A 72089-nucleotide genomic window follows, 5' to 3' on the forward strand; every position below is an offset into this window, starting at 1 on the left:
TCTCTCAAGAATCAAGAAGTTAAGTTCCAAATTCAAAGTTCTCTCCAACGATTCGTCCAATCAAGGTATATGGGGTTTATGAACAAGGATACCCTTTCATCCTTCTGGCCAAAACTTGTTTTAAAGTTAAAGTTATATGATTTGCAAATTAGGGTTCATACCCAAACTATCTTGTCTTGAGTTTATGAGATTATCATTTGATTGGAGAATTAAAGTACAAACATATTCTTATCAATGTATGTTTTGACTTGAAGATTCTCTATTATGATTTGTATATCATGAGTTTGATTTGAATATTGATTAAAGATTTTCAATTGAGTTTTAAGCATGATATTGTATTACAAGTTATATGAAAGAAAGTATAAGATTCAAGGCTTGAGTTTGAGCACTAAGTTCACAAGAAAAGTTTGAATCTTTTGATTCCAAGATAAGGCTTGAAATCCACAAGCATTTATTATCCTCATGGTTTAAAGCAAAAGATAGATTTTTTTTTATCTTAAAATAAGATATGGAATCCACATTTGTTCATCCTGATTATGATTTAAAGAAAGAGAAGCATAACTGGTTTTCATTCTACAAACCCTTATGCTATTTTAAGGTGGGTTTCCTAAAGTATGAGCATATAAGTAATATGGGAGTAGTATTTAGCACCGAGTTGGGTATGATTCTGAGGTCACATGCCCCAAAAAAATGTGCCACCATAGGTTCAAGTCCCAATATGGGTTAAGTGTAGTGATCACTTAAGTTAAGTAACTATTCGGATGGCAAGGGTAGAACAACTCTCCTCAACGTGGTAAGACGTTGGACTCCATGATGGCTCACATGGTTTATGGCGGTTATACGAATCTCCCAAAAGAAAGAATAAAAAGCAAAGCTTTTAGAAACTAAGTGTTATGGCTCACAAAGTTATCATTATGCTTCATTACTTATGTTTATGATTTTGCAGTCTTTGTTTCATTCAAGCTCAAGGTGAGTCATTTACGCTTAGCATGCTTCATTTGAAAGTTCATATGAATATTCAGTTATTGTTTTGATTATATATTCACACCCCCATACTCAGTACATTGATTCACATATATGTCTATGTGCTACATTGTCTCCTAATGTAGGTACCAATTGTAGCACATCATAATCAAATAATTCACAGCTTTCAGTTTGCTGGTGAAGATTTCTTTTGATTCGAGGGCTCAAGTCAACTATAGTTTTAGTATCATTCTTTTATTCAGTCATATTGATTAAGGATAACTGGGGGTCATGTCTCGGCTACCCATAATCAGTATTAGTAGAGGCCTCATAGACAATCAGTAAAGTTGATGTATATGATTTTAGTTTTATTTTATATAACCAGAGTTGTAATTATTTTAAACAGTTTAGTATTGAGCATATTTAGCAAAGACATCTCTTCCGCTTATTTTGTTTAGATTTATGTAATGTATTCAGTTGCTCACAAGTTATATAAGTATCAAGGATTAGCTTAGGATCCGTTGTTGTTCTAAACACCGTGTAACGTCCAAGGGGTAGTCTTGGAGCGTTACAAACTTGGTATCAGAGCATAGATTTCAAGTGTCCGGAGGTGTTGACACCTAATTTTTGCCCTCCACGACTAAATTTAAACCTGAATTTCTTTGATTTTTAATAAAATTAAAATATTTATTTCATCCGAATAAAATTTTATTAAATATATTTGTACGTAATTTTGTCATTTTATGTAGTGATTATAATTTATCGTATTCAATTATACGAAATTTTATACTTTTGTTACTTAAATATTTATTTTTTAAAATATCGGATTTTAATCAAGGCTTATAGATTCAAATGATCAAAGTTTTGATTTAATATAATTTACTCTCAAAAGATAATTTATTCGGATAAATATGTGTTTGATTTTATAAAATCAAGAAGCCCGGGATTAAAGGAAGTATTAATTCGCATCGAATTTCAATTTAATTTAGCCAATCTATTAGATTTGGCCATAATTGAAATCAAATTGGCCATAATTGTAATGCAATCCGTCAATTGATTTGTAATTTGGTCAAAATTAAATAAATATGGCTAAATTTTAAATCTCAATTGGGGTTATATTTTAAATGACCCCAAAATTCCCAAAAACTCTCATAACTTCTACCTAATTCCACAAAAGAAAAAATTTCAAATTGTACTACATTGTACTATTTCCCCCAACTTTGTCTTTTCCCAATTTTGAAATTCAAAAGTTGTACTACATTGTATAATTTCCCCCCACATTATCTTCTACCTCACCTTATCTTCAATTTTAAATTTCAAAAACACCCTTATTTGTTTTTTCTCCCACATTGGTGGAGGACAAGAAATAAATCCTCATCCTTTCCTATAAATACTTTTCTCCCACATTGGTGGAAGAGAAAAAAAATCTCATTCTCTCCTACAAATACTACCACTACTTTGGTAAAAAAGGAAGAAAAAAAAGGCTAGAAAGGTGAAAAAATCCTTTTTGAGCAAAATAGATATTTTTATTTAGTAAAAAATTTTGTTTCATAGAGTTGTTCGGCTAATAAAAAATTTTAAGTTGTTGGCGACGTTTTTTGGTAGTGGTTGATTCCGACAAAGCTCGTAGTCTCATTTTGCTGCCCCCAAAAAGGTAAACACATCTTTTTTAAAAAAAAAAATTATTATCGTTTTCTTCTTCATCATTTTTCTTTTGCATAGTTCGTAGATATAATTTTGTTTGCTGGGATTGTATGTTGTAGATGGCCTTAAAGGCCCTAGGACGTTGTGGTATCGATATTCTAATTATTTTCATGTTCATTATATAAAAATGAGCTAACAATAATTGTATGTGTCTTATTTTTTTTACTTTATTCTTTGATTATTTTGGATAAAGTTTCAATCTTTGCTTAAAATATGTATTTATGCTTTATTTAAACTCATTGTTGTTGGATATATTTGTTTTTAGCATGTAAAGTTATTTTCTTTATGTTGAAAAGAATAGTTAATGTTGAATGTTTTGCCTTTTCACCTTATTCTTTGATTATTTTGGATAAAGTTTAGATCTTTGCTTGAAAAACATAATCATGTCTTGTTTAAACTCATTATTGTTGAATATATTTATTTTTAGCATATAAAGTTATTTTCTTTATGTTGAAAAGAATAGTTAATATTGATTGTTTTGCCTTTTGACCTTATTCTTTGATTATTTTGGATAAAGTTTAGATCTTTACTTGAAAAGTCATACCCATGTCTTGTTTAAACTCATTGATGGTAGATATGTTTGTTTTTAGCATATAAAGTTATTTTCTTTATGTTGAAAAGAATGGTTAATATTGATTGTTTTGCCTTTTGACTTTATTCTTTGATTGTCATGTATAAAGTTTTGATCTTTGCTCAAAAGACAAACTCGTGTCTTGTTTAAATTTATTGTTGGCGGATATGTTTGTTTTAGCTGTAAAGTTGTTTCTTTTATTTTGAAAAAATAGTTACTATTGTTTGTTTCGCCTTAATAAAAATAGTAATTGATTAAATCAAGAATTTTTCATTTACTTTTTAATTATTTTAAGGGATCTCCAAAATCTTATATAAGAGATGAAGTGCTAGCTTTATTTTTCATCCACGATATTTATTCCCCTTTTTCACATGTTTTCAAATTTGTCAAAATGATGAGAAAGTTCGAATTTTTGTGGCTAAATAGAGTTATTTAGATATTTTTGAGTCATGCATAGTAGATTGTGAAACAATATTTCACTTTTAGAAATGCTAAACTTTATTCTAATTTTCTTGCGCCCTTTGGATTGTAATATGTGCTCTTTGTGAGTGTAAAGACTTGATTCGTGTCTCTCATTGATTCATAATATCAAAGGAGAATCAACGATGTCTTAGAAATATAAACCATAGGTCATTACACATTTTTTCACAAAATTTTGGTTGTAATTTAGATGTATGAATTTTTGTTAATGTCGCCTTAATTGAAATTTAAAGATTCTCTTGCTTGAAAAGTTAACCTTTATTTTCTTTGGTTATATGGATTAGTATCTATGTTTGTTCAATTTTAGAAGTCATGTGTATTTTCCTTGTTGCCTCTTCCCTTTACTTTCGCAAGCCTACATTGTTTGTTTCTTGCATTAATTCAATGAATATGGCCTTCTTCCTTTTACCTTTATTCATTCTTGTATGAACATAAATCATGAGGCATGTAAGTGGGTGTCTTTGCTTTGCATTTTATTTGTTGACTCTCATTATTGTGCAAGTGTGCTTATCATTGTCATTCAAAATTTGTTCTTGATATTTTCTTTTGCTTTGAAATATGTCACTTTTATGCCTTGAACGTATATTAATTTCTTTATCTTTTCTTTGCATGCAAAAAAAATATCTCGAGTCCAAATAGATTTCGCTCCTCTTACATTTCGTAATGGGCCAATGAGGTCTACCCCTTCGAGTTAAGTTCGAAGTTTAAACCTGACGTCTACTACATGGCGTGCGGGTGCTAGAAGATAGACGAAAAAGGAAAATAGGTCAAAACCCATTGATGAGGTCATTAAGAGACTTGAAAAGTCTCAATTTTTATTATTGTCTTCTTTTTATTTATTCATTTAGTCATTTATTTATTCATTCATTTCGGCCTCGAAGCCAAAGTTGTATTTAATATAGGTGGAGCAAGACTCGAACCAAAGGCTCGAAAAATAGTTTAGGACAGGTGAAATGGGTTGGAATCCTAACTAGACTAGGACAGGTCTTGTTGATTTGGGCTCAATGGCCTAAATCCTTTACTTTCTCCTCCCTTCCCCTTTTATGTGTTTATTTGTTTATTAATTTTGTTTAGACTTAGTTAAAATACCTATTAAGTAGCCTAAATCTATTTTACACAAGTTTTTTGTTTTAAATCAAATCACTATTTCAACAAATTAATCTTTTCAAAAGTTAATCAAAAGATGTTTTCAAACAGTCCGGTAACCGCAAGTTAGCGGACGTTTTAGGTGCCTAACACCTTCCTAAACGTTAATAGGAACCGTTTATCTAGAATCTCTAACTTAAAATAATTTTTCTGTTTTGAATCATTTGAAATAACTCTCTAAAGGTTTCTTAACTCCTTTTCAAAATTAATTGGCGACTCTTCTCAAAAAGTCAAAATTTCTCCGCAAAATAGGGGGTGTCTATGAAACCGTGTCTAGTAGAGTCTTGCGGAATGGTACGGAGACGTATGTACTTTTCTTTGAGAGGCTACAGGGCATTTAAGAAATATTTCCCTTTTTTCATGTCTTAGATCGTGCAGTAAAAATGTTCTCTAAGGCAGATTCTTACGTTAATCCGTTCGTGCCAACTCTGCCTTATCCTTAAGGCAATAGAAATAGCCAAGCTTAAATCCTTACAGATAGAGTTTTCTCAAACAGTCCTCGCAGACAACTATGGGATTGCATATTGGCTCACAAAGTATCCCACCAGTGATTTTAAGTTTCAAAGTTTGAAAGATTTTATTCATGTTCATGAAAATCGTGTTTTGAGTCAAAGTTATATGTGCCCTCAGATCCCTTCTTAGAATCCTATGATAACATATGATCTAGAGTTAAAAGCATAAACCCAGAAGTTTAGCAGTAGTAAAGTGGGGATAGTGTTTATCTGGATTTAGTAGATTATGTATCCATAGGGATAGTTGTATGAAAGGTGAATTAGTATTTTTGAAACTATGTATGCAAGAATTTAAGTTTGTTGATTTGAAATTAAGTATAATGGTGAGGTTATGATCTAGAGTTGTACCCAAGGTGATATGGGATTTAATTATTGCTAAGTTTTTAAAGTGTGTGTGCTTAAATAGTACCCCTTAGTTGATAAGTGTGAATGAGGCTAGTAATGTAGTGTATAATTTTGCTACCAGCTAAGTTATGAGTTATAGTTTGATGATATTGGGTATGTTAGTGTAATAGTAATTCTCATGATTTAGGAAAACTATTAAGCTTAGAGATGTGATATTAGTAGGCTATAAAGGAAAAGAGGCAGATTATGTGTTTAGCAAGGCAAGTATATTGTCAAGAACGATGTAAGTATGTGATGATTGCTGAAGTTATGGAAAGTTAAGAATAGTATATATTAATAGAATGTTCAAGAATGAAATTATTATAGTTCATTACAAGTTTGGGAATATCCATGTTACGTGTTAGAATCTAAGTTTAAATCTTGGATAATTGAGCTAATAGAAAGAAGAGTTGAAGTTCTAGATGGTGTGAACTTACGGTATGGTGATACTCATGAAGATTCTAAGTTAGTCAGTGCTTAAGTTATTATATGATGAAGATGACTATTGGGGCTATGGAAAGTTAATAGTTCTATCTCAGAAGGAAGTATGTGGGTGAGTTTATTGTGTATGTGTATTGTTATATATCTTACTCTAGAGTACAGTGCTTGTATTTCAGTTTAGAGTTTATTAAAAAGGTCCACAGACTTAAAATGATGGCTTAAAACTGAGGGGTAGATGATAGAACAAGGAACCAAGTCAGACTCTTAGATTCTAGTAGTGATGCCAATGTATTGTAGAACATTAGTAGGGGAGGAAGATACCCACCCCATTCTTACCTCAGCACAAAGTTTTATACTTCAGTCATCACGGCATATACGCAAGCCTTACATGTCAACTTCATGATCATAGCTCATATTCATGCAAATGCCATAAAATCATGTACGCTCTCGGTCCTTAGTATAAAGAGTTCCCATTTGCTCAGTAGTACGAATCATGTTCCATGAAATCATGAACTCTAAACTCAGATCATGCAGCTCATGACTCATGACTCATGTACTCATGTTTTACAGTATGTCCAGTTCCAGGTCCTGATGTTCTAACCTTTCAGTGACCTCTCCTTATGTTAAGGTAGTGGCGATGAAAAATTGATGATCAGTGGTTTAGATAGGAGAGAGTAACTGATTTTTGTTGAAGAAAGATTGTGGTATGCTTGTTTAGTCCAAGGCTATAAGTGTGAAGGAAGATTGAGGCAAAGTTTTTGGTATGTGCCATGGTTAGTTGAATTTCGTGTGTGTTTTCTTGGGGATAGTGCATGGAGGTTGTTGTTGAAAGAGGCACTACAAAAAAGGGTTCAAATTATGGGGGTTAATTTTAAGGTTTGCGAAGGTTTTAAATCCCCGCAAAATGTAATTCCGGCGGTTCCCAAAACCCCCACAATACGAGCCATCACAAACAATTTGCGGCAGCTTTTTTCAACCGCCATAATTAATTTGCAGTGGTTATTTTTCGACGGTCGACCCCCGTTATTTTAAATTTAATTTTTTTATAATAATTTTTTATTTTTATTTTTTAAAATTTAGTGGGACCCATCAATTTTAAATAGCTAATTATAGATTCTAATTTTACCTCAAATTTAATTATTCCTTTAGGCATAACCTACAATCCAATATTTATTCAATTCATATATCATTAAAACATGACTAATTAAACATTGTAACTGACAAGCATATAAAAAATACATTGGACATTAAACTTCAAAATTAAATTTTCAACATCAACATCTCCAAATTTTCAATATTAACTAGTATCTTCAAACTCCAAAATCAAATTTAAACACGAAACCTTCAATATTCTAAGATTCACTCCAACCACACAATTATATCATCATAATGGAATATCCAAGACAAATGCAATGAAATCAAAGAATGTCATTAGGATCATTATCATCACGTGATCTCCTTGCATCCATGGGCGAAATGGATCCACTAGCCGCATCACTTGACTACATAAAAGTGCAAAGTATAAAAATCAATCAATAAACTTCCAGTACTTATTATAAACAAGTTATAGTGAACATCAAGATTGTAAACAAAAGGAAAATGCCACAATTGCTTGCATTATATTGGAAATTAATATCCATACATAAGATAAAATACAACCAAAGCATATGAATATTGTTGCCGAATAATTTTTTGTTTTTCTTCCTCTAATCCACCCTTATTAACTAAAGAATTGTTGCTTACCTATCATGGTACTTATCAGCTACAATTTATTTTCTTATTAATTACTCTTTTTTTCCTCATGTTTAGCTTCAGTGGAGAAAATATGGTGGTTGTTCAATTTGTTTACTGTCTATTGTCTACTACGTACTCTTTGATATATATTAAAGCATATGACCACCTTATCTAAAAACTTAAACTCGTAAAAATTGACACTTATATTCACTAACTTTATATTCTAAACAATAAACATATAGCAACAAAGAAACTTAAACCATCAACTTAACAAGTGGTTGTAACAGTAATATATACCCAGCTTTACTGTCAACATACTTCTTCTAGATCCCATAATTAGATTTGTTTATAGGCTAATAGTCTTTCAACTGTTTCTATGTCACATTAGATAAATAGAGATAGTCAAGACAAATTAAGCTTAGACTAATGCATTAATAGGTTGGCCTTTCAACTCTCCCAACCATTTATACCAAGATACATTTACAAGACCTTATAGATAAAAGAAAAGCATTAATTGAGCTAGCAACAGGCACCCCCTACAAGGCTAAAATTAAAACTATCATGAAACACACCAGAATAAAAAGGGCAGCAGCGACTACAATTTGACATAAAACAGAGAAGGTCTAGGTACAGGGCTTCAATGGGCTCGCGACATAATTATGCTACGGCTATGTCTATATGAACTGAAGTAAATAAGCCATGTTGTGCTCCACATGCAATATGCAAATGTCAAGTACACAAGTAAAAGAAGCAAAGTATTTGAGATATTATTGGCATTCACCTTTTGCCATCTTGGGGCAAGAAATTCATTCACAGCAAGACCTATCTCGCCATATGTCAACGGAGAAATCCAAAATCCCCATTTTAGCCAAATTGGCATTGAGGCTGTAGTAAAATACCAATAGTTTAGCTCTGATATTCACCCTCGCATGAGCATCATATCAAAATAAAGAACAACAAAGTAAGAATGCTTACATCTTGGTATTATGAATCCGCTAAACAAAAGGACGAATAGGATTGATAAACCACTAGCAACTATAGAAGCATCCATAGTCCGGAAGACAGAAGCCAAGAAGCGAACCACCAGCTCTCTTGTATCGCATAAATAGTTGGTTATTTTATACTTGTCGTACAAATGATATCAAGTACATCAGCAGATTTATTGGAGAACATATACAGCTAACACCTTTGTTACAAAGCAGATCATGGTATAAATTTACTTGTTGTCAGTCTTTTCTTTTGACCACCTGATATACCTCTTCTCATGGCATCACCAACCAATGTGTCAGCACAAATATCTAGTCCAAGAATCTAAACACATACAAGAATGTGACAGTCATCAACTTCTATTCTGATCTCTAAAAAATCATTGTCAAGGAGGGTACTTCAATAAAGTTACCTTCAGAATATAATCCGTCTGAATGTTAGTCTTTTGTCCTTCAACAAAAATCGCCTATATGATTAAATTTAATTTAGAAGGTTAAAATCCATAACAACATTGAATGTAGAGGAATGCAACATATTTTTTCAGGCATGCTACTTGAATAGAGAAGCAAAATGCACATAGATAAGAAACTTATAGTTCAACAAAGATGAAGCAAAAACAACTTGATGTTAAAACTACCCTCATGCAAGTATCTATATCTTGATAAGGAATGATTCCTACTTCTTTCTCCCTTCTTCTTAAGTCACTCATAACATCTTCAAAAGTAGAGGCATTTCTTTAGAAACTAATGTTGGAATGTATTCTTCACTATATTTTATCTTTTACCTGAAAGACATACCTGCTCTACTTTCGACTCTTGAAAACAAGATGAATAATCTAGTGTTTCTCTAACAGTCATTTCAGGGAAATATAAGTTGTTTTGGCTTATATATACAGAAGTTTTTTGTGGTACAAACTCTGGCAATTTATAAACATTGTAAGAAATCTCCCTAGAAACCTGTTAGACATGGACAGAAGAAGATACAGTCAAATTGACATCAACTCCATATGTTATGAACTCTATCCATACCATGAATTTTACATCGTTCTTATTCAAGATAAGGTGCAAAAAATAGTGCAACTGTTTACTAGTTTCTTCTTGGAAGGGGAGTTAATGAAGTCAATAAACCTATTGCACTCTTGGTTAAATATGAGAAAGTAAGTGTTCCATAGCCGAGATCTTAAATATGTAATAAACTTAAAGGATTAACAAGAGAGGGAGAAATTACTAGTAAAACAAATCAAATGCTTCATGAAAATAGACATCAGGAAAACCTATGACTCAGTTGGGCGGGGGTTCTTACAGATGATAATTGTGGAGTATGGCTTTCCTGCAAAAATGATTGCCTGGATAATGACATGTGTTACTACTGTTAGTTATTCTATATTTGTGAATGGGAGCTTAACTGAGAAATTCGCTACAAGAAATGGCTCAGACAGGGGACCCTATGTCCCCATATCTTTTTGTGCTGGTGATGGAGTACCTAAACAGATCCTTGAAATAGTTGATGCATAACCCAAACTTCAATTACCATCCAAGGTGTGCCAAACTACAACTGACTCACATCTGTTTTGTGGATGATTTATTGCTATGTTTCAGAGCAGACCAAATGTCCATCCAGTTAATCTTATAGGCTTTTAATTATTTCTCTTCTGTCTCTGGGCTGAAAGCTAACTTAGAGAAAAGCTCATTTTATATTGCAGGGGTATCTAATGAATTTAAGCAGCAGATTTTGAAGGAAATGCAATTTACACTGGGGGAAATGCCCTTTAAGTATTTAGGAGTTCCACTCTCCTCCAGGAAACTAACTATTCACCAATGCATGCCCCTTGTAGAGAAGATGGTGACAAGAGTCAAATGCTGGACTGCAAAGCTATTATCTTATAGTGGCAGGCTGCAGCTGATTAAAAGCGTCCTTTTTGAAATGAAAACATATTGGGCACAAGTATTCCTACTGCCAAAAAAAGTCATTTCCATGGTTACAAAGATTTGCCGGGTGTTCCTCCGGCCAGGAGCAGTGAACTATTCAAAGAAATCTTTAGTTGCATGGGAAACAATGTGTTTACCAAAAGCTGTTGGAGGGTCGAACATCATTGAATTTGAAAGGTAGAATAAGGCTGCTATCTGTAAACTCTTATGGGCATTAGCAAATAAGGACACCTTATGGGTCCAATAGATTCACAGTTTCTACATCAAAGGTAGGGAATTGGATTTAGCGCAAACACCTAAACAAGCATGCTGGCTTGTTAGGAAAATATTTGATGTTAGAGAAGGGATCCCAACTAGCACTCCACTACAACATCTAGCACAATTCACTACGGGCCCAAAGTTCAGTATTAAGAAGTTATATGTCTCCATGCTACCTCAACAGGCTAAGGTAGAGTGGAGAAACTTGGTACAATCACCAGGCACCATTCCAAGACACCAATTCATTACATGGTTGGCTCTCCATGGGAGATTAGCAATAGTGGAAAGACTTGAGAAATGGGGCATCAATGTAGCCACTTGCTGTGTCTTATGTGGCTCAAGAACTAAAGAAACATTCCAACATCTGTTCTTTGAGTGCATTTATTCTAAAACCATCTGGAACACGTTACTGAAATAGATAAACATTCACAGACAAGCTCAAGCTGGGGAAGATGAAATCAAATGGTTGACTACTGGTTTTCACACGTCCAAAGCAAGTTCACAGGTACTAATTTGTTTGTTTACCTCTACAGTCTACCACATTTGGTATGAAAGGAATGCGTGCAGATTTAAGGCATAGGGAAAGAATACCATACAGCTGCTCAAAGATATCTGCCTTCAAGTGCATATGAAGGGCCAGTAGCAGCGCAAATGGCAGGACTTATTAGGAAAATTGAATTATTTTCCAGTTTAATGCAATGTAATTGAAATATGTAATAGTTCGGCAAGGTAGGAAACAATGTATTCAAATATTTTGGTGGAATAAAAATATTTTCTTTCGACTAAAAAAAAACAAATCAAATCTAACAAATAAAGGCCTGTAAAGTTCATTTTATTAAAATAGAGAAATATTAATTCACATTCCGGTGTGTTGCATATCAAAGTATTTGCTTATATCAGCCGAAGGATTTTGTTCAAGTGTTCCTATATTTTCTCTTATTGACATTAAAAGAGAAATAACTTGAAGAAACCTTTAGAGACTTTTCCAGGCTTCCTGAAAGTGCTTTCAGTAGTGTTGTTTTTCCATATCCAAGAGGTCCAAGCAATAGAGTCATTCTATAAGAATAGCAATGAACATGAGTAAATATGAAACGACAGGTTTAATTTTACTACGCCTATGTCTATATGAACTGAAGTAAATAGAACAAAAGAACACACACACACACAGGAGAAAAGCAGAATGTGTAATTAGTAAACAATATTGATGAAATAACAAATGAAAAATAAAAAACGCTAATTAGTGAAGTTGTTTTAGATACCTAATTGAGGGAAGATAAAATTAAAAATGATAAAATGTAACCAACTCACCTATAGAAAAGAACAAACAAATCATTACAAACTATATTAATATGGTATCCTGTAAGCTCTCAGTTCATAGGTAGACTCTTGTGTGCGAGAGACTAAAATTCCCGTCCTTCCTTTGCGTGGCTAATCATTCTATATGTATAGATATACATATGATAAATATCAACCACTCATGGACGACAAATCAATACCTTATGGAGCAAGCCCTAGCCAAAAGAATGGATATACCTCCTAAAAGCCACGCCAACTAGACTGATGAACCCATTTAAACACAAACTAATGCAGATGAACGACCAGTGTCAAACTACCAATTACTTGTCCACTATAAAGTTGTAGATTTTGGTTCTATTTTCTAACCAAATTCAACTAATGAACAGAAAGGGCAGCTACACAACATTTAAGATATACTTGAATCAATATTTGATTACTTTTTACCATATCTTAGAGAGCAAACATTTTACATGTATAATTGAGAATCCATATTTTATTCATGGATCATAATAACGTATTTCTATTTGGGTAAGGTAACATTGAACCATAATACCTCAAAAAATCTCAAGCAATAATTTATTTGTGGCTTCCATTCGCTATGTAAATTTCAACAGTATTCCATATCCAGCCATTTCATTCTGCAGTTTAAGGTTAAGCAACTTTTCCAGAAGAAGTCGGCAAAAGGAGTACCTTGACTGTGATATCTTTATACATTGAGAGAACTGCTTCCACATTTTGATGGTGAGTTTACAAACACAATTTTACCTAAAAAGTTAATTATAAGAATGATTAGAGAAAACCCATGCTTATTATAATATACACATTTGATTTTAAAGAAACATAAACTTAAATTAGAATACGAAGAGAACATAACAAAATGGTTTAGTTAAAAAAATACAGAAATAGCAACAACATTTTCAGGTCCAAATAGTCCTTTTAGGTCAAACACAGTTAGAGAGGAGAGGGAGTTTCAGGGTGGGAGCAGGGTTGTGACAAAGAGAGACGGAGCTGAGAAGAGAGATAACTTTATTTAAAAGGTAAACTAATATGTTAAAAAGGGAGGCAACTGTCAATTCTTAATCTTCTTACATGTCAAGGAAAAGATCAACAAAGGAGATGTGCTCCTGTTTCATTGTTTCATTGCAACATCTGTGAAGATAATTCTATCTGGTTCCAGGCCTTATGTAGAAGCATCTGTATAAGCGAGTTGAATTAGCAAGAATTCATATAAACCAACAAGCCACTGAATGGAAGAAAACACTTACATATGTGGAGCCTCATCTCTGCTGCAACTAAAAATCTGAGAAGCCAAAGAGCACTATTTGGTACACGCTTAAGGATATTACACCTGCAACATACCAATTCAATAAGTTCTATAGCAAGTGTTTGTGCAGTTGACCAATTTAAATCAGTCCTAGTAACTACCATGTCATAAAAATCTCAGGATCCATCTTGGCAAGCTGATCAAAACATGCAAATAAGAATTTATCCTCAGGCAGTCCATAATCAAAATATTTCGACTGACAGTATGTATATAGCACAACATAGTTTTTCTACAAATAACAACAAGAGACTCATCAGCAATGAACAATATCTAGAATACTTAATTTACTCTTTCAATAGTCCGGGAAAAGAAACCATTAGATTATTATGTGGATACTTGAGCCTAAATCCAAATTCAAAAGTCGAAGATCTATAAATATTATTATACAAATACGGTATGCTGCGATGACCCTAAAAAGTGTATGGCGTTAGGTTCATATATACTAACAGGTGAAACTCAAAGGTTGTTTTCAACTATGTTGCTCGGACTCTAAAAAATGTCACTACACCTGTATCGGTTTCTCAAAAATCATTAATCTTTTGACGATTTCGACACACACCCAACAACAAGTTTGAGAATCCGAACAGCAAAAGCTTCTGGGCACAAAAATCACCGTGATTGAATCACAAAGTTAATAACAATGTCGAATAAGGCAGTACAAGTAGATGCCAACAATCTTTTCTATGGATAGCACTCCAAATTAATTTCTTGAAGCCATTCCTTAGCTACCAAAGGTTTATTGCAGGCAAATCTAATCATTTGTTCAGCAACAAGATACCAAGAGGGTTGTGTTTATGAGAACTTACCCCTCAATAAGCAACCAAGAGGGTAGTGTGTACGAGACCTTCCCAGCATGAATGAAAGAAGAGTTGTCAAATTTTTCATACTGGTCTTGAGGTACTACACCAGTAAAGTTGTTGAATGAGATATTCAAGAAATCAAGACTAGAAAGAGGAGGAAAATCATTCAAAAATTTACCATTCATATAGTTGACAGAAACATCTAAATGCTTAAGTGACTTGATGTGTCAAATTGGTTCTGGATTACCATAAATGTTACAACTAGAAATGCTCAAATTTTCAAACTTAGTTAGGTTGGTAAACCAAAAAGGCAAAATCTTGAGATTATTATGTGAAAGGTCAAAAGAAGGAAGATTAGGAAAACCATACAAAAATAAAACCTAAGTTGGTAAAGCTATTGAGGAAATGAAACTTCTTCTCACTTATGAGATACAAGTCATTTCTTTTAACTACTACTTCAACTCTTACTCCATATCGCTTGCCCCAACCAGTGCTTAGATTATATTATCAACTCTTAATACTCAATAACATCATAAAAATAATCTAATTTGCTAAGGCTATTATCAATCTTTAGTTAATACCAAACACACCTAATCGGAGAAGTACCTTTAGTCCTTTTACAACAATCTTTGTTCCATTCAACATATCTTGCCCCTATTAATACACATTACTTTAACTCATTTATTTTTAATATTATGACTAACACCATTGACACTCCACCATAGTCTCAATTCACAAACTTTACATCGAAATGTATTCTGCAAATAAGGCCCTAAGAAAGCAATTTGTGAGAAAGGACCAGAAAGGATAAGTTTTTAAACCACAAAAAAAGAGAAACCAGAGGGTAGTAGTGCGACTTAGCTGGCCGACCAAAATAGCAATGATCGACTGGAGTAATAATGGCCGACCAGAGTAGCAATGGCCGATCGGAGTATCAATCGCTTATATTGTTAGTGTATACAAGTTGAATCTAAAATAACAGGTCATGAACACGCTAAAAATCAAAACAAAATAGAGTTTAACTTACCAACATGTACTTGAGATCGTCCAGCAAATGCACTCCTACTGGAATGAACAAGATTTTTAGTAAACGTTGTTAATCGAGTTGGGGGTTTTGGGAAAAATAAGAGAGAAAATATTTTGGGGAGAAATTATTGGCCAATTAAAAAAAAGGGCAATTTTTTTATGGCATTACTTATAGCTATTTGTTTTATAGACAGCCGGGGTTAAACCCCACCCCCCACAAATTTATAAATTTTAGCAACAAATTTTTAACTCCCGCATTTTATATAATTTTATGGAGGTTAAAATAACCCCGCAAATAAACCCGCGCAATTAGACCTGTTTTTTGTAGTGAGGTATTATAGAATATATGAAATATGCTTTGGTGGGTGGTTTGCCTAGAAGTTTATGTGTGGTTATAATGAAAGGCTTGAATGTTATGTTGCTATGTAAGTGGATGGGTGAATTGTACGCTGGTGAATTCCTAGTAAGAGGTTGAATTTAGTTGTTGAAGTAGCAAGAAGAATTATTCTTGAGATTAGAAGTTGTGAAAATGAATGGGGTATTCAATTAATGGTTCAGACTAACATTATGGTTTTGTGTGTTGTACCTTGTGATTTTGAGTTAGGCTTGAACATGGTGAGGGTATGTAGTTCAACTCATACTTTAGTTAGAGTAGTCATATGAACCTATGTAAGAATCATAAGTTGTATAAAATGAGCATGGTATTTAAAGGGAAAAGTATAGTTAGTGGAGTAGTTGATAAGTGTGACGAAACTTGAAAGTTAGTAGCAGGTGCATTGTCTTAAGGCATAGTAATTCTATCCTAGTTTATGTATCCTAGTACTATGCTTCATGTTACAGAAGTTGTAGCCATATTGAGATTCCTTATTCAGGTATCTCAATCAGATCATTCCCAAGAATTCTTTGCTCCCTAATATTATTAGAACTTCTTAGAAAGAGTGTTGAAGAAATACTCCAGTTGAGTATGAGTTGTCAGTATATTTTAGGTCGTATAGGCAGCAATTCAGTTTAGTAGTCAGGCAGACAAGTTCCTATGGTTTTTGTTTTTTCTATCTAGTCTTACTATCTGAAGTTTCATGAGTATAGCTATTCCATGAGGTAATTCATTCACCTCTATGCAAATTGTGAATTTAGTTCAGTCCATCTATCATGTCTACGATTCAGATATTTAGTCATGATTCAGTTCATAAGTGTTCAGTGAATGATCTTAATTTTCCAAGTATCCTAGCTCAAGCAAAGTAATACCCTTTGTACGACCTTAGTCTCGTTGTCTCAAGATTCGTTCTTACATAATGTACTTGGTGATGCCATGACGCCCTTTTCATTTGATTTCTATATGTGTTGTTGTGAGACAATCCCTAATGAGAAGTTACATACCTTATTCCATCCTTAGTAACCCTTGGAATTCTATTGCATTAGTTATCACTTTGTAGTTCTATACATAAGATCATATCATGAATATTTAAAGTGAGTTCTAAACGCTCAGCATGAATCGGCTCCTTATAATTAATAAAGTTAAGTCATCTCAGAAATCAGTTTCATGATAGAAGTTTTAATGTTTTAGCTCATCTGCATCCTTCATTAGCAGACATGTCATATGTATCCTATTCCATACTTCTAAAGTTTCAATAAGTTCCTACCCATCATTCAAGGATGAATGATTCCAGGGGGAGACAATGTAACACCCCGTATTTTTTAGCTAGAAATCGAACCCTCATTCTTACGGGTATAAGCTCTAATCCAAATGATTTTTCATGTGAATATAAGTGTCATGATCATTATCCTAGTGTTAATAGAGCTTATGAGGTGAAAAATATTCATAGGAATCACTTAGAACAAAGTTGAGGTAAGAGCCTTTGATTCGGCCAAATCTTAATATTCGATTCTACAAGGGTCAACTTTTAACGTGTATAACTTTTTACATATGTAGAATTTTTTATCTCAAGACCCACCAAGTTGTAGATAATTGAATTAACTTTCCAACTATATCAATTTTTCCTTAACCCGATACCCGAACAAAAAGTTATGGCCATGCAAAGGTCGAACGTCGCATGACAATCACAAAAGGCCACTGGAAAGGGTGTGTGATGGCCATGATTCGCCCACTCGGGGCTATGCAATGGACACGTGTCTCCCACCTTGTCTTGGGAGATTGATGTGCGTCGCATAGTGATTGCATATCGGCGTAAATACTTCGTTTTGATTAAAATCAAGGGCGTTGAAGTCTTTTCACACTCCTAAATCGTCCCCTATTAATCCAAAATGAATTAAGGGGTTTTTAAACACGTTAACTCCACTTTATTAACCCTAAACAATCAGTATATGACTTAAAAACTTTTTTCTCTTCCCAAGAACAAAATTTAAGTGTCATCTCTCAAGAATTAAGAAGTTAAGTTCCAAATTCAAAGTTCTCTCAATGGATTCGTCCAATGAAGGTATGTAGGGTTTATGAACAAGGATACTCTTTCATCCTTGTGCCCTACACTTGTTTAAAAAGTTAATCTTATATGATTTGCAAATTAGGGTTCATACCCAAACTATCTTGTCTTGAGTTTATGACATTATCATGTGATTGAAGAATTAAAGTGCATACATGTTCTTATCTATGTACGTTTTGACTTGAAGATTCTCTATTATGATTTGTATATCATGAGTTTGATTTGAACATTGATTAAAGATTTTCAATTGAGTTTTAAGCATGATATTGTATTACAAGTTATATGAAAGAAAGTATAAGATTCAAGGCTTGAGTTTGAGCACTATGTTCACAAAAAAAGTTTGAATCTTTTGATTCCAAGATAAGGCTTGAAATCCACAAGCATGTATTATCCTCATGGTTTAAAGCAAAAGATAGATTTTTTTTATCTTAAAATAAGATATGGAATCCACATTTGTTCATCCTGATTATGATTTAAAGAAAGAGAAACATAACTGGTTTTCATTCTACAAACCCTTATACTATTTTAAGGTGGGTTTCCTAAAGTATGAGCATATAAGTAATATGGGAGTAGTATTTAGCACCGAGTTGGGTATGATTCTGAGGTCACATGCCCCAGAACTACGTGTCATCATAGGTTCAAGTCCCAGTATAGGTTAAGTATAGTGATCACTTAAGTTAAGGTTCTATTCTGGTGGAAAGGGTAGAACAACTCTACTCAACGTGGGTAAGACGTTGGACTCCATGATAGCTCACATGGTTTATGTCGGTTAGACTAACCTCCCAAAAGAAAGAATAAAAAAGTAAAGCTTTTAGAAACTAAGTGTTATGGCTCACAAAGTTATTATTATGCATCATTACTCATGTTTATAATTTTGTAGTCTTTGTTTTATTCAAGCTCAAGGTGAGTTATTTACACTTAAACATGCATCATTTGAAAGTTCATACGAATATTTAGTTATTGTTTTACTTATGCATTCACCCCCACATACCCAGTATATTCAAGAAGTACTGACCCACATATACGTCTATTTGCTATATTATCTCCTAGCGTAGGTACCCGTTGTAGTACATCATAATCAGACAATTCACAGTTTCCGGTTAGCAGGTGAAGAGTTCTTTTGATTTGAGGGTTCGAGTCACTATAGTTTTAGTATCATGCTTTTATTTAGTCGTATTGATTAGGGATAATTGTGGGTCATGTCCCAGCTACCCATAATCAATATTAATAAAGGCTTCATAAACAGTCATTAGAATTAATGTATTTGATTTCAGTTTTGTTTTATATAATCAGAGTTGTAATCATTTTAAACGGTTTTGAATTGAGCATATTTTGCAAAGACATCTCTTTCGCTTATTTCGTTTAGATTTATGTAACGTATTCAGTTGCTCACAAGTTATACAAGTATCAATGGTTAGCTTAGGATTATTTGTGGTTCTAAGTACCATGTGACGTCCAGGGGGTAGTCTCGGGGTGTTACACAAAAGAAGAAGACATTGATAGATGATAGATTGGAATTGTAGAATATTCCATGTTCTTTTGTGTTTATAGAATGAGCAAGAAGGGTTTAGGAATTTGTTTGGAAGGAAGAAGAGCAGAGGAGAAGGACACTGGAGCAGCAAAATTTTGACACGTAATAAAAAGTAAAAATACAGCAATACCCTTAGAGCATGAAACAGACATGTTGAAAAAAAAGTAAAAAGGTAGAATATCCCATGTTCTTTTGTGTTTATAGAATGAGAAAGAAAGGTTTAGGAATTTGTTTGGAAGGAAGGAGAACAAAGGAGAAGGACGTTGGAGTAGCAAAATTTTGACACAAAATAAAAAGTGAAAAGACAGCAATACCCTTAGAGCATGAAACAGATATGTTGAAATGTAGGACTCTTCTATAGTAGTAATATCTGAAACAAGAAAAGAAGAACATTTCAAATCAGATGGTAAATTAATTTTTTTTTTCTTAAAAAAAGCAAAAAATCACAAAAGTGAAGAAATTCGAAGCCAACTGCCTTTGAATTTTTGATTTTACGTTTTTCTTTTTTGGTGTAAAATTTCTAGAAAAGATCAAAGTGTTGGAATGAAATAACCAAATCAAAATTAAAGTTGCAGAGATTCAGACTCGCAAAAAATATGCAAATCAAAATCAAAATTAAACACAAATGTAAGATAAAAAAATACCTATAACTGACGGATCAATTGGCAGAAGAAAAAGACATTGATAGATGATAGATGATAGATTGGAATTTTTAATATATGTTTTTCAAAAAAAAAAAAATAGAAAAGTAAAAAAGGTAGAATATTCTATGTTCTTTTGTGAATAGAATGAGCAAAAAGGTTTAGACATTTGTTTGGGAGGAAGGAGAACAGAGAAGATCGACGTTGGAATAACAAAATTTTGACACGTAATAGAACGTGAAAAGAAACACCCTTAGAGCATGAAACAGATATGTAGAAAAAAAATAGAAAAGTAAAAAAGGTAGAATATCCTATTTTCTTTTGTGTTTATAGAATGAGCAAGAAGGGTTTAGAAATTTGTTCAAAAGGAAGGAGAACAGAGGAGAAGAACGCTGGAGCAGAAGATTTTGATACGTAATAGAAAGTGAAAAGACAATAATACCCTTAGAGCATGAAACAAACACGTTGAAATGTAGGACTCTACTATAATAGTAGTATCTGATACAACAAAAGAAGAACATTCCAAACCAGATAGTAAATTGATTTTTTTCTTAAAAATACAAAAATTCACAAAAAGTGAAAAATTTGAAGCCAGTTGCTTTTTAATTTCTGATTTTACGTTTTTCTTTTTTGGTGTAAAATTTCTAGAAAAGATCAAAGTGTTGGAATGAAATAACCAAGTCAAAATTGAAACTGTAGAGATTCAGACTCGCATAAAAAAAAGGCAAATCAAAATCAAAATTAAACACAGATGTAAGATTGAAAAATACCTATAACCGACGAATCAATTTACAGAAGAAGAAAACACTGATAGATGGTAGATTGGAATTCTTAGTATATGTTTTTCAAAAAAAATCAGAAAAGTAAAAAAGATAGAATATTTCATGTTCTTTTGTGTTTATAGAATGAGCGAAAGGGGTTTAGGAATTTGTTTGGAAGGAAAGAGAACAGAGGAGAAGGACTTTGGAGCAGCAAAATTTTGACACGTAATAAAAAGTGAAAAGACAGCAACACCCTTAGAGCATGAAACAAATATGTTGAAATGTATGACAATTCTATAGTAGTTTTAAGGGACCTTGAATTAAAAGGGTCAAACTAGTTACTCAATTAGGTGGGACTCCTTCAAATTTTAAAAATTAGGTAAAAGAGATGACTTTTTTCAGTTTTTATTAAACATTTTTGCTCCAACAACTAAAAAGGTTGTCTTAACAACTATAAAGGTTGCCTCAACAACTATCAAAGTTGTTTGACAACTTTGCAAAGTTATTTAACTATCAAAGTTGTTTGACAACTTCGCAAATTTGTTCAACTACTGTGCAAAGTTATTGGACAACTTTGATAGTTGTTGAGACAACTATTTCAGTTATCGAACAACTGTTCCAGTTATTTAAGCGACTTTATCTTTTTTAATTTAATAATATTGTGGTCCCTACTTGTCCCATTTTTTTAATTAAAGACTTGGGAGGGTCTTTCAACTCATTTGTCTCGTAATTATTATTTTATATTTTATAGAAATGTGAATTGGAGGACAACCAAGGGCAAAATTGTCCTTCTGCTTTGTCTTAAAAGCACTTCTTTTTTTTGTGTGCTCTTTTCCTCCAAAAAATAAACATATTTCTAGAATCTTTCAATCTATGATACTTTCTTCATAATTTTCACGTATGTTTTTCTTCAATATCTACCTAAATTTCATCTATTTCTCTTCATGAAGATCAAGGCTAAAAATGTTATTTCAGCAATTTTGTAATTTAACATAATGCAGCTTCAAGTAGTTGTACAACATGCAAAGATTATATTAAATTTTTGAAAAGTCTTTCAAGTTGTACTAAATTCTAATGGACACATGGAAATCACACATTGAAATAATAAAAACATCTTGTGTACGTGTAAAAATGTGGATTCAATTTTTATCTTCAAATGGTCATCAATTATCACCCTTATCAGAGAAGTTTTTTTTGAAAAAGGTACTATTCAATACCATACGCCTTTTTTTCTTCTTTTAAATTAATTTGAGATTTAATTTAATTACTTTTTGTAACTGCTTAATTTTAATTTATAACAAGTACTTCTCTTTCTTGTACTCTTCTCCTCTAAAAAACAAACATATTTCTAGAATCTTCCATTCTATGAAACTTTCTTCAAAATTTTCATGTATGTTATTCTTCAATATCTACCCAAATTTCATCCACTTCCCTTCATGATGATCAAAGATAAAAATGTCATTTCAGTAATTTTGTAATTTAACAACATAATTCAGCTTCAAGCGGTTATACAATATGCAAAGATTATATTAAATTTCTAAAAAGTCATTCAAGTTATACTAAATTCTAATGTACATATGGAAACCACACATTGGAACAACAAAAACATTCTGAGTACGTGTAAAAATGTGGACTCAATTTTTTGTCTTCAAATTTCTTTTGCTCTTCTCTTCCAAAAAGCAAACATATTGCTAGAATCTTTCATTCTATCACACTTTCTTCAAATTTTTCATGTATATTTCTCTTCAATGTCTACCTAAATTCCATTCATTTCTCTTCAATGTCTACCTAAGTTCCATTCTTTTCTCTTCATGACGATCAAGGGTAAAAATGTCATTTTAGCAATTTTGTAATTTAACAACGTAATCCAACTTTAAGCAGTTGTACAATATGCAAAGATTATATTAAATTTTTGAAAGGTCATTCGAGTTGTAATAAAATCTAGTGGACACGTGGACACCACACAATGGAACAATAAAAATATCTTGTGTACGTGTAAAAATGTGGACTCAATTTTTGTCTTCAAATGGTCATCAATTATCACCCTTATTAGAGAAGCTTTTTTTCAAAAAGTAATATTCAATACCATACACTTTTTTTCTTCTTTTAAATTAATCTGAGATTTAATCTAATTACCTTTTGCAATTATTTCACTTTAGTTTATAACAAACACTTCCCTTTCTTGTGCTCTTCTCCTTCAAAAAAACAAATATATTTCTTAAATCTTTCATTCTATGACACTTTCTTCAAAATTTCCATGTATGTTTTTCTTTAGTAGCTACCCAAATTCTGTCTATTTCTCTTCATGACGATCAAGGATAAAAATGTCATTTGAGTAATTTTGTAATTTAACAACATAATCCAGCTTCAAACAGTTGTACATCATGCAAAGATTATATTAAATTTCTAAAAAGTCATTCAAGTTGTACTAAATTCTAATAGACAAGTGGAGACCACAGATTGGAACAATAAAAATATCTTGTGTCATGTAAAAATGTGGACTCAATTTTTATCTTTCAATGGTCAACAATTATTACCCTTATCAGAGAAGCTTTTTCAAAAGATAATATTCAATATCATACATTTTTTTTCTTCTTTTAAATTAATCTGAAATTTAATCTAATTACTTTTTGCAATTGCTTCACTTTAATTCATAACATAACTAATGTGAGAATAAACTATTTATTATTTTAGAAATTAAACAAATAAATTATTTTCCAATTTTATTTTCCTTTTAGTATAATAAAAATTGAATGGAATTAGTGTGATAAAAACAAATAGTATATATTAAACTAAAATAAAAATAATAAATAAAAATAATTTATTGAATTATTATTTTTAATATTTAATACAGCATACAAAAAGATCAAGACAAATAAATGAATCAGATGAAATGCTTGAAATCTGAAGTAAATTAAGTAGGCGTTAGGCCATAAATATTATTCACATTATTTCAGAATAATTTTTTACTTTATTTCAAAATATTTGTTTGGCCATAAATATTTCGAAATACTTTTACAATATTTTTGAATTTATGAAAAACACCTTTAAACACCTCAAGAGGTGTTCCATTGTTTTTGAATTCACTTTTTGTACCTTTTAATTTATCTTTTACAAAAAATCATAAAATAACTCAATTTTCATAAAAATCTAATTTTTTTCAAATTTATTTCAGTTTTTATATTTTTTAACTTTATAAATACTCATTTTCAAAATACTATGGTCAAGCGGGTCCTAAGAGTATTTCCTAAGTTTAAAATCGTAACTCTTCCTCTGAAAAAAGAATCAAGTCTGTATTTTGTTCCATTTTAAACATTAGAAAATAATTTAAATAGTTGAATTAAGATAAGTTTGATTTAATTTGGAGTTGTCGGATCAAATTTGATAAAAGAATAAAGTATCTTGAGTCCAATTAAGGTATATTGATAATAAAATATCTTTAGATTATCAACGTGGTTAGTAGTGCAATTTTGAAATTGTTTCACCCTTAATCAGATGTCTCAGATTTAAGCCTTAGGAATGAAGAAAATTTTGTTGTGAGCGGCACCTCCTGTAATGCGCGATCTGAATTAGTCGGGACTTCAATACGAGTACCAGACACTAAGTGGAAAACCAAGAAAATAACTTTATATTTTAAAATTAATCAAATCAAAATTTAATTAACCATAGTAAATCATTTTTCTTATTTTTTTTTATTTTAAGATACCAATTAATACTTAAAAAAATCTGTCAGAAATAGTCTTTCTGTCTCTGATAGTGGAGGTAAGGTTATGTACATTCAATCATTCTCAAAGCTATTTTATGAAATTATATATTGAATATGTTGTTGTGTCAATTAAAACTTAGCACTATTTTAATAATTGATAATACTGTACATGTAACAATTCATGTGCAAAGAATAATAAAGAGTACTAGAACCATGTTCTTAATATATCTTCTAAAGGAAATAAAGGAGTTAGAAACACTGTAGGAAATTCATTAAATGTACGATGTGATTTTTGACTTTCTTAAATAAAGTATATTTCACATATAAATCAATTTAATCTAACAAATAAAATTATATATTAAATTGTAATAAATTTATGTTATTATGCAATATTGAAAAACAAATTAAATTTTAGATCCTTAGTGCTTTAGAACAGTTATACCAACAATACTTGAAAATATTTGTGAGTTAGGCAACTTTACATACAGTATTTTATTTATGTTAAAATTTAAACGGGTATCAGCAGAATGTTGGCCAAAATGCAATATCATATTTTTGTCAATAATTTTTTATTTTTTGTTTAATAGTTAAAATAATAGTGAAGATTTAAACTGTTTTATATATGCAAAATAAATTTAAAATCAGTAATTAGTTACATTGGGCCAGGGGCCTTAAAATTATGGGGAAAGGATGAGAATGGCCTATCAGCCAAAGTATTTCCACTAAAATGACCTTTGAATTCATATTACCATATAGTAGCCATTCCACCAAAATGGCTCCTGAATGTTGCATTTCCCTTTCTTCCTATTTTTTAAATTTGTTTTTCACTATTTTTTCCTTTTTTTTCTTTTAATATTGTTAATTATTAATTTTTTTTTGAAAAAAATCCACTCGGTCCATCGATTTATTTTTTCAGATGCGATCACGGAAATAAAAACATGAAATACAAGTCCACCCATAATTTTTCTATCTCTTTTCAAATGAGTTAACACTATAGCGACACTTTGACTTATTTTTTTTTGGTATCCCTTTCTTTTTAATCAAAAAAATTAAGGAATGTTTGGACAGTAAGGGTACATGGTTTAATAAATTTTGTATATGCTTGCAAAAATTTTCACAAAATCTTAGGTGAAGTTAATAAATTCACGAATAACGAAATACTGTATATGTTTGCACAAATTTTCTCTGTAAAAGTTGTATTTATGTGGTATATATATTGTATCAATGTGGTATAAAAGTGTATCAATCTAGTATAAAAGTGTATAAATGCGATATCAAAATGTATCTATGTAGTATAAAAGTGTATCAATTGGGTACAGGGACTGCATGTACTTGCATAGAATTTCCTTTCACTTTTTAAAAAAGTGTATCAATATAGTATAAAAGTGTATCAATGTGGTATAAAAGTGTATCGATTGAGTATAAAGACTGCATGTGCCCAATTGAGCCAAATGGCTAAAAAGGGAATTAATTTGACCGACTGGCTATAGTTGTCCACCTTTTCAAATGTGGGCCATTTTTGTTTAAAATGGCAGCCCATGTCTTTTTCCTTAGAATTATTTAGTTTTAATATGTTGTTGATCTAGTGGTGTTATTTCCCAATCAGAAAAGGGTCTAATATACCCTTCAACTATTGAAAATGGTACACAAATACCCCCTTCCATCTTTAGACTCAAAAATACCCTTCCATCTATCTATTTGGCTCAAAAATACCCTTAATGTATTAGAAATGACTCAAAAATGTCCTCTTCTATCTATTGATTCAAAAATGTCCCTCCATCCACCTATTGGATCAAAAATACCCTTAACATTAAATTTAAGTCCAAAAATGTCTCCTCCGTTTAACAAATTCTGATGTGGAATATCATTTTTTTAAAATTAAATACATAACATTATTTTTATTGATTCACATGTAATTAGACTCAAATTCATTCACAATTTAACCCATTCAGTATACTCCCACAAAAGGTAAGTGTAAGTCTGTAATATAAATAACAAAAACTAATAACAAAAACTAAGGAATCGCTCGAATCACCACAATGGAAAATTAGATTGATTATATAACAACAAACAACAATATATTCAGTATACACCCACAAAACACATCTGAAAAAAGTAAGTGTACGTCCGTAATATAAATAACAAAACTAAGGAATTGCATTATCTAATAAAATCTTAATACAAAGTAAAGCGTGATTATAAAGATATAAAGCCAAAGTAATTAACTAATAATTAATTACATAATATTAAAAGGGAGAACCAAAATAATTAATTTTCATAGGGTTATGTTCTACGATTTTACTATCAAAAATCTTTGTAAAATATTTCCATCAATGTAAAATATTTCCATCAATTTGCTGTATTTTTTTCTGCAGGTTTTCTCTAAGTCTGAGCTGTATTTTTTAGCACGCATGCACAACGATGACATAAAAAAAATATTCACTTGATTAATAATTGAAGGAAAATAAATATATTGGGAAAATGAAAGATACATTATCTTAAAAGGAGGAGTCCTTCAATATAGAATTATAAAGTAAATAGTAAAATAGAGTAAATTCGCACAATAATAATAACACGCCCAGTGTATTCTCATGAAATAGGGTCTGAAAAAAGTATAAAATATACGCAGTTCATATGGTGGCAGAGCCACTTTTGCTCCAGGGGTTCACCTGAACTCCCTTCGACGAAAAATTATACTATTTTTATATTTATTTTTACATGATTAAATTTTTTTTATGCATATATAGTAGATATTGAACCCCATTCGACAAGTTCGTATTATATACTTCTGAACCCCCTCGATAAAAATTTTGGCTCTTCCACTGAGATTGAGTCCACACCACTACCGCGGAGGTAAGGTATTGGTATGTCCAAAATCATGCTTACCAAAGTATGTCCAAATACATTTCTTTAGGATTAGGTGCGAGTTATGATCATTAGTCAGTCAGATTTTTTAAAATTGGTTTGGATAATGGGTTAAATTGTGAATGAATTTGAGTCTAATTACATGCGGACCAATAAAAATAATATCATATATTTAATTTTTAAAAAATTATATTTCACATCAAAATTTGTTAAAAAGAGGATACATTTTTAGACTTAAATTTAATGTTAAGGGCATTTTTTTCCAAGTAGGTGGATGAACGGGCATTTTTGAACCAATAGATGAAGAAGGACATTTTTGAGTCATTTCTAATATATTAAGGGGTCGTTTGGTGAAGTGTATTAGAAAATTAATGCATACATTAGTTTAATGTGTATTATTAATACCTTGTTTGGTATATTTTTGCACCCTATGTATAACTAATACTTGCATTAGTTATACACTTTATTGTGTATTAAGGTGTATATTATTAGTACCTCAAAATTCATGGTATTAGCAATGGAATGGATCCAACACATACATTAACATGATTAAAGACATTATTATCCCTCAAAAAAAAAATATCACATCCTTTCCAACATATATATAGAGGATATTTTTGTAATTTTTTTTTTTGAAGAAATTATTTAATTCATGTTTTTTTAATACATCAAACCAAACACTGTATAAGAAAAATTCAAGCATAATTAATGCAAGCATAACTAATCTAAACATTACTAATACAAGTATTATTAACACATTATATTTTACATTATTCTTATACACTATACCGAATGATTCTAGGATATTTTTGAGCTAAATAGATGGATTGAAAGGTATTTTTGAATCTAAAAACGAAAGCGGATATTTATATACTATTTTCAATAGTTGTGGGTATATTAGACCCTTTTCGGTTTCCCAATTAAGCTTTTAGGTTGTACACGTGAGCAGCACGTGAGAGAAGGTACAAAATGGTACGTAACCTGTGCGCCAAAACCCTAGCAATCGCCTCAACTCTCCGATCCCAGATACAGAGAAGAAAGAACTCCAAATGGGCAAGGTGAAAGGAAAACATCGTTTGGACAAGTACTATCATCTTGCGAAAGAACAGGGTTATCGTTCCAGGGCAGCATGGAAGCTTATCCAACTCGATTCCAAGTACAACTTTCTACATTCATCTCAATCAGTACTCGATCTTTGTGCAGCACCTGGTGGTTGGATGCAAGTAGCTGTTAAGCATGTACCAGTTGGTAGTCTTGTTATCGGTGTTGATTTGGACCCAATTAGGCCTATTCGCGGTGCTATTTCTGTTCAACATGATATCACCACACCTAAATGTCGTTCAATTATTAAGAAACTTATGGCTGAAAATGGCTGTAGAGCTTTTGATTTGGTTCTTCATGATGGTTCCCCTAATGTTGGTGGTGCTTGGGCTAAAGAAGCTACTAGTCAGAATTCTTTGGTTGTTGATTCTGTTAAGCTTGCTACTGAATTGTTGGCTCCTAAAGGGACTTTTATTACAAAGGTACTCCCAAAAATATTCAATCTTTTTTCTAGTTATTATGCATACAAACGTTGGCTTAATCAAGTAAGAATGATGCTTCAACTATGTTAAAAGAACTGCACAAATCTTGGCAACGTGGAAAATACCCCTTATGTCCTACTATGAGCTCGGGGATCTTTTTATATCAGATTGTGGAGCTGCGTTGATGAGTTAGTTAATGGATATCTGCTGTTCTTATGTAATTGGTTACTGGTCTTGTTAAGTTTTTCGTTGTTATTTGTGCCTATATGAATCATGTGGAGTAATACCAGAAAGCTCTAGTAGTAGATGACTTGTCATTTTGATCTTGGATTTCTCACTATCTTTAGCACAGCCTTAAATTATTTTTTTCCTCCATATGGTTTACCCTGCCCATTCAAAATTGCCAGCCGGTGCGTGTTGGATCCTTCAAAAGTTATGCATTTTTAAAGGGTCCGACGTGGGTGCGACAACATTTTTGAAGAGTCTGGGCAACATAGCTGCCGACTGAAGAGGGCCGAGAAGCTGCCAATTTTGCTGTTTAATACAACATCTTCTTTTAGTGGTCTTTTTTCTTGATATATAGTTTTTTTATTGTTTTCATCAGTGAATATGTTTTTGAATTGTTTGAGTGCAGGTCAATGTTGTATTTGGCTGCATTCTGAGGGTTCTCTTTGCTTTTTACTGTCTTCCATGACCAATCAATTATTTTATTGTGCCATACGTCCTGCCTTATTTGACCAAAACGAAGCCCTTGGCCTCTTTTAACAATGTTGAATCTGGCTTCGGTGTCAGATCTTTTGGTATTTACATTTCAAAGCAAGCTGAAATAACATTTTTAGGTTCATTCCTTTTTCTGTTCGATATTTGTTTTTGTGTATTTGAGTGCTATTGTTATGAAAATACTTTTCTCATGCTCGTACAAGCAGAGTTATAACCAATAGACTGATAAGGTGTCCTCTTTCAGATTTTCAGGTCTCAAGATTATAATGCAGTTCTTTACTGTCTAAGACAGGTAATTTTCCACATCTATACACAGTTTCATTTTCAAGTATACAAGGATCAAATGGTTCGTCACTTTTGAATTTCATCTACAGCTGTTTGAGAAAGTTGAGGTGGACAAACCTCTGGCTAGTCGTTCAGCATCTGCCGAAATTTATATTATAGGTTTTAAATATAAAGCTCCTGCCAAGATCGATCCACGACTTCTTGATGTAAAGCACCTCTTTCAAGGAGGTAAAGAGCCCCCTAAGGTACTGGAAGAGTTTTTGCGTTATGGTCCTCTCTCACACTCTCCCCTTCACCCCCTCCCCCTTTATCTCATTTGCATGCTAGATGCACACGTTTTCCTTTTCCTTTTCATATAGACACTCCTATAATCTTATTGAGTTTCTTGCGTGTACTTACTTAGGTGATTGATGTACTCGGGGTGACAAAGCAGAAGAGACACCGTGATGGGTATATCCTATTTTGCCGTGTATATGCATTTGAATAAGTATCTGCATTTGAATAATTGTTTCTAGTCCATGAGAAAGAATGTGACATCCCATTGACTATAATCAAATGACAAAGATATGGTATTTGTGCGTAGATTTTGGGGCACTGAACTTCGTAAAATGAACCAGTCTGCTTTTAACACTTCCCAGAATCTGTCCTTGTAGTGGAAAATGATGAAGTGAAACAGATGATATGTTCGTCCTTTTTGACAAGTAAACAATTCACTAGATGTAGTATCTTATGGGGATGCTTAACCTGCTTCCCATATGAGCCTGAATTACGAGAAGAAGTTGAATCCGTCTTTGTTGGCCGAATCATGATAATAGGCGGTCATTCATTTGAACAGATGCAGTGACATGTATATTTATATGCATATAAGGGGGAGACAGTTTGCTAAAGATAACTTTTTCCCTTTTCTTTTGGTTTCCCCACATGGGTATTTGTGTTCTTGTGAGATTTTTGTTGAGGAAGTTTTAGCCAAGTGTAAAGCAAACATCTGACAGTGGGCCATGATGCTAGGTTGGGAGGTTACTAAGTAATTTGAGTGCGGAAAAGAGTGTACAATTGTCAAATGATGGAGGGTAGAAGAGAGTGTGTGCATGTGCGTGAGAGGGGTGTGGGGGAGGCTCTGGCCTTCGGCCAATTGAGGGGTTTTATTTCTGGAATCCCCACAGCATCTCAGCAGTTTATTCTTTATTCTTCCTAAAACTTCGCCTGCTTCATTTCCTTCATGGTCTCCCAGGACAGTGGATTATGACTGATTTTGTTCCTCCAAAAATGAAAGTGGATGTTTGTTGATTGGTCTGATGCTGAAGATCTCACTCTCTGAATCTCTTTCTTTGCATGTTTTAACTGAGAATTCTGACTGAGTTGATAATGAAGCTCACGGGTTGTTTAGTCTACCTCACTAATAAATTCCAGCCTCAATTTCTACTAATCCGTTTTGGAACCTATAATTGTTAGGCAACACGTGAAACCAGCCATAGGTTTTGAGTTGAAGCTTGAAATTTTGAGTTTTTGTAGTTGTAATTTTTGTAATTTGGACATGCATTTTACTTGGAAAGAGTTTTAAGTGTTGTGAGCGGAAAACCCAAAAGGTGGTCTGCCAGTTTTTTTTTGGAATTTGAATATATTTGAAGATCAGATTTCAAATTTCATGGGCAAACAGATATTTGAAGATAAGTTTTCAAAATCTACTCCTAAAATCTATGGTCAAATGTTAGCTTAGTATACTGGGACTCATCTTTTTAGTTATCCACTTCATTAATAGGCGATGTCATTCCAATAGCTATTACATTGAAATTTGAATTTCCAACTAATTGCCAGCTTTCAAATGATTGATGTTATCTTTGATTCAGTTTAATGGGTTTGCCATTCTTAGAGCTAAATCTGGATGAAGATTTGAGTTAATTTGTTTCTTCTTTCTATTTTCAGACGCATGAATTATTCTACTCCGCTTACATCTATATGAAATCTGTATAAATGAACCTTGCAGGTATGAAGATGGAGCCACTGTATTAAGGAAGGTTTGCTCAGTCGCAAAATTTGTTTGGTCCGAAAACCCTGTTCAGGTCCTTGGTTCATTTACTTCAATGAGCTTTGATGATCCTGCATGTTTGGCCATTAGAGATCATGCTCTTACAACAGAGGAGGTATATTACATGTGGTCTATTGTAGCTTGTTCTTGCTAGATGCTGAAGTTGTTTGCTATCGTCAGCCTTACCCTTCGTTTTTGTGTCAGGTTAAATCTCTATGTGACGATTTGCGTGTTCTTGCAAAGCAAGACTTCAAGTATCTCTTAAAGTACAAAACAGAAGCCTTTTTAGCACCTTTCTGTTTAGGGGTGCTCAAAGTTCTGGATTGAATTTAATTACCTTATTCTTTGTACTCTTTATTTTATGTTCCTCTTATGATTTTTTAATGCAAGCCTTGTTTTGCTAGGTGGCGTATGCAGATAAGAAAAGCTCTGTCTCCTGAAAAAATCAAGACCTCAACAACTGTTGTTGAAAGTGAGAGCAAAGAAGTTGAAGATGAAGATGAAGATGAAAGAGTTCTCAATGAAATAGAGGAGAAAACCAATGTTTTGGAGAAAAAACAGAAAAAAGAGAAGAGACTTCAAGCAAAAAGACGAGCCAAGGTGTATGCATATCCTCCACCAAGTCTCTTTCGGTTTCTTGTTTGGTTTGCTGTTGCTTACACATAGTTAAGAAATGTGCCATAACCAACATATGGTTTTCTGTTGAGCTCAAAGACTTAATGGACAAACAAGTATCTTAAATTGTGAAAGTCCATGCTTTTCCCTTGTGAAAACAAGCGCTTCCATGCTTCTCAAGTTTTCAACGTTTGGAGAAAACTTATGGTGGCTCCTCTCCATCTTCTGAACAGCCCCTTAAGCATTTTCTCTTCAGGGTATCTTAGCTATAAACAGGATTAGTTGAACTACAGCCTGGGAAAAGTTGAGCCAGATTGAATACTTATTTGATTGCCTGTCAGTCAATAACTAAAACTCACACCTGGCATTGTGGAAAAAGAGAACTTGCTAGTAATTATTATTTGGTTGAAGTCTTAGCAATTCCATGGATTTCTTTGATTTCTTTTGTATAAACGAAAAATCTTTGAGTCCGGCGGCGCTTGGTTTGAAACTCGTTGGATGATGGGTCCCTCCCTCTACCCTTCTCCACTTAAAATACAATGCTTTTCTCTGCGGTAAGTTTAAACTTGTGACGTGCACCTAATTCACACATCACTTCTTGTACTCTTACCAGTAGACCAAAGCTCTGGGGCCGGTTTCTTGAATTGATATGTACTCTTTAACAACTTCGGTTTCTTTCCTAACATCATGAAGTAGTTACATGGGATCTATTTCGCTGATTGTTTTCCCTTAATTCTTCTGATTGCAGGAGAAAGCACGCAAGGCACTTGGGATACAAGTAGATGCGACAGAGGATGGTTATGTTGATGAGGATTTGTTTTCTCTATCTTCCATCAAGGTATGTTCACGCTTTTGTTTCCTTGTTATATCATTTGAAGTTTTCAACTTTTATAGAGAAATCGGTTTTCCTTAAAGTTGATCTGGTTGAAAGTTCTGTTCTTCCTCATAAGCAGATGGGGTCTTGTGTATTTAAGAAAATCTACATCTAGATTTCAACTGGATATTATAGCTAAAAACTGAAATAATTGTTATGTGATACAATCTCTTCTTATCTATTCTAATTTTTGTTGGGTTTGTTTTATTTATATATTCTTTAAGTTTGTGTTATGAAATTTCTGGGAGCAGGGTTGGATGATTCTTTAGGGGGAAGCATTTCCTGATAAGAAGAATTTATTCTACTGAGTCTTGACAGCTGAACAACATTCTGAAAGCATATGAGAGTTGTTAGAATATGCGTAGGAATATGAATAACATATGGAATCCTACTTGGAAAAGGATTATAATGTAGTGTCCTATTAGGAAAAGGATTATAATGTAGTGTCCTATTAGGAAAAGGATTGAAATGTCATGTCTATAAATAGAGCCTCAATGCAATAATGTAGTAACAACAATTTAAATAATATTCTTCTCTTATATTTCTCACATGGTATCAGAGCCAGACCCATCTCAAATCTTTGTTCACCGATGTTGGGCCCCCATGTATTGTTCACACTCCAGTTAACAAGGCCAAGGCCTGAGCGTGCGAGGGAGTGTTAAGTATCCCACATCGAAAAAGGGATGGGTAATTGGTCTCCTTATATGGACTTGGGCAATCCTCCTCTCATGAGCTAGCTTTTGAGGTTGAGGTAGGATTTAGTTACGTAAGATTTAGATTTTCCATCTGCAATCGACACAAAATAATATGTAAATTGCTTAATAGTTTATATCTATTTTTATTCATTTGAGATTATGCTGTATGCTGAATTTTATACAAATTAACTAAAAGCTACCAAACATAGTATTAGTTATGTTCCTAGATTTCTAATAGCATGTTCTCCATTCGGTCAAGCTATTGAAAGGGGTGAAAACAATATTTTAGAGAATGAAGGTCTTTTAGAAAACAATATTTTAGAAAACATGGCTAGAGCAGACATATTGCTTGTTTGCCTCATAACATACATTACTGTTCATTCAATCAGCCAAAACATTGCTAGAACACAGTGCCACAATAAACATATTGCCTGTTTGCCTCATTCAAAAAATACTCAGTTATTTTAGTTATGAAGAAGTTTCTCGGATGAGTATTCTCTCCAAAACATGTCTACAAGCCTGATCGACTCTTCCCAACTTACAATTCACAATGTCCAGAGGTGCATAAATAGTGGATGTAATCATAGAGATACAGGGAAGACAAAATCCCTATTAACAAGTTTGAACTCTTAAATTGTTCAAGATCCAGTGATAATGATTAGTTTTACATGCGGATTAATATGTGGCTTGACATGGCTCTTTAGAATGGTGTAAAAGATATTGTATATGGAAATCCTTATTGCTAGAATCGATCATACCCTTTTCCTATCATCAAAGTGTTGGTCGAAATATTTAAGAGAATTGGTTCTGAGTAATTGCGATCCAATGGATGTTTCATTATCTAGTGGTGCGACACGCTGTCAATCTTTGAGAAGATTGATCTTTTGAATCTTCAAAAGATCAAGTCAATTTCCATAAAGGCAACTAAAAATGAACGTGTTAAAACTAGAGCACCAACTCTTGAACACTTGTCTTATTCTGATTCTAGTTATTATTCATCGGGAAACTTGGATGTTATTGAATGTCAGAACCTGAAATCTTTAGAGCTAAAAAATGGTATTAGAGCCTCTACGAACTTGGTAGAGAATCAAAGAGCTTCTGCTGTCGGCGGGTGGCTATTACTCATATATGCTGCCCGTCTGGCCAATGATTGTGTTAGCAAAAGATTGGACTATCGTGTTTCTTTCCGGTGACTATTTTCTCATATTTGATTTGCATAGCACCGTGCATCTTTTTGGTGACTACTTTTTCATGTTTGATTTGCTAGCACCGTGCATCTTTCCGGACTACTTTCTCATATTTGAGTTGCATAGCATCGTGCGTCTTTTCGATGACTCCTTAGATCTTATTTGTGTAGTTCCATGTGTCTTCTTGGTGACTCCTCAAATCTGATTTGCGTAGGGTCATGCCATTATTCTGACCCTACCCATATAATTTTTTTTTCAATAGGGGTTGTGCCATCTTCCCACCCTACCTATATAATTTCTATTTTCCAGTAGGGTCGTGTTGTTATTCTGACCCTGCCCATGTAATTTCTATTTCTCAGTAGGGTCGTGCCATCATTTCGACCCTATAACAACAACAAACCCAGTGCATTCCCACACAGTGGGGTCTGGGGAGGGTAAAATGTACGTAGTCCATACCACTACCTCCGGAGAAGTAGAAAAGCTGTTTCCGATAGACCCTCGGCTCCAGACAAAGAATAGTGAACAAATTAGTTATAAAGCATGAAACAAGATGGAATGACAAAAATGTAACACCCATAAAGTAATACCCTACACTAACGAACCAAAGATACCCCACCCCATACCCTCGTACTAGCAGCTCCAACCTATGGACATAGCGCCCTAAGACTACCAGCACGGCTATCCCAAAGCTCTCTTAACTACCGACTACGACCCACCTACATGTATTAGCCTTCTAACCTAATTCGCGTCCTCCGGACCTTCCTATCAAGGTCATGTCCTCAGTAAGCTGTAACTGCTCCATGTCACGTCTAATCACCTCTCTCCAATATTTCTTCGGCCTGCCCCTATCTCGTTTGAAATCATCCAAAGCTCGCCTCTCATACCTACGAACTGGGGCATCCGTGCCCCTCCTCATCATGTGTTCGAACCATCTCGACTGAACTTCTCGCATCTTGTCCTCCATCGAAGCCACTCCCACCTTCTCTCGGATAGTCTCATTTCTAACCTTATCATCTCTAGTAAGCCCACACATCCATCACAACATCCACATTTCCGTCACCTTCAATTTACCTTTAAGCTTATGACCACTTTTTAGCTATCAAATCTAATAATCTGGCGTGTGAGCATGTTCCAGCTAGGTTTACGGTGACTTTTTTTTGTTCAAGATCTACTCATCTCTTGAATTCGAGATACCAGTTTTCGGCAATTTTCTAGCGACAGATCGACTTTTCGGCGATGTTTACTACTGTTTGGATCACTTTTCAGTTTGTTCCTTTTCAATTGAGGCCTCCTAGGCAGTGTTGTGAAAAGCGCTAAAGCGCTCGCTTAAAGCGTGAAGTGAAGCGAAGCGACAGTGGGTTGCTTTTTACACTTGAAGCGTTGGGGCGAGAAAAAAACGTTCGCTTTATGTCTAGAAGCGAGAAGTGCTGAAGCACAAAAAGCGCAGAAAAGCTCACTTAAGTGGATATTTAAGGTTTTTTGTTTTTTTAGGGTTTTATTGCTTTATTTAATTTATTTTAGTTAAAACCCTTAAGTGACTATACGACTGCATTGCTGCTGCTGCGACTTTTTTGGAACAACTTTTGAAGGTATGCAACTTCTTCTCTATTTCTCCTTCTCTTCTTCTTCTTCTCCTATTAGGGTTTTCTATTTCTTTTCCTTCTTTATTACTCTTTTTTATCTCTGTTTTTTTTTGCTCTTCTTCTTCTCTATTTCTCTTCTTCTTTGTTTTCCAGTTTTGTTTTACTTTCTTTTAGTTGTACGTAATCTAACTTCCAACTTTGTTTTTTTCTTTTTACTTTTTTTTGGTTGCATGTAATCTGACTTCCAGCTTTGTTTTTCTTCTTTTACTTTTTTTTTGCTGTATGTAATCTGAATTTTGTTTATCAGTATATATTTTTATTATTTTGTTTTTTTTTTGGTAGTATATTTCTTTACTCAATGGCGCAAAAAAGAGATCCAGCTTGGGCGTATGGAATTGCAATAGGCAATACTAACACACGAATAAAATGTATTTTTTGTGAATATATATAACAGTGGAATATTTCGTCACAAAAAACATCTCATTGGTGGTTACAAAGGTGTCATTGTATGTCCAAAAGTCTCGAATGCTGTTAAGGAAGAAATGAAGGAGTACATGAGGAAAAAAATTGAGCTTAAGACTCAAATGAGGCATGATGCAGCAATGGTTGATCTTGTTGATGATGATCAAACGGAGAATGATGAAATTGAAGTGAATATGCCAATGGCCTTCAAAATACCATAGGAAGTCTTCAACTAGCGGGAGTGGATAATCCACCGCTAGCAATGTTAAAGGTTCTATAGTTATCTATTTCCCACAACTACCCAATGAAAAAAGAAAACTCGGAGCCGTTGATTTAGCATCTTCTAGGAAGATTTCAAGGGACCGCGCCGTATCCGCTTTTGCAAGGTAGATGTATGACGTGGGCCTCCCTTCTAATCGTGTTAATTACTCCGAGAGTTTTGATGAATTTATTGAAGCAGTAGGCCAATATGGTCCTGGAATGAAGCCCCCAACATATCATGAAGTTAGAGTTCCTTGTCTAAAAAGTGAGGTGGAGAAAACAAATAAGATTGTTGAAGCTCATAAGGTTCAATTGAAAAACTCTGGATGTTCCATTATGATGGATAAATGGACTACCAAAAATGGAAAAATGGTAATCAATGTTTTGGTGAATTCTCCGATGTGCTAGTGACTTTTCTACTGATGCTACTAAAATGTTCAAATTGTTTGTGAATACAATCTTGTAAATTGGGAAGGAAAATGTGGTGCAAGTTGTCACTGATAATGCAAGTGAGAATAAGAAAAAGGGTGAATTGTTGAAGGGAGTGTACTCGTATATTTTCTGGACTCCTTGTGCCGCTCACTGTATCAACTTAATGTTTGGTGACATTTTCAGGAAGCCCCATATTCTACAGGTGAATAAGTGGTTCAGTTTTCCTTTTCAATTTTCATATTAGTTATCTATAGTTAGTTTACTAACTACTAAATCTGTTTTTTGAACAGTTTTTGCTAAGGTTGTTAAGATACATTCTTATATCAGTCAAAGGGCATTATTGATGAACATGATGAGGAGATACACAAACTAAAGAAATCTCGTAAAACCTACGAAGACAAGGTTTGCAACAACTTTTTTGACTTCGTATAGTTTTTATATGTAAAAGAAAAATTTGCGAACCTTGTTCATGTCAAATGAATGGAATGAGAGTATTTATGCAAAGGAAGCTCTTGGGAAAGAAGTTGCTAGACACATCATTAGTCCATCTTTTTGGAATGACACTGTAAAAGCACTTAAAGTTGGTGGTCCTCTATTACTGTACTTCGTTTGGTGGATGGAGAGAACAAACCACCAATGGGCTACATTTATGTAGCCATGGATAGAGCAAAAGAAAGTATTAAAAAGACATATGATTATGATAAAAGGAAATATGAGAAGGTTTTTGAAATTATTGATGCAAGGTGGACGGATCAACTTCATCAACCTTTGCATGCAACGACACATATTTTGAACCTCGAGCTCTATTATAAAAGAAGTGAGATGAAGGCTTTGGATGAAGAAATGTGGTTGGGATATCATGCATATCTTGAAAGGATGGTCCCAAATAAAGCTTTGATAGACAAAATAGTGGAGGAGCTTGGTAGATACATGAAAGCTGATGGGCTACTTGTATTGGAATCAACCATTAAAGCTAGAACCTTAAGGTCACCAGGTGAGCATTTCAACTTATAATTGTGTTTAAAGCTTAACTATTAAAATAATTCTTCTATAGTTGAATGGTGGATGCAATATGGCCATAACTTCCCAAACTTGCTACAGTTTGTTATTAGAGTTCAAAGTTTAACTTGTAGCTCATCCGGTTGCGAGAGATATTGGAGCGTGTATGAACATGTGAGAAACTACATCACATTACTACTAAAAACTAAGTAGCATCTTAATTGTCCTAAGTACTCCTATTAATTACTTTCTACAACTTATGCAGATTCACACTAAAATGAGGAATAGGCTTGAGTTGAAACGCCTCAATGATCTAGTGTTCATCAAATATAATAGAACATTGATGCATCGTTACAATGCTCGTGATACCATTGATCCAATTATGTTGGATAATGTTGATGATGCAAATGAATGGTTAACGGGAGCCCTTCAAATATGAAGATGATGAAGTATATGAAGGAGAAGATCTCACTTATGGCCATGTTGCTTCAGCAAGTGGTGTTGAGGAAAGTGTTTATGGCCTTAGGAGGAGTACTTTAAGGGGCAAGGAAAAAGCAGGTTCAAGTAGTTGTTGATGAGGCTTTTGATGATGAGGGAGGTATTGTTCAAGATAATAGTGTGATGACACTTCAGGAGAGATCTTGTTGAGGAATAGGATGTAAAATAGAAGTTCTAAACTTTTCTCTATTGTTGGTTTCTCTATTTGTGTTGTGTTGGTTGATTAAGACGCAAGACTGATTTTTAGTATTTTAGTAGTTTGCTTGAATGCTTGTTATGACTATCTATTCTCTTTTTAATTTGAGTATTGAATGATTATGTTATTTATTGAGATCTTGGTTATTTATTTATGCATGTTTAATATATTTAAATTTTGTACTAAATAGCGCTTTAATGGAAAAAAGCGTGCGCTTCGCTTCAGGCTTCTCGCTTTTGTGAAGCGAGCCCTCGTCACTTTTTTTTTGCTTCTTGTCCATAGCAGTCTTTATCAGTTTTCTTGCAAATATCTTCACTGATCCTCGTATTAATTACATCTATAACAAGCGTGGTACATATGCCTTCTATGCACTAGCTTGAGGGGGAGTGTTAGAATATGAGTAGGAATAGGAATAACATATAAAAACCTACCTGGAAAAGGATTATAATGTAGTGTCTGTAAATAGAGCCTCAATGTAATAATGTAGTAACAACAATTTAAATAATATTCTTTTCTTATCTTTCTCATAGGAGTGATCAACATGAGTTGTTCTCTGAAGGGGTCACTTTAACTTACTGGACGAGCTGGTGAAAAAGGGTCCAAGGGGTGATTATGATGTTAAAAAAGTCTTCTGAATTTTTCTTGCTTTTCACTTGGAAATGGTAAATGGAGATTTTGGCTTGACGTACCGTGTTTTAACACAACATTCTTTTTTCTTAGAGAGACGAGGCATGTAACACAAAATTGAAGGATGGTTGACCAATTTTTGGGATTCTTTCTTAGAAATGCCAGGAATGTTACAATAGCAGAGTTTCATAGTAAGGAACGTACAAGGTTTTCTGGTGTGTATGGATTATGGGATGTAATTCTCGACACATCTTTACAGGATCTAAAATTTGAGATGGAAACATTCCTTCAAAGGTTATATAGCCACACAGTTTAGGGGGATGGCGAATTAGTATAAAGAAGATCATCTTCAAAATGATTTTTGAAGAAGTTATATTATAAACACCATTCATTGAGGTGATTTGATGACACCTTTGAGAATCATTGTGGAGTGAATGGTTGAAGGGTGGGTTTTTTCCTGGGTGCATCAAGTGGGATGCGATTCTGAAAGTAGATGATTTGAGAAAGATACCTACCATAATAGGTTATTGTTGCTTATGTAAAGACATAAGGAGGGTATGTATACCCACATTTTCCTGGTTTCTGCTGGTTTTCATCAATAAGGGTGTGTTTGCTATGATGAAAAATATTTTCCAGAAAATGTTTTCCGATTTTCCCTTGTTTGGTTGCAACAAAAGTTTAGGAAAATATTTTTCAAGACAACTTATTTTCCACCATTTGATGGAAAATGACTTCCCTCATGGGCCAAGGGAAGCCATTTTCCAGAAAATGACAAATGTGACTTATGACCTCACCCTCACTTCCCACCCCAACAACACTTATATTCACATGACTCAAAAAATTTACATTTCTCAAAAATTTACATTACTCGAAAATGTTTTTCACTGTGCTTTGCTTCAATTTTTCACTGTTTGAAATAAAAAATAATGAAGCCCAAATTTTTTCCATTTTCAATTTGTTGAACATATTGTTATTTTCATATGCATAGAGGAAGACTTACTTATGTTACTTTTGTTAATTGAATATTTCATTTTGTTATCGATGTAACTTGTTTCACGAGGTTGAATAAGTTTGTCGTTCTGTTATATTTCTATTAATTGTAGTATCTTGAGATTGTCCTAACAAAATATTGAAAAGTGTCTCCCATATTTGTTAATTAATAGTTGTTTAAATTTAGTGATTGTAATATTTTAGTATTCGATATTGATATTATTTGTTATGCTTAAATTAGTTCTTACAAATTGTTGAGTTGCTAGAGACACTGATATACTAGTTAACAGATAGTAGTATTTTCTAAAAAATATTTTTTCGCTCATCAATCGAACACTAGAAAATATTTTTCTATAAAATATTCTCTACTCACCAACGAAACACCATAAAATATTTTCCGAAAAATATTTTCCATTCACCAACCAAACATGAGAAAATAAGTAGAAAACCAACTTATTTTCCATAAAAACATTTTCCAAGAAAACATTTTCCATTGAAAATATTTTCCATCATACCAAACACACCATAAATCTTACATTCTGAAAGAAAAGGAAAAAAAAGCTAATGAGAATTAACAACAAAAAATTTACCTGTTGCTGGAACTAGTAAAGGAAGTCACACACAATTTCTTTTATCCTCCTTTATTCTATCCAAGAATAGAAAAGGGAAAAGAGAGGAAAGGATGACTTTGAATGCTTCCTTGTCATAATTGTCAAGTTGCTTTGGAATATGGCTCTAATTATTACTTTAGGAACTATTGTTTCTTCTGAGTTGTATCTCTATAAGACTATAACCTCTTCATCAACATGCACTTGCTATAAGTAGCTAGATCTCTGATGCACAGGCCTCCCTGATTTTTTGGTTTAATTACTGTACTTCACTTCACCGGATGTTATTGGTGACTTTTGACTGTTTCTTTCTTCTGTTTCCTTCTTTTTTTTTTTTTTTAGAAAATTGTTCTGTTTCCTTCTTATAGTTGTCAAGTTGCTCTACAGTCTTCCAGTGGATAGAAGTAAAAATGATCTTTAGAAACCATAACATTTTTATGTAGTCCGACATTTCACGGATGTGGATGTTGTTATTGAGTTCATATGTTCATAACATACCTAAAGAATTATCCAATGATGTATACCTAAAGAATTATCCAATGATGTAATTAGTTCAGATAAGTAAATAGAAAGGTGCAATGGGTGGTGTTGGGAGGTGTACGTGGTTTGTGGTAACAACAGTAAGGAAGATGAGCTTTTGAGGTTTTGTGATGAGGTTTGGAATTTCAAGGATAGAGAAAACGAGGAAAGTGAAATCCACCCTTCCCCCAATTTTATATTTTTCACTCGTTTTTGCAAAATATTGAACCGAAAAAACAAGGAATGTTCAGGAATGCACACCATTGCTATTTCCACATTTGTTCAATAAGCAATATGGGATATTTCCCTAACTTATGGATATTCAAAAGCCTATGGTATCCACTAATAAGTACATAGAAAGTGCATCTGGTTGACCATCCTATTGTTGGGGAAATCTCAGAGCATTCTGAGGAAGTGTGGGTGTATTTTTATATCAAGTAAAAGATATCATTGATAATGACAAGGCTATCATGGACGAATACAAGAAACTTACAAAATACGGTTCTCTCCAAAAGAAGCTCATTCCTCTATACAAATTGGAACTACATGGGTGCATCAAAAGAAGATAAGGGATCAGAGACTACTACTCAATTGAGCAAAGCTCATCTCCACCCTGTCAAAAGCTCTCCTATTTTTTTTTCCCCAAATGATCCACAAAAAAGCAAGAGGGCATTCCAAGCCTTGCACCTTCTTCCCCATCTCCAATCTTCCAGTTGAACATCACTCCTTCAGACTTTGGCATAGCCCAAGAAACACCAAAGCATCTAAAGATATATCCACAATAACCTTGTGGCTAGTTTGCAATGTAACAAAATAGTGAAAAGAGTCAAAAGTACCCTCTTACTTTCATTTATTAGTTAAGTTTGACCCTAGTTATACTATAGGGCCAAATATACCCCTCTTGTTAAGAAACTTAACAAAAATACCCTTAGATTTAACGTTGTCTTCCATGACCTTTTAAAATCTGATGTTGGCCTGATTATGGGTGAGCTGGACGCCTCGTGGCATGTCACCTCACCTCCATTTTTTCTTCAGTTCAAATTTTATTCCTTTTTCCTTTTCTTCTATTTCTTTTCTCTTCCTTCAACAATCTGGTTTCCAATTTTCTTAGTTAATTTAGTGATTCATTTTTCAACCACAGGCGATCATTTTTGACGAGAAATTCCAAGAGCTCATTATTAATCTCCCTAAATCCATCATTTTTCATTCATTTGCCCTCACTACCTCCATTTAATTTCTCCATTAGTCACCCAGGAAGAACTCAAGAATCTCCCAAACACCCTTTTCTCTCTGTATGTTTCATCTCTCTACTTGTTATACTCACTTTCTTTGGTATTTTGTTGATCACATTTACAATTCCTTTCCAAAATTTACTCTTGCGCCCCGAAACTTCTTCTCACCTCTTCTGTTCTTGGTCTTTGTTTTGGCAATGGCATCATCAGGATTAAGCTCTGTTCAAGATGAACCATTTACTCAATCCACCGGAGCAATGGTGCCCTTACTGGTTCATGGGGTGGTCGGTAACTTTTTCCGAGGAGGAGAAAGTATCTGAAAGCAACCAGATAATCAGGGATACATGCCTTGTTTAGATTTCAGTCTGAAATGAATTAAAAAATCGAAGGGTATGAGAGGAGTTACCAGGCTAAGCCATGTTCCGGAATGCGCTCGCATCGTTGCATTATGCGACGATGCGAAGCGATGCAAGCCCCTCTCGCTGCATGTGGCTGATGCAAGCGCACCATGTTGCTTTTATATTTAGGTTCAATTTTCTTTTTTAAAAGTACTGCAGTGACTACCACTGCTGCAATTTTCTAAGTTTAACTTTGAAGTCCACTGCTGTGACTTCTTCTTCTTCACTGTCAACTACCACTACTGCGCCTTCTTCTTCACTGCTTCACTTTAATGATGCGCTCGCATCGCTTCGCGTAATGCATGATGTAGAACCATGTCGCTTTTTTCCGCATCACACTTCCCTGAACATTGGGGTTAAGCGCCCGCGCCTTAAATCGAGAATGCTCGGAGACGGAATCTCCAGCATTGCAGTTCTCTGGTGATGGGTTGTTCTGGTGGTAGTGGTGGTGTAGTAGTAGGTGTTGGGTTTCGATGGTGGTGAAGGCCATTGTTGTGATGGTGGTGGTGGTTAGAGTTGCTGCTATTGCTACAGCTTGAACTGTTGGATCTATGCTATCTGGGGATGTAAAAAGACATGGGTTTTGGAATTCTTGAGGTTTTGGTAAAGTTTTCATTGATGGGTCTGTTTCTAGAGGAGGAGAATGAGTTCTGAAATGAAAATTAAAAAATAAAAAATAAATATTGGTTGTGAGCTCACTTGCCACGTGGCATCCACCTCACCCAAATGTCAGGCCACATAAAATTTAAAAGGTCATGGCAGATAACCGTTAAATAGAAGGATATTTTTGTTGAGTTTCTTAATGACGGGGGTATATTTGGTCCTATATAGTATAATTAGGGGTAAACTAAACTTGTAAATTAGAGGGGTATTTTTGACTCATTTCCGAACAAATATGATCCACATCCTCGCCTGCCTCCGTACGTAGGAAACACCAACTTAAGAAAGCCAGGTGAAGAAGCACGCCTTGCTCGGTACTTTAAGTATCCAAACCAAATCATACGGGAAACTGTCCTCTCCCCTAACCAAAAGCTTCACATAGGACTTGGTAGAGAACACAGTGCTATTTTCCTACTCCCAACTAAAGCATCGGGTTTCTCAACTGGCTCGCAGAGCCTGTGAAATAAAGCTAGCAATCTTTGAAGTTCGGTCGCACCTCCCAATCCTGGAAATTCCTCCTGAACCTCAAATCGTAAAACTCCCCCCCCCTCCCTTGAGCACTAATTCACTTAATAGACAATTACTTTTGGCAAGATGCCCTATACAAAACCGGAAAAATCATCCTTTAGCGCCAAGCTTCTGCACCACTTTTGCCCCCAAAAACTAACTCTATTCCCAATCCCAACCTTAAAAGCAATGTTTTCATGAAAAGGCTTCCCACCCCTTCATTATATTCCTCCACACACAACACAGGAAGGCATAGTAGTCACATGATTTTTCCACCACTTACATTACTCCCTATTTTTATCCACAATCATCCCTCACCATAAAGCTTCTCCCTCAATCCTGAATCTCCATAACCATTTACCCAGAATTGCACGAAAGAAGCAGAAATGAAAATAGGGAGAAATAACAGTGAAGTTGATACTTCCAGGACTACTGTTGAAGAGTAATTTCTTGGAGTGACTTTGGATCATACATAACATGGCAGTAATGAACAGAACACAGAGAAGAGAGAGGAAAGGCACTTGAAGAATTGTTTCTCTGGACCATGGCAGATCAGGATTTTAAGAGGCTGCAAACAGGACTAAGTGTGAAAACTCTCTGTGAGATGGGGTTATCATATAATATAATAAAAGAAAAAGAAAGAGACATCTTTTGAATAAGGTGGAAGCATAGAAAGAGACATCTTTTGAAGGTGGAAGCATCAATCTTGAATAAAATGCAAGGTAGGAGCGATATCCTTATTGGCTTCCCAAAATGGGACCACTTTTTAAAGGTATTATTTAGCAAGAGGCTAAAGGTTAGGCCTAAGTCATCGGCAGACACCTAAACTTGTTCCGAAAATTCACTTAGACCCCTCAACTAAAGCTTGTTTCTATTAGACACCTCAAGTGCTAAAATTGGTACCTATGCTGATTTGGCAAGGAGAGTGTGTTCCTTGAGCGCGTGAAACGGAGAAAAAAATATTTCACGTTTTTTTAATTAAAAAACTTATACTTCAATTATTTTCTTTTAATATTATTTCTTTTAATATTATTTTATTAATATAAAAAGGAAAAAGAAAACCAAACAAAACCCCCCCCAAACCCCCCGTCGTCATCTTCATAAGAAAGAAAAACAAACTCAATCTTTTACCTTTCTCTGTTGTGGTGGAATCTTTCCTTTATGGACTTGAATTGTTTTCACAGATTAGCATTTGCCCCATTGATATCTTTGCCCTTAGTCGTCGTCTTCTTTCCTTCAAAGTTCCATATTTTAAAAAAAAAAATTCTTACCAATATTACTTCATTTTAGTTTTCCTATGGCGTGGGTTCTTTGTGTTGTTGTTTGATTGTCTAATCGACATTGTTTGATTTAGTGTGGATCGAAGTTTTGTGAGCCGGGTTATAGCTCGTTGGTGATTGGTCGGAGAAATTTTCCGAGGAATGCATTTTGTCTCGCCGGAAAATCAGAAGTGGGTGTATACCTTGGAATAATTCTCATGTTCTTGTTGTCACGGGCAGCCTTAACACGATCAACATTTGTTTGTGGTATTGCTCGAAGAAAATTGCTTCTTGGAACACATATTTTATCTAAAAATTTTGAACACAAAATGGAAAATGAGTCTGAAATGGAAGTGAGGGCGAAATGGAGAGCTCATAGTAGCCATGGGAGTGAGGGGGGAATGGAAAATGGTACAAAACAAAAAAATGGGTAAAAATAATTTTCCAACGAAACTCCATGTTTTCCGATAAGCTTAGTATGAATTTGAAATTATTAAAGAATTCAAAGAAAGAAAGTGTGTCATAAAAGATTATATTTGAAATTAATTTTAAAAAAATTGAGTTTTGTGGTTAGAGAAAAAAAATATGAAAGAGAAAAAATGAGGAAGAAGATGAATGTGGGGGGGGGGGGGGGGAGGGCACACTTTCCACATCAACGGCATTTATACACGTGAAGAGTTTTAAGTGGAACAACTTTCCACATCAGCGGCGTTTGGAGACGCACAAACATCTGATGAGAATAGGGAAAAAAAAAAAGGCCCAATTGGAATAAAATGTGGGGGGTTTAGGGGCCTGATAGGAACAGGCCTTAGTTTAGGTGTCTAAGTGAATTTTGGCAACAAGTTTGAGTGTCTGTCGATGCCTTTGGCCCTAAAGGTTATCTTTCCTTTTTCCCTTCTTTCATGACCTTTCTTTTGAACCCTATCGACTATAATCAGTAAAATAATAATGCTTTCTGATAGGGTAGACTGCCTTACTCTGAGACTAAAGGTTTGACATGCTATTTTTAAAATCCTTTCCATTGTTAGATACGTGATATAGAGATTTGTGTCATCACTAATCATGATAATGTTTCTCATCACCCAATTTAATTTGTCTTTACTGCTATGTGAAGAGTCTGCTACCCCATTTATTAATAATATGCTTCACACGAATTTGAAAAAACATTTCAGGGAAAGAAAGATCTCGTAGCTGTTGATAACAATGAATATGATAAAGAAGCTACTGAGGTAAGCGATGAAAACAATGAATGTGATGAGGAGCATTCATCCAGTGATCTGGACTCTGAAGACGAACGCAGAAGGTATTATGGCCAGCTCTCTGGGGATCTGCTTCTAAAATTGATTGTTGCCTGTATAGTTTTAAAGCTACAAGTTCTTTTTCCCCCTTCATTTTCAGACATGATGATAATATAGAGGCATTATTTGATGAGGCTTATGAACGGTATTTGGGTAAAGTGGAAGGTAAATCAAAACAGAGAAATTTATCCAAACAAGCTCTCTTGAAGGATGGTCAACTCCTGCAGGTGAGCAAGGTTTAAGTTGCACTATAAAATTCTCATTTGTACATACTCTCCTTAATTCTTTCCTGTTTCCTTTTGTTGGGACTGAGTTTCTTGTTTCCTTCAACAAGTACCTGTGAAAAAAATTCTATTGGGGTCATTCTGTTAGTACTTGTTTGATCATTCTCTGCTGGGTTTAGTAGGAGCTAACTTGTTTGAGCTTTGTTTTAGTTTGGCAACGATTTAAATCCTGTTTTTCTGAATCAAAATCTAGTTTGGCAAAGATTTAAATCCTGTTTTTCTGAATCAAAATTAATCTGTAGAAGACTCCAAATCTGGATTGTGTGCCCCAGGGAGTACTAGGGCACAACATAATCTCCTTCCTACATACTTGATACTTAATTAGTTGTTATGATTTACATTTATTTCTTATATTACAACAATTTATTTCATGTAACATGTAATATAGTTGCATGCAAATTTTAAATAAAGATAACCGAGATTGTGAATTGGGTAAATTAGACTTTACTAAATCCTAGTTAAGATCCAGTACCAAAATATGAGCCAAATTCAAATTGATTAAACTAAATCCTCATTAGCCTTAAACAAGGATTACATAGAAGGATTGAATCAAATTTTGATCATTGTCCTAAATTTTCCATGTGCATTTCATAAATCAGCTAAAAAAAATATGTACAAAGTGGTTTGTCTATTCACATGTTCTGTCATTCTTTGCATTAATGGTAGTGCTGCTCTTCTTTTCCAGGAGGGCAATGATGATAGCATGTTGACTCATTCTGCTCAAGACTCCAAGAGTGACAAGGAAGATGATGAAGTCAACCCTCTTGTTGTACTCCTCGAGGATGCACCACCTCAGGAGGAGATGGTGAAGCAGTGGTTTACTCAGGATGTTTTTGCTGAAACTGAAGAGCAAGATTTGTTGGACAAGTATGGCAGTGAAGATGAAATGCAAATAGATGGAGGGGCGAAGAAGACCCAAAAGTCCAAGGTACAGACAAATGATAAACAGCAGGGAGAAACTAAGGATCTGACAAGGAAAACAAATGGTGGTTTACCAGTCTCAGCTTCTAAGACAGCTGGTGATTTTGAGATAGTACCTGCTCCTGCTACTGATTCAAGTGATTCATCATCCGATGAATCAGATGACGATATTGACACTAAGGCTGAAATATTGGCTACCGCAAAGATGATGCTGAAGAAAAGGCCTAGGGAAGAAATGATTGATGATGCTTACAACAGATACATGTTTCATGATGAAGGATTGCCTAAGTGGTTCATTGATGAGGAAAAGAGAAATTACCAGCCAGTGAAACCCGTGACAAAAGAGGAGATTGCTGCAATGAGAGCTCAATTTAAAGCGATTGATGCTCGGCCTGCAAAGAAGGTAGCAGAAGCCAAAGCTCGTAAGAAACTGGCAGCACACAGAAAGCTAGAGAAGTTTCGGAAGAAAGCTAACTCAATATCAGATCAAACTGAAATCTCCGAAGGTTCAAAGAGAAAAATGATTGAACAGCTATACAGGAAGGCGGCAACAACAAAAAAACCCGAAAGGGAATATGTAGTGGCGAAGAAGGGAGTTCAAGTTAAGGTTGGCAAGGGAAAAGTCCTTGTCGATCCAAGAATGAAAAAAGATGCAAGAAAGCATGGAATGAAAAAGAAGAAGCAGAGCAAGGGTAAGAAGGGCAACCAAAAAGGAAAAGGCTCAGGGAAGGCTTCAGCAGCAGGCAACAAGGGAAACCGGGTAAAATGAAATGAATTAGGATTGTTGAGGTGCTTAAGCTCTCGACTTTTGTTTACATTTTGACATGAATTTAGTCAAAGATTTTCTGGTTTCTTCTTGCTTTTTCTTGTCATATCTTTTTCTATTTCTAAACTTTTGAAAATACTGATTGATTTCTTTGCAATATGTTGTCCACTGTCGTCTCACCACGTTTCTGGTGATCTTTCAATATTTCTTCATTTATGTGAATGGTTAATACTTGAGTTCAAGCATATAGAAAAATGAGTGCATGCAACAGTCGAGGGGAAGAGTATTAGTAGCCTGTTTGGAAAGCCCACCTGTTTGGTTGGTTATTTGGTTAGCAGGTAATTGAATTGAGGGTAATTGGCAGGGTATTTTTTATCTCTATTTTTTTTTATATTACTCTATTAGTATTTTTTTAATTTTATGTTATTTATATTTCATTTCCTTCTTATTTTCGAAATATCTTTTTCTATTTCTAAACTTTTGGAAATACTGATTGATTTCTTTGCAATATATTGCCCACTGTCGTCTCTCCACGTTTCTGGTGATCTTTCAACATTTCTTCATTTTGAGCTTATAACTAAGATATTTACTTGTAGAAAAATGAGTGCATGCAACAGTTGGTTTTTTTGGGGGGGAGACATTAGTAGTCTGTTTGGAAAGCCCACCTGTCAGGCTGATCAGGTCGTTATTTGGTTAGCAGGTAATTGAGTGTAATTGGCAGGGTATTTTTTATCTCAATTTTTTTAAAATTTTTATCACCCTAATAGTATTTTTTTTTTTAATGTTATTTATATTCGATTTCCTTCTTAATTTCCAAACCTTTACTTATGATTTCATACAATAGTTCGTATTATTTATTTATTTTTGTTTATTTTTTCATTTAGCATACTTGTGTTGGTATTTTAATTTTTTAATTAAAGTAGAAATCATTGTTCTATAAGGTTATATACTTACGTTTTCCTTTTTCTTTTGAATTATATTTATATACGCTATGTTGAAATTTGACAAAAGAGTATCATATTAACTCTTTTTTGTTTTAAATTTTGAACTTATGTTATTTGTTTTAATAGTATTGACTTGATATTTCAATTGCAAGTTATTTATTTTTCAATTTTAACTGATAGATTATCTTTTTGTCAAATATTTTGTAATTTTATGACATTATATTTATAATATTAATCTTTTTAGCAAACGTGCATTTCATGATGTTCTTAATGACCACATATTCTTAGTTCTTATGGTTAATTTAATTAAAATACACTAATTTGAAAAATATATATCTGTTATTTTTCGTAATATTAGCTAAGAACATATGTTTATTAGTTAATATATTTTCAAAAGACAATACATATATACACACTTGTGCAACCAAAACAGTACACTTGTGATTAACATTGTAATTAAACTGACAAATAGGGTGAAAATCATTTTTCCTTCCCAACTTTGCCTTAAAAATCAAGCTCTCCTCTCAACTTTGAACAATAGTCAATCTCCCTTTATTCTAATTAAAATTTTAAAATACCTATTATACCCTTTCATCATAAGCTTTTTTTTTAACTTCTTTAAAATTATCATATTTTTATGTTTTTAAATTCATGTAACAATTTTCATCAAAACATGAATATTATCTTCTGGGCAAAAAAAAGTGATACTAATTAAGTATAAGCTAATGATGATTTATAATGTAGAAAATTAACATAATACAACAACAACACATCCAGCATATTCCTACATAGTGGGGTCTGGAAAGGGTAAAATGTACGCAGTCCATACCACTACCTCCAAAGAAGTAGAGAGTGTTTTCGATAGACCCCCGACTTAAGACAAAGGACCGTAGACAAAAACATCGAAAGCGAGCAACATGATAAACTAACAGAGATACGACATCCACAAAAATAAAGTACATTAACAAACCAAGGACCCCCTCCCCCCCTTGAACTACCAACCAAGCTACACCAAACCCTCCTAACTACAGACTACGACTCGACTACACACCTTAGCCCTCTACCTTAATACCTTTCCTCCATACCTTCCTATCGAGGGTCATGTCCTCAGTAAGCTGTAACTGCTCTATGTCACATCTAATCACTCCCCTCCAGTACTTCTTTGGTCTACCCTTACCTCGCTTGAAACCCTCCAAGGCCAACCTCTCACACCTACAAACTGGGGCATTCATTTTCCTTCTCATCACATGACCAAATCATCTCAACCTCACTTCCCGCATCTTATCCTCCACCGATGCCACTCCCACTTTCTCTCGAATAATCTTAATCCTAACCCCGTCAGCCCTCGTAAATCCACACATCCAACGCAACATCTTCATTTCCGCCACCTTCAACTTTTGGACGTGATAATTCTTAACAGTCCAACACTCCGCTCCATACAACATAGCCGGCTGGACCGCAACTCTATAGAATTTACCTTCAAGCTTGGGAGACACCTTCTTATCGCATAAAATTCACGAGGCGAGCCTCCATTTCATCCAACCTGCCCCAATATGGTGAGAGACATCCTCATCAATCTCTCCATTCTCTTGGATCATAGACCCAAGATACCTAAAACTATTCCTCTTACAAACGACCTGAGAATCCAACTTCACTACCATCTCGTCCTCTTGCCTCGAGTCACTAAAATTGCACTTCAAGTACTCTGTCTTGGTCCTACTTAACCTAAATCCTTTAGATTTCAGGGTTTGTATCCAAACCTCCAACTTATCATTAACATCTCGACGCGACTCATCAATCAAAACTACATCATTCGCGAAAAAGTATACACCAAGGCACTTTTCCTTGGGTACTTTGCATCAACACATCCACCACTAAGGCGAATAAAAATGGACTAAGAGTCGATCCCTGGTGCAACCCTGTCAAGACCAAGAAATGCTCGAAATCTCCTCCCTCAGTCCTTACCCGAGTCTTCGCCCCCTCATACATGTCCTTAATCGATTGAATGTACACCACGGGGACCCCCCATGCCTCCAGGAATCTCCAAAGAACCTCCCTAGGAACTTTGTCATATGCCTTTTCCAAGTCGATAAATACCTTATGGAAATCCCTCTTCCTCTCTCTATATTGCTCTACCAACCTCCGCACTATGTGAATTGCCTCAGACGTCGAGCGATCAGGTATAAATCCAAATTGATTCTCCGAAATAGACACTATCTTTCTCAACCTTCGCTCTACCACCCTCTCCCAAATCTTCATCGTCTGACTCGACAATTTAATACCACGGTAGTTGTTGCAACTCTAAATGTCACCTTTGTTCTTATATAAAGGAATCATCGTACTCCATCTCCACACCTCGGGCATCCTAGTAGACTTGAAAATATTGTTAAATAAATCAGTTAGCCATCTCAAACCTGCCCCACTAGTAAACTTCTAAAAATATAATGGAATCTCATTGGGCCCCGTCGCCCTGCCGCTTTGCATCTTGCGAATAATCTCATAGACCTCTTCCACCTTAAAACGCCGACAATAGCTGAAATCGCGAAACTCCTCGGTGTGCTACCTCTATCCCCCTCATCATTCAAGAGATTATAAAAATATGACTGCTATATTTTCTTAATTAGAACATCCTCCATCGAAACTCTGCCATCCTCCCCCTTAATGCACTTCACTTGATCTAGATCCCTATCCTTACGCTCCATAGCTTTGGCAAGCTTATACAACCTCTTTTCCCTACCTCTCTCCTCTAATCCCGAATGCCGTCTCTCAAAAGCTGCTGTCTTAACATTCACAACTGTTAACTTAGCCTCCTTCCTAGATAACTTGTACTCCTCCCTGCTTAACCACTTCTCCTCGTCATCCTTACTCTCAACCAAACTAACGTAAATTGCCTTCTTCGTCTCCACCTTCTTTATTCCACCACCAATCCCCCCGATGCCCACCAACCAGCCCTTCGATACACCCAAAATCTCTCTAGTAGTCTCCTTGATGCAACCCGCAGCCCTATCCTACATACTATCCATGTTTCCCCTACACTCCCACGCCCCATCCCCTCCAACTTCGCCTCTATCTCCAAAGCCCTAATCAAAGTCAGGTCACCCCACCTAACTCTTGGTCGATCCTCCCTACCCTTTATCTTCTTGTCCTTCTTAATAACCAAATCCATTACCAGAAGTCTATGTTGTGTCGCAAGATTCTCATTCGGAATGACCTTACAATCCTTACACAATGCCCTCGACCATAGCCAAAAATCAAAGTCTATGAAAGATAAGAGATATGTAAAATAACCCATGACATAAAATAGGTGCCTTCCTAACTATGGAAGCCCACCACTTCAATCCAACATCGACTGTCTTCGAATTTGATCACTAAGCAGGAGAAGTGGAATGGCCGATTCCTGCATAACATGGGTATACAACCACCAGTAGATGGGTTAGTGGGTGAACACTACCATACACTCAGGATAAGGATAAGATAATTCCATTTATAAAACCAAGTAAAACCATCCATATGCATACAACCATACATATATATATATAACCATACCTTTAAGACCATTACCTAGGATATATAGCTTTGCCATCCTAAACCACCCACGGGCTATATGGGTTCAGCTTCCCCTGCTGAAAGGGCCCCATTCTCTTCCTGAGAATCTTTACCAGCTCTATCGACTTACCCTGAAGGGTCCTATGTTCCACGACCCTACCCTCAACCTATCATCTCTTGAGTTCTCTCTTCTAATACCATGACCTTCACGTATCAAATTTAACCCAACACCTGGCCACGACCCACCCCCATCCCCCCAGGAAATGACCCTATTCCACCATTTACCACCCAAGACACTATTCAACAAAAGCATCAGAAAAGGTTCAAAATAGCAAAAACAGTAAAGGTACAAGCAAAGTATAAAGTACAACCAAATTTCAAGATCAATATCTACTAGAAACCCAATTAACAGACAAAATATCCCACACAAATTACAGGCAAAAATAGCGCGATACAATAAATTTCAAAGTTTAGAAGTCACCGGAATATGTAGATCAAGTACTCAACTTTTGCCTGCTATGCTGGAACCTGGCAAATTGGGGTAAAAATTGGTCATCGAAAAGTCATCGGCTCAAATCTGGTCTGGGATCACAAGATCTGCTGGAAAACCCCACCTGCTTTTCTGGGTCTGCCACCTTTACCATCGACGGCCGTAGAACTAGTTCGCCTAAGCAAATTGTGGACAAGAAAGCTCATTCCTTCTCGTCTCACTTTTTTTTGATTCTCTCCTGCCGCCAACGCTGTTTCCTATCATACCATCACCAAAAGTGGAAATGGCGGAAGCCCACAATGCTGGCGAGGAAAAAAGGTTGACAGTGGGGAAAAAGAGAGGGGGAGAGAGAGGGAGACCAAGAAAGAGGGGGAGATAGAGAAGTGTACCTACCTGTCGTCGGTGCTGTTACGCCACCGACGTCTGCTTCACCAGAGAAGACCCAGTCCCATCAAAAGGGAAGTTGAAAGGAACGCTAGTTAGAGAAAGAAAGAGAACGTTAGTTAGAGAGAGAAAAAGCGTTCCCTGGAGCCTCTTGCTTACTTTCGTTATTTCTTCACCATCCAATCCAAATTAACATAATAAGGAAATTAATTTTATGAATAATAATCAAAATCTAATATTTATTTTACAAGTGAAAATAATAAGTTATATTAACTTTATAAACATATTTCAATGCAGAAAATACAAAATAATGAACAAAATAACACCAGATTTTTAAAGATTACATTTATTTAGATAAATTAAAATTTATGTGATACTCTATTAAATGACAATCACAACTCATTTATTTTTATATAGATAATAGATAATATCATTTCTTATTACTTGACTCTCATACTAAAAATAGTTATTTTAATTTACTTGTTCAATTTATGAAATCAAGAGAATTGTATTATATTTTTTTCTACTCTTAGTATTAAATAACTACATATTATAGTAGTATAAAAAAATTTAAAGTTTGAAAGTATCATTAATAAGGTTAATTCAGTAAAATATACCTCTAGATAAATTTTTATTAAGGAGTGTGTCGTGTAAATAAAAGTCAAGTAATATGAAATGGATGTAGTAAGATATTGGTGAAATATAAATATATACGCATGCATGTACATACATATATACACACTTGAGGGGGGGGGGGGGGGGCTTGGTTTGGAACAAGTTATTCTAGAATTAGTTATCCCTAAATAAGTTGTATTGACATATATATGTGTTAACTTATCCCATCATTGTGGTATAAATAATGGGATAAATAATTTTGAGACTAACCAATACCTCTAACTAAACGCAGGATACAATAATCATGAATTTTATCATTGAATTATTATAATTATACCTCACACCAAATGATTATTTAATACATATAATATTAAAATAACAATCTTAAAAAATAACATTAAATTTTGTGATAAATTTGTAAAAAATATAATTTTATTTATAATGTTAATAAGGTTAAATTAAATGCTATAAATACCTAGGTTAATATATATATATATATATATATATATATATATATATATATATATAGGTATTAAATAAATATATGATTAAAATTATAAGGGCAAAATGGATAATACATAGGATAAAAGGGGAGTATGATTATTGTTCAATATTGAGAGCGGAGTTTGATTTTTAAAGCAAAATTGAGGGGTGAAAATCACCCCAAACAAACATGACATGTAATTACTAGGTTGTATAATTACTAGGTTGATAACTACTACCCTAGTAATTACATCAATTTTATTTACTAAGTGACTTTTCAAAAAAAAACCTTAATGTTTTAGCAGATTAGATTTTGTCCTTTTGCCATTTATCTGACGAAATTGATTTAGATTATACCTGATTTAGTGAACATGTCAATTTCCAAGAGGTGCCTTTGCCGTGTACAAGAAGAATTCCTGATAAATTTAATAGAGGGAAAGACTTAAATCTGTCATTCAATTAGTAGAAATGATTTATTTTATGTCAACTGTTTAAAATTTGATTCATTTATGTTACTGCTTTAAAAATTTGGCTCATTTATGTTACTGCCATTATAGAAAATATTCATTCTATCATTTATTTTAATGGTGAATTCAAAAAATTAATTTTACCTGGTGACCTCTTATTAATAGTCCACATAAGCAAATCTAAATCAACCTTATATTACTTAAAATTAAAAATCATATCCATTAAAGCAAAATCATCCCATACCATTAAAATAAAAATCATACTAATTAAGAGAAAAAATGAATTCATTAATTGGGTAGGGTGTGGATCGAATTTATTTTAATAAGTTTGATTTTATTTTAATAAGTTTGATTTTAAATAATATTGATTGATTTACATTTATTGACATGAACCTCTAATAAGAGGCCACGCGACAAAAATAATTGTATAAAATCACTGTTAAAATATAATGATATGAATGACCCCTTTCTGTAATGATAGTGACATAAACAACCAAACTTTAAAGATAGTGGCACAAATAAGACAAATTTTTCACGAATAACATAGATAAATGGATTCTAATAATTTTATGGTATATTTGATATTTGATTAAGGCTATGTTATCTAGAGCTATTTATTGCTAAATTAAGTGAACACTGTAACTAGATGGATAAACAATTAAGTGGCAAAACTTTTATCTTCTTTTCTCTCTCTTTCTAATTTTATGAAATTGGTGAACACTTCTCTCTATATAAACCAAATATCGAGCAATGGATTACGTTTGGATAGATTTACTGACATGATCCGACCGGGGGCCTTGTCGTAATGAGCATCCCAAGTCCAACCAGAACCGGGGACCACCCCTAATAGCCAACCCAACTGTCCAACGCATATCCCGAGTCGGATGAATTCCGAACATCTAACAAGATAGCATTATTGCATAATTCAAGACTCTGGGATAGGTTTATATCCTCAACCACCCAAATGAGTCCAATAGATAACCAATACCAACAAAACTATAATTCAAACCATAATCATATGAGTTCCAAAATAATTATATATAATCCCAAAATAAAATATGATGGAACAGACAGAAATTTAGCCCTACGGTATCAGCCCAATACCAATGCCAATACCAATACCAAGACTGCCACCAACACCGATCCCGCCTATACCAATCCATAATAGTTCCACAAAAGCCTCTAACCAAAAGAATACCGAAATCAGGCCTCCATCCATAGCCAAAACCAATATCCATAAATAACCAAAGTATGAAATAACATCCATGAAATGGAGACTTCTAAAAAGATGAAAGCTCACCACTTTAATCCAATAGCTGATCCCAAAGTCTAATCGCTAAGAAGAACGAGTAGAATGGCCGGTTCCTGCATCACGTGGAGATACAACCACCCGAAGATGGGTTAGCGGCTGAACGCTAGCATGAACTCAGGATAAGGATAAAATAATGCTATTTAATAAAACCAAGTAACCATCCATATGCATGCAAACCATACATACATATATATATATAACCATGCCGGGAAAGGAAACCGAGTTTAGCATGCATTTGAAATCATTTTCTTGGTTATGTGTAGCTTAACCATCCTTAACCACCCACGGGTTATATGGGTCCAGTGTAACCCCCTGAACGGGCCCCGATGCGTGTAGCCGCACGAACCGAAGATACCATAAGAGTAAGGGATTCCCAAGTACCCTTCACTCTCCATGATACATATGTACAATGTACTTAGAGGATTACCGCATACCTCATAGTATCATAAAAGGGTCACCATTCCCCATCCCTCAAGTCGGCAAACATGAGTTTCTAGTGTTCGTTCATTGAACTCCCACCTTCACGGTTAGCTATCACACCCCGTCATTAGTGCCCAATTAAAATCATATCCTACCAACCAATCCATTATACCATTTATCATTTACCAAGGCTATTAATAGTGGTATCGTCATACCGAGTATAACTTGCAAGTATTGTCCTTATCCAAACCTTTCAAGGTAAAGGGATTCCCATGTACCCATTTACCAAGTTAACTTGGGGGAGTCCCATGTATCCCACAAGTGTTCCATTATGTTTGCTTGAGGGATTCCATTGTACCCCACAAGAATGTTTATTAAACTAAACTATTCTATTTAACCATTCCAAACCATTTAAACCATTTAGGGTTCCATTACTAAGTTCACCATGCAATAGTTCCATTAAAAATCCAACAAAATAGTGAAAATATTCTCATAGGCATTTTATCAAACACATTGGCGGTATAGTATATCCAAAACCAAATCTAATTACCAAATACCCAATGCCATGCAATCAATTATCCAAAACCACCATTAAAACATATAGAAGAATAATTAAAACATGAAAAACCATAAGCAAATATTTATAACCAAAACCCCCAAATTATATTTGAAAATCCAAAACCATACAATAATCAAACCATGAAAACATTGTATAAAACCATGTCTTTAGTGGAACTAACAATGAGGAAAAAGAACATGCGTTAAATCAAGAAGATGATGGAGAGAAATCACCAACACAAGTTCCAAATTAATCCTTAAGATGAAACCCTAGCTTCCCCTGCCTAAGAACTTTAGAGAGGATTAGAGTGTTTTTCTAAGTGTTAAAGAATAGAATAGTAGGGCAAATAACCTCCTAGGTGAGTCAAAATTCGTGGAGCCTTATTAGGTTAAGTGGGGAAATATACAGATTGTCCTCACTTAATTTGCACCACAATTACGTTATAGGGATATGACTATCCATACCAATCGTACCCTCTAATACGAATGGTACCCACCACTCATACCCAAGGCCACCTCTCTTGTTCCCAACACTGTCCAAGGTATGACTCACCCTAAACCATGTCGTATCTATGAATACAACTGGTACTCATGATCCGTACCCCTGGCAGAATAGAATCAAAAGAGGATTGAACGCTACCCACCAGACGAGTCCATGGTATGACTCGTACCCTGTCTTGCAGCTCATGTCGAGCCACTCGTACTCAAATCCAACTTAGTCTACCAAGTCTAAGATTAAGTGAAGTAACCAGAAAACCCGTATCCACTGATACAACTCGTACTACCCAAGTCATTTCCATTCCAGAAACCAAATCCAACCCATCAACCTGCACTGGTTAGCATACGACTAACCCATACCACTCGTATCCCAGTGTATGAGTCGTTATCCCTAGTCGTATCCTATTAAGAGACCAAAAATTGAGGAAATTTTCTAAGGGCCAAAATCCACGGTGTTTCAATCTCCCCACTAGGAATATTCATCCCTGAATGACGAACAAGGTAGGGTAACCACAAGCACGATTCATTTGCATTATCAAATATCAATCCAACCTTTAACCAAGTTAGAAAACAAAGATGCAAAGATATTAATCTCCCCTTTAACAAAGTTTGAAAACAAAAGTATGTTGAAGAACACATACCTTCTGCACGAATCCCAGGAGCAGAAAATAAATGCGGATACTTGGACTTTATATCCTCCTCCTCTTCCTATGTAGCCTCTTCCACTTTGTGGTTCCGCCATAGAACCTTAACCAAGGCTACATCCTTAGTCTGTAACTGACGAGCCTGCCTATCCAAGATCTTCACCGGGACTTTTTCATAAGACAGAGAATCTAAGATAACCAAGCTCTCCAAAGGAACCACAAAAGAAGGATCACCAAGACACTTCCTCAACATAGATATATGAAATACTGGATGAATGGATCTCAAACCAGAAGGCAATTTTAATTCATAAGCCACATTACCAATCCTCCACAAAATCGTATAAGGACCAAAAAATTTAGGATTGAGCTTCCCCTTCTTATCAAATCACATTATTCCCTTCACGGGAGATACCTCTAGGAATACCTTATCCCCAACCTCAAACTCTAAGTCTCTACGACTTACATCTGCATAGGACTTTTGGCGACTTTGGAAAGCCTTAAGCCAATTCCAAATCGCCTTCATTTTTTTATAGCCTTATAAAATAATTCAAACCGAACATATCCACCTCACCAAGCTCGAACCAACCAATAAGAGATTTACACCTCCTACCATACAGTGCCTCAAAAGGGGCCATACCAATACTAGAATGATAGCTATTGTTGTAAGTAAACTCTACCAAAGGTAGATGCTCAACCCAATTGCCACCATAATCAATCACACATGCCCAAAACATATCTTCCTAAGTTCGAATAGTTCTTTCCGCTTGCCTATCCGTTTGCAGATGAAAAATAGTACTTAGACTCACCTTAGTAATCCCTTCTGAAAATACCGCCAAAAGTGAGATAAAAAATACGTACCATGATTAGAGATAATCAAAATAGGTACCCCATGTAGCTTTACTATCTTATGAAATACAACTTTGCATAGTCCTCCACGGAAAAGTTAGTCCTCACTAGCAAGAAGTGAGCAGACTTCATCATTTTATCCACGATAACCCAAATTAAATCAAATTAGTTTTGAGATCGTGGAAGACCATTTACAAAATCCATGTTGATCATCTCTCATTTCCATTCGAGCAAATCAATTTCTTGATATAACCTGCCAGGCCTCATGTGCTCAACCTTGAATTATTGGCACACCATGTACTTGGCCACAAAATTAGCCACATCTCTTTTCACACTATTCCACTAATATATCTCCTTGAGATCATGATATATTTTTGTCAAATCGGGATGAACAACATAGTGCAATTTATGTGCCTCAGGCAAAACCCTTTGTCGCAAACCGTCGATACCAGGAACACACAATTTTCCTTGGTACCATAAAGTACCATCGCCACTGATCTCGAATACAATCACCTTTTGTCTACCAACATCACTCTTGATTTTCATCAAGATAGGATCTAGCATTTGCTTTTTCTTGATCTCTTCACCAAGATACGACCTAACCACTTCTTGAGCCATTACCCCACCATCCTTGGAGTCCAAGATACGAACTCCTAGATTGGCCAAGTGGTGAATATCCTTCACCTATTCCCACTTTCCTTCCTCCACATAATCCAAACTTTCCATAGAAAAATCTGTTAAGAGCATCAAAAACCATGTTAGCTTTACCTGGGTGATAGTGAAGACTCAAATCATAGTCCTTGAGAAGCTCCAATCATCTCCTTTGCCTGAGATTTAGCTTCTTTTGAGTGAACACATACTGTAGACTCTTATGATTAGAAAAGATATCTACGTGCACTCCATATAAATAATGCCGTCAGATTTTTAAAGGAAAAACCACTTCCAAGAACTTTAAATCATAAGTAGGATAATTCCTCTTATGCACCTTCAACTGCCTGGAAGCATAGGTAATCACCTTTTTGTGCTGCATTAAAACACAACTAAGTATTAAAACACAACTAAGTCCCACCCGGGATACATCACAATAAACCATAAATTCCTCATTACCTTCAGGCAATGTCAAAACTAGAGCCGAAGTCAGCTTGTCCTTAAGCTTCTCAAAACTCCCTTCACATGCTTCTGACCAAGAGAACTTTACCTTTTTTTGAGTTAACGTAGTCAAAGGAGCAACTATCGAAGAAAACCCCTTCACAAACCTCCAATATTACCAAGCCAAATCCAAGAAACTCTGAATGTCGGTTGAAGTCGTGGTTCTAGTCCACCTTTTAACCATAATCACCTTTTGCAGATCCATCATGATCCCTTCGCTAGAAATAATATGATCCAAGAAAGTTATAGCGTTCAACCAAAACTCACACTTGGAGAACTTGACATATAAGTGCTGCTCTTTCAAGGTCTGCAATAACACATGATGGTGATTGACATGATCCACCTCACTTCTAGATACACCAAGATGTCATCAATAAATACAATGAAAAAAAAATCCCAGAACTGCCTGAAAACCCTATTCATCAAATCCATAAATGCTACTGGGGCATTAGTCAAGCCAAATGACATAACCAAGAACTCAAAGTGCCCATACCTAGTATGAAAAGCCGTCTTAGGGATATCCTCCTCCCTAATATTAAGCTAATGATACCCAGATCAAAGATCTATCTTGGAAAAGAACTTGGCACCTTGCAACTGATTAAATAAGTCATCTATCCTTGGAATAGGATACTTGTTCTTGACCATTATCTTATTCAACTGCCGATAGTCAATGCATATCCAAAAAAAACCATTCTTCTTGCTGCACGAACAACACCAATGCACACCAAGGGGATACACTAGGACGAATAAACCCCTTATTCTGAAGATCATTAAGTTTCTCCTTTAGTTTCCTCAACTCAGTCAAAGCCATTCTATAAGGAGGAATAGCTATTGGACGAGTGTCCAGAACCAAATCAATACAAAACTTAATCTCCCTATTCGAAGGAACACCAAGAATATCACCTGAAAAGACCTTAGGAAACTCACTTACCACAGGAATTGAGTGAAAAAAAGAACCCTCTGAGTTAAAATATTTAACCTGGACCAAGTGATAAAGACACCATTTAGAGATTAATCTTTGAGCTCTAAGATAAGAAATAAACCCCCAGGAGATAGGGAACTACCCTCCCACTCTATAACTGGTTCACCAGGGAACCTAAAAACAATCTTACAAGTTCGACAATCTAAGGATGCATAACAAAAGTGTAACCAAACCATCCCCAGAATAACATCAAAATCCACCATATCCTTCTCAAATAGATCTACCAAGGTCTGATTGCTACCAACAGATACCACATTCCCCTTATATTCCTTCGCAAATATTCTCCCTACTTAAGATTCATAAACTCCTCCATCTTCGCTTCCCTCAGCTCCTGAAGAAAGAAACAATCTAGGTCAGATCTTAAGAAATCTCAGTAATCTAAGTATCAATAGTTTTCCAGCTTCAGTTCAGTACTTAGCTCAGGTCTTAGTAGTATTCAAGTATCCATTTCAGACCTCAATAGCATTCAAGTAATCAATTCAGAACTTAACAACATTCAGTTAGATAACAAACTTTAGTAGTATTCTGTCTGACTTTGAAACCAAGTGAACTCAGCTAGATCAGTCAAGTAACATGATCAGTAACAGATTCAGCTTAGTCAATTACAGTTTAAGCAAAACAATTAATTTAGTGTCTTTCAGTTGGGAGTAAGATTCAGCACCGAGCAAACCTAGGGATAGGGGCTCACCCATTAGAGAGGACTAAGATCCCTAGGAGTAATCCCTAAGTTCCAGAACTACGTATCCAGCGTAGGTACGAGATGCCACCCGTTAGATAGGACTGGCATACTCAGGGATCACCCATTAGATAGGACTTATCTCATGGGTTACCCGTTAGATAGGAATGACTCCACAAAAGTAAAGTTGTCTTTACCCATGGCACGGTACTTACACCCTTCCAGCTGGGGTTACAAGTTGGACCGCACAAGTTAAGATTCAGGGCATGTTAGTTAGTTGATTACTTTCCATAGTCTCAGTTTCAGAATCAGTCTCAGTAAATAAACCAGTTCGGTAGTACAAATTCAGGACTGTTAGATACCGTCGATCATTCTTAATATTAGCAGATTCAAAGATCACTCGCTAGATAGGACTGATCTCTAATTTAGTCAAATAGTATCAGTATCATCTGATTTAGAGATCACCCGCTAGATAGGACTAATCTCAAACTAAGTCAAATTATCTTCATTATCAGTATCTTCAGAGATCACCCACTAGATAGAACTGATCTCAGATTCAGTTAAGCATTCTTATTATAATACAATTCAGAGATTACCCACTAGATAGGACTGATCTCAACCTCAGTATTCAATTATTAATATCAATAAATTCAGTTATTCAGTATCTCAATATTAGTAGTAAGTTTAGACGTCAGTAAAGCAGTATTCGAGTCTCAGTATTCAGTGCCACGATGATTTCAGTTATGGTTTGTGCATTCATGGATATGTCCTCATTCAGTATTCTCATGATTATTTAGTTAAGTAATTGTTCATGTATAAGCCCTTGCATTTAGACTTACCTTATTTTGTATACTCAGTACATTTCCATGTACTGATGTATTTGCGCTATGGTGTTTACTTTACACCATAGGTTTAGAAGCACGAGATCTAGAGCACCCTTAGCAACTCAGTTTAAGTCAGCAGTAGTAGACCTAGTAGTGAGTCCTCATCATTCAAGGATGGTTTTATTTTATTTTATTACCAATTTCAGTATTTCAGTAGTTGGAGTTAGTTAGGGACATGTCCCATCAACTCCACAGTTCGGACAGTTTAGAGGCTTTCAGACTATAGAGTTTTTAGACTAGTTGTTCAAAAAGATATTTAGTTTTAAAAATAGACTCCAAGCTTGAAAATAGAATACCAAGAAAGTGAAACATTCCTAAATGCCTTGTAGCCTCTCTCTTATGAGTGTGGTGTGCTACACGCCCTTAAAAGAGACTCTACTAGACAAGTCTTTGTGGAATCCTAATTAACCATGAACATAAATCTCTGATACCAACTTGACATAACCCGATCGGGGGATTTGTCATAATGGGCATCCCAAGTCCAACCAGGATCGGGGACCACCCCCGATACCCAACCCAACCGTCCAACACATATCCTGAGTTAGATGAATTTTAAACATATAACAAGATAGTGTTATTGCATAATCCAAGACTCTGGGATAAATCTATATCCGCGACTACCCAAATGAGTCCAACCGCCTGATACCCAATCGATAACCAATACTAACCAAACTATAATCCAAACCATAATCATATTAGTTTCATAATAATTACATACCATCCCAAAATAAAGAGGATCGAATAGTGAGAAATTTAGTCCTACGGTATAAACCTTAATACCAATGCCAATACCAAGGATGAAACCAATACCGATCCCACCCATACCAACCCATAGTAATTCCATAAAAGTCTATAACCAAAAGAATACTGAAATCCAATTGGGATATTCCCCAAACCATAGCCAAAACCAATATCCATAAATAAACCAAAGTATAAAATAACCTCCATAAAATAGAGCCTTCTAAAAAGATGGAAGCTTACCACTTCAACCCAATAGCTGATCTCGAAGTTCGATCACTAAGCAGGAGGAGTAAAATGGCCGATTCCTGCATCACGTGGGGATACAGTAGCCCAAAGATGGTTTAGCGGGTAAATGCTAGCATAACTCACGATAAGAATAAAATAATGCCATTTTATAAAACTAAGTAACCATCCATATGCATACAAACAATACATACATATATATATAACCATGCCAAGAAAGGGAATCAGGTTTAGCATGCATTTGAAACTATTTACCTGGGTATGTGTAGCTTAGCCATACTTAACCACCCACAGGATATATACATCTAGTATAACCCCCTGAACGATCCCCAATGCTTGTAGCCGTATGAACCGAAGATACCACAAGAGTAAGGGATTCCCAAGTACCCTTCACTCCCCATGAAACATATGTACAATGTACTTAGAGGATTCTCATATACTTCATAGTATCATGAAATGTTTGCCATACCCTACCTATCACATTAGCAAACAAGAGTTTCCAGTGTTTATTCATTGAACTTCCACCTTCACAGTTAGCTATCACACCTCGCCATTATTGCTCTATTAAAACCATTTCCAACCAACCAATCTATTATACCATTTATCATTTACCAAGGTTATTAATAGTGGTATCATCATACCAACTAGAACTTTTAAGTATTGCCCTTAGACAAACCTTTTAAGGTAAAGGGATTCTCGTGTACCCATTTACCAAGTTAGCTTGGGGGAGTCCCATGTACTCCACAAGTATTCCATTATGTTTGCTTGGGATTCCATTGTACCCCACTAGGATGTTTATTAAACCAAGCCATTCCATTTAACCATTCCAAACCATTTAAACCATTTAGGGTTCTATTACCAAGTTCAAACCATGCAATAGTTCCATTAAAAATCAAATAATATAGTAAAAACATTCTCATAGGCATTTTATCAAACACATTGGGGGCATAGTATTTCCAAAACCAAAGCCAATTACCAAGTACCCATTCCCATACATCCAATTATCCAAAACTACTATTAAAGACCATTGAAGCATAATTAAGACATAGGACAACCATAACCAAGCATTTATAACCAAAATTCCCTAATTGTATTTGAAAACCCAAAATTATACAATAATCAAACCATGAAAACATTGTATAAAACCTTGCCTTTAGTGGAACTAACAATGAGGGAATTGAACATGCCTTAAACCCGTAAGATGGTAGAGAGAAATCACCAATACAAGTCCCAAATTAATCCTTAAGATGAAACCCATGCTTTACTTGCCCAAGAACTTTAGAGAGGACTAGAAAGTATTTTTCTTAGTGTTAAAGAATAGAATAATAGAGAAAATAACCTCCCAAGTGAGTTAAAAGTCATAGGGCCTTATTAAGTTAAGTGGGGAAATGTTCGGACTGCCCTCACTTAAACTGCAGCATAATCCCATCATAGGGATATGACTATCCATACCATTCTTGCCCTTCAATATGCGTGGTATCCACCATTCATACCCAAGGCCACCTCCTTTAGAGCCAACACTGTACAAGGTACGACTCACCCTAAACTATGTCGTATCCATGCATACGAATGGTACCCATCATTCGTAACCCAGGCAGAATAGAATCTAAAAGGGATTGAATACTGCCTACCATATGAGTCCATGGTACAACTCGTACCCCATATTACGGCTCATAGTGAGCCACTTATACTTAGATCTAACTAAGTCTACCAAGTCTAAGATTAAGTAAAGCAACCAGACAACCTATATCATCGATACGACTCATACCACCCAAGTCTTATCCATTTCAAAAACCAAATCCAACCCAACAACCAACATATAAATCTCATTTAGTTTTTATAAAGTTAATTAATTTAATCAATGTACCGACAATTCCAAATGAGCTCCTTCCATGCCAACAAAGATAGTACTAAACTTTCAAAGATAGAGAGATGAAATCAAGTACACCAAAAATTAATTTATTGATTTTGTATACCTAGAAGAAGGAATATATTCTTAACCAATTTTTTAAAAAATAGAAAGAGTAAGAATGTAAAAAAATGTAAATATCAATAGTCTTTCCTCGTGAAGTTATGACCATCGGTGATGAACACCATTTAAATACAAGTATTTTCCTTTTGGATATTCTTACTTGAAATGTACTATGTACATGACATAAATGATAATTATCATTAATCTCTCTCTCTCTCTCTATATATATATATATATATATATTATTTTATATATAATATATTTTTTTATAAAACATTATTACATTATATTTGAATATGACTAGTATAGAGGGATAATTTATAAAGAGTGTTATCACTGTAATGAATGTCACTGTTGATATAGGTAGAATGTTGATGTAAAAAAAATTAGATTCTTATAATGAATTACTATTATAACAAGGTTTGACTTTACATATATATATATATATATATATATATATTTTAATATAAGGTATATTTTCTATAAATAGTATTTTATATTTTGAAGGACTACAAGTTTGTTGGCATGTCAATTTAGTGTGTGTAATAAAAGTGGAGGATTGCACATCAATTTTCAATCCGCAACAACATTTAAAAGGGTTAAAGAACCAATGTGTTAGTTCATTTTGAGCATTTTAATTTTTAATATTATTAATTAAATTTTGTCCAATTATATTAAGAAACATTGTGCTGCATTATTTCATTGGGAGTTAGTGGTTTAAGTTACAATACTCCAACATTGCTCACATTTATTGCCAATTATTTTTATTGTGTTAATGGCCTTAATTTTGCAAAAGGGCGTGAGGTTTTGGACTTACGCTTGCAACATTCTATATCTTATTTTGATGATGAGCAACTTATAACAAGGAACCATGTCCCTGGATCTTCAAGGCTAAAGTACAACTGGCACATGCCTGTACAGTTTTGTCTTCTAGTGTAACAAACTGTGCAGGTGCTACTTGTACTATTTAGGACACCTGATCTAGTTGTATTTTAAACCTAATCATTACTCTACTGCAAAAGGTAAAGGGTGCTTCTCAATTGATAGATTTTGCAAATTCAAAAAGCTGAAGAGTGAAAGAAGCAAAAACCCAACTTTTAATACTGCTCAAGTTATTATTTCTTGTATGTGCTGAAATAGAGAGTGTTCTTGAGACAGGCTTGAGTTTGTAACTGAATTACTCATTCTATAGGAGTAATGTTCTTTTATTCTTGCTTTGAGAGTGCTTAGGTAGAGTTGCCTGAGCTTGAAAATAGTTAGTGTTAATTAGTGTTGAGGGAGCCTTGACAGAGTTGTCAAGGTGAGGTTGTTGTAGAGTTACTACTAGCAGAAGGAGCCTAGAGTTAGGTTCAAGCTTGAGTCTATAATAAAGAGGTTGATTATTATAGTGAACTTTTGAAGATCTTGTGAGGGAAAGCCATAGTTTTTCTTCCCTTGAGCAAGGAGGTTTCCACATTAAATCTTGTTTCTTTAAGTTTCCTGCACTATTTTGTGTTCCTGGTTAATTTACTATTTTATTGCTTATGACTGATTTTTAGGGACCTAGTGCCTCACTGTGTGGTGCAACCTCCAAGGTTTCAACAATTCGTATCTGACACGACCTAAACCAGGGCCTTGTCATAATGGTAATATCAAGTCCAAGCAGGATCGCGAACCGCCCTCATTACCCAACCGCACCACCAAATGCATACCTTGAGTTGGCTAAAGTCCGAACATATAACAAGAGAGAGTATCCAATGATGTGGTGACTCTAATACAAGTCTATAATCGAGACCAACCCAATCAAGTCCAACCACGCAATAACTAACCTAACCAATGCAGAATCCAATAACCAAAACCAATTGTAATAATCCAACATATGTATATATATAACATAAACCATTCATACCATACCCAATCCTATTGTTGTCCATACAAAAGCCTCTAGACTAACCAAAGAGTACCTAGTCAGAATATGCCCTCGATCATAGCCAAAACCCAAAGTCTATGAAAGATAAGAGATATGTAAAGTAGCCCATGACATGAAATAGATTCCTTCCTAACTATGAAAGCCCACCACTTCAATCCAACATCGACTGTCTTCGAATTTGATCACTAAGCAGGAGAAGTGGAATGGCTGATTCCTGCATAACATGGGTATACAACCACCAGTAGATGGGTTAGTGGGTGAACACTACTATACACTCAGGATAAGGATAAGATAATTCCATTTATAAAACCAAGTAAAACCATCCATATGCGTACAACCATATATATATATATATATAACCATGACTTTAAGACCATTACCTAGGATATATAGCTTTGCTGTCCTAAACCACCCACGGGCTATATGGGTTCAGCTTTCCTTGCTGAAAGATCCCCAGGGAATAAAACCTTGGGACGACTAGTACATCCCATAAAAAATAGTATGATATCATGCACACGGTCATCAAGACCAACCTCACATTGACAAATATGAGTTTCCCATTTTGATCACCCCGGATCTCCACCTTCCATGGCTTTGCTATATATTCTGCCATTAATTCCTAATTAAAACCATTTTCTAAATTATCAAACTATTATACATTTATTAACCAAGGCCATTAGTATTGGTTTCATCATACCAATCTTTACTTGCAAGTATTATCCATAGCCAACCATGTAGAGGTTTAAGAGGACATTCAAGTGCCCTTCCATTTACCATGTTAAAACACTTGGGGGATTCCATGTACCCCACTAGCACAACCATTTAGCCATTTAACTTTCCAAGCAATTTAAACCATTCATAATTCCTTTACCAAGTTTTAGAACATACAAGCGTTTCATTAAAATATTCAATGCAATGAACATATCTTTATAAATATTTTGTCAAACTTATTGGCGGCATAATATAGCCGAAACCAATTTCAATTACCATTAAAACATTCTCATAAAATTCAATTATCCAAAACCATAATTAATGCACATAAAGCATAATTAAAATCATGGGAAACCATAACCAACCATTTAACATCAAAATCCCCAATTTATATTTGAAAACCAAAATCATACAATTAATGAAGTCATGAAAACATTCATAAAAATCATGATTATAGTAAAAATTAACAATGAGGGAAGAGAAAATGACTTATACAAGAAGATTCATTGAAGAAATCATAACCTTTGAGCCCTTTGAAGAACACATGAAGAAAACCTAGCCTCCAATCTTTAAGAGTGAGTTTGAGAGAGTAATTGAAGTGTTTTAACCATTTAACAAGTGTTATGGAAAGACACCAAGGGCTATATAATGTAAGGACATATGGTATTAGTATTAGGAAATATCCAAACTACCCTTGACTTAAAAATTAAAACAAGCCACGTCCAGGGGTACGACTCTCCTTTACCATCCGTATCCTAGGGTACGAGTGGTACCCCAACTCGTACCCAATGCCATGCCAATACCCTACCTACTGGTTTCTATATGGTTCACACCTCCCTATTCATACTTTAAGGTTATGAGTGACACTCCCAATTGTACTCACCAACAGTATTTAGGGCAGACTCCACAAGGCCAAGATAATTATGCGCTATACGACTTGCACTACACCACTCATATGGTCCTATACAATTCATACCCTAGTAAGTCATATTTTGTCCAATAGCCAAGACAACCATACTACCTAGGGTATGATTGAACCCTCAAGATAGCCTTTTAGTCATATTTAAGGGTATGATTAGTACCCTTGAGTTGTACTAAGTCAAAAAGTTCCAAAACTTGAGAAATTTTTGCAAGGGTCCAAATCCTAAGGTGTTTCAATATCAAAGCTTGTTCACTCTAAAAGGTTCACACCTAGAGTGTTTTGGTTATCATGGCTACTCTACCTAACCTAAAATAAGGGCAATCTACCACTAGACTACCTAGATTTAATGGGCAGTACTATAGTAGTGGAAAATCAGGATGTATGACTTTATTATGGTTGAGGATAGTGAGCTAATGGATATAATTCTTGATGGTCCTCATGTTCCTATTAGATAATTCAAATAAGGAGACGTTACAAGAATAGTGGTGAAAATAAAGAGGGAGTTTAATGATGAACATAGAAAGAAAGTTGAGAAAAACTACAAGGCCAATAAACTGTTAGTTTGTGGCATAGGACCTGATGAATACAATATGATTTCTACTTGTGAAAATGCGAAGGAGATCTAGGATCACTTGAGGACTGCTCATGAAGGCACCACTGATGTGAAATATTCAAAAGTAAATATACTGACTACTCAATATGAAACTTCACCATAAAAGAAGAAGAAATAATACAAGAAATGCATGCAAGATTCACTTCTATCACAAATGAG

The 72089-nt window shown here is 34.6% G+C and overlaps 1 protein-coding gene and 1 non-coding gene across 6 annotated transcripts; one reads left to right on the forward strand and one right to left on the reverse strand.

Moving 5' to 3' along the window:
• Positions 1-7468: 7468 nt before the first annotated feature.
• LOC107867969 lies at positions 7469-15713 on the reverse strand. Of its 5 annotated transcripts, none has more exons than XR_007055151.1 (10): positions 15556-15712; positions 14535-14628; positions 13670-13752; positions 13494-13598; positions 12958-13169; positions 10225-12164; positions 9335-9388; positions 8911-9246; positions 8717-8820; positions 7469-7703 (listed from the first exon to the last, which is right to left on the reverse strand). It is a non-coding gene; the product is annotated as an uncharacterized LOC107867969 (transcript). The 5 variants fall into 5 exon arrangements; XR_007055147.1 differs by having other exon boundaries at positions 12080-12164; positions 13095-13169; positions 15556-15711; XR_007055149.1 differs by having other exon boundaries at positions 9335-12164; positions 15556-15713.
• A 12718-nt stretch (positions 15714-28431) lies between these two features.
• On the forward strand, positions 28432-50123 carry LOC107867970 (pre-rRNA 2'-O-ribose RNA methyltransferase). Its single transcript, XM_016714490.2, has 11 exons — positions 28432-29019; positions 29984-30031; positions 30114-30269; positions 30428-30474; positions 32009-32165; positions 32255-32316; positions 32455-32650; positions 33414-33503; positions 47825-47955; positions 48051-48177; positions 48920-50123. The coding sequence occupies exons 1-11, from the start codon at positions 28546-28548 to the stop codon at positions 49922-49924; spliced, it is 2493 nt and encodes an 830-aa protein (XP_016569976.1). The 5' UTR covers positions 28432-28545; the 3' UTR covers positions 49925-50123.
• Positions 50124-72089: the final 21966 nt, after the last annotated feature.

Source organism: Capsicum annuum, chromosome 4 (assembly GCF_002878395.1).
Source record: "Capsicum annuum cultivar UCD-10X-F1 chromosome 4, UCD10Xv1.1, whole genome shotgun sequence".
NCBI lineage: Eukaryota > Viridiplantae > Streptophyta > Magnoliopsida > Solanales > Solanaceae > Capsicum > Capsicum annuum.

Excerpts from the sequence above, each read along its gene's own strand:
- LOC107867970 (XM_016714490.2), top strand. The coding sequence starts at position 28,546 with ATGGGCAAGGTGAAAGGAAAACATCGTTTGGACAAGTACTATCATCTT. Across the intron at positions 30,475-32,008 it reads CAGAAGAGACACCGTGATGG|GTATGAAGATGGAGCCACTG; the intron begins GTATATCCTATT and ends TGAACCTTGCAG. Across the intron at positions 32,651-33,413 it reads AAGCAAAAAGACGAGCCAAG|GAGAAAGCACGCAAGGCACT; the intron begins GTGTATGCATAT and ends TTCTGATTGCAG.